The 68846-nt window shown below is 57.9% G+C and overlaps 1 protein-coding gene and 2 long non-coding RNA genes across 4 annotated transcripts; all 3 read left to right on the forward strand.

Annotated features, from left to right (window-relative positions):
- Nucleotides 1-2667: 2667 nt before the first annotated feature.
- On the forward strand, nt 2668-38690 carry CXXC5 (CXXC finger protein 5). 2 transcript variants are annotated; one of them, XM_059860263.1, is made up of 3 exons: nt 2668-2738; nt 31802-32875; nt 37638-38690. In XM_059860263.1, the coding sequence occupies exons 2-3, from the start codon at nt 32090-32092 to the stop codon at nt 37680-37682; spliced, it is 831 nt and encodes a 276-aa protein (XP_059716246.1). In that variant the 5' UTR covers nt 2668-2738; nt 31802-32089; the 3' UTR covers nt 37683-38690. The 2 variants fall into 2 exon arrangements, with proteins under 2 accessions (XP_059716246.1, XP_059716247.1); XM_059860264.1 differs by having other exon boundaries at nt 37641-38690.
- A 582-nt stretch (nt 38691-39272) lies between these two features.
- On the forward strand, nt 39273-43151 carry LOC132334226 (uncharacterized). Its single transcript, XR_009488354.1, has 2 exons — nt 39273-39453; nt 42943-43151. It is a non-coding gene; the product is annotated as an uncharacterized LOC132334226 (long non-coding RNA).
- A 9598-nt stretch (nt 43152-52749) lies between these two features.
- Nucleotides 52750-56700, forward strand: LOC132334227 (uncharacterized). The gene is made up of 2 exons (XR_009488355.1): nt 52750-55764; nt 55975-56700. It is a non-coding gene; the product is annotated as an uncharacterized LOC132334227 (long non-coding RNA).
- Nucleotides 56701-68846: the final 12146 nt, after the last annotated feature.

The following is a 68846-nucleotide window of genomic DNA, read 5'->3' on the forward strand; positions in this document are numbered from 1 at the left end:
AGCTCCAGGAGCAGGGTGGAGGCTCAGGGACTCTGTCCCTTGTCCCCGTGCTGTGGGAAGCACTGGGGGACCCTCCTCTGCATTTGGGGGGCTCCTTGTGCCTGGAGAGCTGGGGACTGGGCAGTGGGAATGCTGGGGAGCCTCGAGGTTGGCTGGGGACACTGGGCTGAAGCCACAGCTTTGCTGCTGTCACTGTCACCAAGTCCCAGCTTGGCTTTGTGCCTCAGTTTCCCTTCTCTTTGAGGATCCCAAACCTCAGTAAAGGTGATTTGCCCACATGTAAGTTTTCCAAACACTCTGAGAAGTGAAATGCTGCTGCATTTGGGGACCTTCAGTGGGTGGCAAACTCCAGGTGCCACTGCCACAGGCCCTGCCTTGGCAAAGGGGACATCAACACCCTGTGCTTCATGCTGGCATCAGGGGGTTGTGTCAGGTCCTTAAAAATAGCCAAAAAGGGGCAAAGAAAATGCCCTTGGTGAAGTCCCTGTGGGTGAGATGGTGCTGTACACTGGGCAGTGTCACCTGAAGTGGTGCTGCTGGGATGCTGTCCCTTCTCCTGTGTCACCAGTGCCACCCTCATCCCGTGTGCCGGGCACGAGGCTCCCTTGCTCCTTTCTTGGGGAGGCTGAGAGGCTGAACTGTGGAGGGAGGCAGGTTGGGAACACATTGAGAGGGCCAGCAGAGGAGCTGAAAGGGTGCCCAGGAGGATGGGACCGCGCTCCCCCATCGCTGCCACCCGGGAGGGAGATTTTTTGGGAAGCTGGAGCATCGTCACAGCGCCCGCGGTTGCAAATCCCAGTGGCTAAATCTGCGAGAGGCGCATAATTAACGAGACGTGGATCAAATACAAACAGCATCCGCGCCGCTCGCCCCCCACCCCCCGCCCCATCGCAGATTTTTTTGTTTCATTTCGAGGCGGGAGCGGGGTGGGAAGAGATTTCGCATTCCTGTGAAAAAAAAAAAAATCAACGGCAACACAAACTCAGTTTCATTTTTGTCAGGGTTTCTGCTTTTGAGAGGGTTTGGGTATTTTGCTGGCAACTGAAAAGGCTGCAGGAATTGGGGGTGGTGGGTTTTTTTTTGGGCTGTTTGTCCCTGGAAAGCTGCTCTCGGCTGAGGAGCGGGGATTTAAGGATTTTTTTTTTTTTTAAACTTCCAATATTTCAGTGCCCACAACTCCAAGGGGAGAAAAAAAAAAAAAACCCAAACCCAACAACAACTCTCCCCCTCAGCAGTAAAAAATTCTGGCAAAAAGTTGAGCAGGAAACTTCTGGGCCAAGAGTGTTATCCCCCACCCCTCGCCGCGGGGCCAAACCTCGAGATTTGTCCCCTCCCTCCAGCTGACTTATCGGACCATCGATTATTTGCTGTTTATTCAGGGGGATTTCAGCGATGTCCCGCTGTGAGACCGTGAGGTCCCTCCCGGTGGCGGCAGCAAGCCTGGGGCTCCGGGGCTCTGTGCTCGGGGCTCGTCCCCAGAGCGATCCTCGCTGTGCGGTGCGATGGGGAGCTCTGCACCCCTCAGTCCGCTCCGCTGCACCCCGGCTACCGGGGGGCGACTCTTTCTTCTGGGACCTTCTGCCACTGCACACCACGGGGGGACAGAGAGATGGGAACGCTCTGTGGGCACCCCAGGGAAGGGAGAACAGAGGGACTGGCACCCCGGAGGGGATGCAGAGGGATGGGGGACCTGCAGGGAACACCCCACGCTGGGGACAAGGGGTGGAGCACATGCAGGGTGGGAATGGACAGAGGGATGTGCGCCCCACAGAGGGACAGACGGATGAGGAACGTTCTGGGGATGTGGATGCACGTGGGGGTGTCACCCCTCGGGGAACAGCGGGGAGGGAGGAGGCACAGTTGGGTGACACCCCAGAGACAGGATGGTGACATCCCGCTGGGCATCGCTGGGGATTAGAGAGGGGGCACACTGAGCTGGAGGGGACATCATGCTGGCACCCATGGGTGCGGCCAGGACAGGGGGTGCACAGTGGGTGAAACCTGTGGGGACAGGTGGGACACGGAGGGGGTACGAATCGGATGGCATCCGTGGAGGTGGATGGGACACGGGGGACGCACTCCAATCCTATCCATGTGTGACATGAAGGGTTGGGACACCACGGTGACACTCGGCGGGGGGGGCAGGGGAGAGGCAGCTGGGACACGGTGGGCGACACACCGCGGCAACACCCGTGTGGGGTGTACAGCCCACGGACGGCACGGCACAGTGACACCCATGAGGGGGCATCAGGGACACGAGGGGACACACCACGGTGACACCCATGGGGGCAGCTGGGACACGGGCGCGGGCGGGCACACCACGGCTACACCCGTGACGGGGGGGTAGATGAGACATGGGGGTCACAGCGGGATAAACCCCGTAGGGGGTGGGCGGGACACGAGGGTCGCGCTCTGTCCCCACGCGCGGGGTCGGCTGTCACACGGCTCGGCGGGGTGACACCCGTGGGGGCGGCAGGGCCCCGGGGATGGGTGTAGCCGCTCGGCGCTGGGGGTCGGGCGAGCCGGGGGTTGGCGGCGCGGGCGGCGCGCGCGCGGGGCGGCGGGGGGCGCGCGCGGCGTGTCGTGTCGCGGCGTGTCGCGGTGTCCGGCGGCGCGGGGCGCTCGGCCCGGTCCGGTCCGGGTTTTGCCGGCAGCCGCGGGCAGCGGCGGCGGCGGCGGCAGCGCCGTGCAGCGCGGAGCGGGGGCTGCGCACTCCCAGAGCGAGCGGCGATGTGGAGGTGGGTGTGCGGCGGCGGCGAGGCACCGAGCCCGCCTCGGCTACCCGGCCCCGGCCCCGGCCCCGGGCAGGTGCTGACCTCCCCTCCCTACCCCGCTCCCTTCCCCTCCTGCCCCCTTCCCGGCGCCCGGGCAGCCCCCGCCGCTCCCGGCAGCGCTGCCCGCAGCGCGGCGGCTCCCGGACCGCCGCTCGGTGCCGGCCCCCGGGGCGCTCCGGCGGCGGAGTTGGGGTGGGGGGTGTCGGGGGGCCGTTGGAGAAAGGGGAGGTGGCGGAGAAGAAAAAGTTTGGCGGGGGGACCCGCGGCTCGCCCCGCTGCCCGGCGCCGTGCCCGGGCTGCCCGCGGCGGCGGCGGGGCCGGAGCTGGCCGCCTGCCCGCCTGCCCGCGTCGGGCCCGGCCGGTGCTGCCTGCGCGGCGCCCGAGCGGCCCCGCCGCTTCCCGGGGATGGGAGGGGAGGGGGGGAAACGTCGGGGTAACGAGCAAAGTTTTTCTCGGTGCGACCGAACCCCGCTGCCGGTACCCGCAGCCCGGCGGCGATGCGCTGGGAGCCGCGGGGAGGGATGGAGTGAGCCCCCCACGTCTCCCCCCGCCGCCCCGGACCGCCGCGGCAGCGCCCGGTGGTTTCCCGGGTGACAATGGTGGCGGCGGGGCCGGGGGGCGGCGGGGGCGGCGGCGCCGGGGGGAGGCGGTGGGCAGCGGGGCCGGCGGTGCCACCCGCGGCGGGGCTCGCGTGGGGGTCGCGGGGGAACCCCCACCCCGCGCCGGTGTCCGCGCGTGGGTCGCTGCCGCCTCCCCGGGGTGCGCCGGGCTCCCGCGGCAGTTCGGCTCCGCCACCGGTGCCCGGGCGCGGGGTGGCCGTGGGAGCGGCGCCGCTCGCCATCGCCCAGCCATGTGCGACAACTCACCCAACTTTATCATCCCCCCGTTCCCAGCGAACCCCCCCCCGCCCCGCTTCGCCGTCAGACGGGATTCCCAAACCCCCTGCTGCCCCCAGCCGCGGAGGGGAGGGTGCCCCAGGCGCCCCGGCACCCATCGAGCCGCCGCTATCGCGCCGTGGAACATCCCTCGTTCTTACCGGCGTGGGTGCCACCGGCCCCAAAACCACCGTGGGGGCTGTGGATTGTACCCGAATTTGGGAATTACGGCCTCAAACTCTGCCGAACCGCGGCCCCATGCGCCCCACGGAGGTGTGGGGCGTTTTGTTGTTGTTGTTTGATTTTTTTCCTTTTATTTTAATTTTATTATTCCTATTTTTTTTTTTTTCCACCGCATCCCGCAGCCGGCAGCGTCCTTCCTGCGGGGCCGGGGCTGCTTCGGGTCGGGTTATTCTTTGCTGGGATGATTGATTGGGGAGAGGAGGATGGCGGGGGTGGCATGGAGGGTTAGGGGGTGGGATGGACATGGGGGGGGCATCCCACGCACAAACAAAGCTGCGCACACATCCTGCGGTAACGGCCCCGCGTGTGCGCTGACCCGGCCGGGCAACCTTCACCCCCCGCCGCTCCGTGCCGGGGGGGCCGGGGGAATGATGGGGGATGCCGTGCTGTGGGAGGGCGGGTGAGGCCGGCTTTGGGGGGGCCTGGGGGGATGCCCATCCCGGCTACCTGGGGCGCGGAGCCGGGGCCGGCGGAAGTTTTGTTTCTCTGGAAACGGGCCCTGCTGTGTCAGCGGCCCCTTTGTGCCGCTTTGTCCGCGCCCCCCGGCCCCCAGCCCGGCGGCGGGGCCGCACCTGGGGCTGCGGGGGGACGGGGACCCCTCCGGCCTCCCCGCCCGCCCCGGCCCCCCGCGTTCCCCGGCCCCCGCTGCTGCCCGCGGGCTGCGCTGCATCCCCCGGCGGGGCCGAGGCCAGGGGGGTCGGATGGGAAAAGGGTGGGGGGGTGACTCTCCCCGAGGTCCCGCTCAGCGGGAGCGCTGGTAGGCATGGAAACCTCGCTCCGTCCCTCCGTCTGTCCGTCCGTCCTTCGCGTTCCCAGCGGGAACAGCTTTGGGGAAACGGCTCCTCCAGCGGCCCCCGCGGGGCCGCCGCAGCGCATCACCGTCGGTGACGGTGTCACCCCAAGTGTCCCCGCGCGGGGTACCCCGGAGATGCCACCGGCGCTGCGCCCCCCTCCCCGGTGCCGGTACCGGCGTCGCCCCGTCGCGCTGGCAGATGTCGCGCCCTGACCTCGGGGACGCCGCCTGGGGGGGCTGTGGGAGGGACGTGGTGGGGGGACACGGTGACGGGACGATGGGGACGGGGACGCGCCGGCGTGTGACAACAAAAGCAAAGTAACAAAGGACCCGCCGGTGCCGCTCAGAAGTTGGTCCCGGCGCCGTCCGGGGCTCGGTGGCCCTGGGGGCAGGGTCGGGGGGGGGCTGCGTGCCGAGCGGGATGTGCAGGCAGGGGGTGAGGGGGGTTGTGTCGGGCGTCACGAATGTCCCCGTGTCCTCCCCCCGCCTCGGTTGGAAGAGGCAGGAGCCAGCCGAGGCGTCCTTGACATGGATTTTGTGGTGGGGATGCGGGCAGCCGGCGCCGCGCTGCCCGCACCTCCCGCTCCTGCCTCGGCTCCTGCTCCAGAGACGAGCTCTGCCTGCTACACCCCAAAATTCAGCCTGTCCCTCCTCTTCCTCCTTTGTGGCAGAGCTTTGTGCCAGAGCAGACACTGTGGAGGTGTGGGGGGTGTTTTGGGGATCCCCGACCCTGGGGATCCCTCACCCACTGGCATCCCCTGGTGTCAGCAGGACCTTTCCAGGCAGGTGGCAGCAGTGCAGGTGCTGCTTGTCTGTGCCCTGGGGATGCTGCAGGGTTTGGGGGTGACATCCTCTCCCCAAAACTGTCCACTCTGACAAACCTCCTGTGTGGGGCACTGGGGGGACGGCCGGATCCAGGTGCTTGGCCCTGGCAGCCAGGACCTGGCACTTCCTGGTGTGCCCGTGCAAGGCTTGGCCGAGGTTGGATCCAGCCCCAGCTGGTCCTGGACCCTCCACCTTCCCCAGCAGAGACATTCTCCGGGGTGGCCACAGCGATGCCACCGTTCTCCTGCCTCCCTGTTTTGTTTTCCTAAATCCTGGCTGTAGGAACAACCTCTTGATTAAGTGTATTAATAGTTAAACTTTCAGCTCATAGCTTAAACTCACCAGACCACGAAAAGCTCCCTCCTTTACTCATGCTCTGGTGCTCAACTAAAATATTGCACTCAAAAGGCTTGTTTCTTTTTTTTCTTCTCCTTTCCCCTTCCTTTTCCCCTGACTCAGCTTTGACTCCTGGGAGCATGGGGGGTCTTGTGGGACTCCCAGTTGTCACTGCTGCCCCTTGCAGCCACCTCCCTGCACAGAGCCCAGGCATGGAGCATGGGTGTCCCCAAAGTGATTGGTGCTCTTGAAACTCATCCAGGGTGGGGAGCGGGATGGGAGCCCCTGCCCCAGGTAGAGGCTGGCCCTCCACTCAGCTGGGGACATGAGAATGGATGGGCTGTGGTGGCTTGGGAAAGGATGGAGATGCTGGCAGTGGGTGGTGTGTGGCATTGGCTGTTTTCCTGCCAGGCAGGTGATGGGGAAAGAGGAAGGTGGGAGGTTCAGCCATGCCCAGTGCAAGATCTTGCAGCTGTGTGGGGCCAGCCCCAGCCCCAGCACAGCTGGAGGAATGGATGGGCTGGGAGCAGCCCTGCAGAAAATGACTGGGGGTGCTAGTGGGTGACAGATGGGACATCAGCCAGCACTGTGCACTGGCAGCCCAGAAAGGTGAGTGTGTCCTGGGCTGCACCATGGGCAGCAGGGTGAGCAGGGGGTGCTCCCCCTGTGTTCTGCTCTGGGGAGACCCCTTTGGGGCACCACATCCAGCTGTGGCATCCCCAGCACAGACAGATGTAGGGCCTGTTGGAGCAGGTCCAGAGGAGGCCACGGAGATGGTCCAAGGGCTGGAGCCCCTCTGCTCTGGAGACAGGCTGGGCATGTTCAGCCTGGCATAGAGAAGGCCACGGGGAGACCTTAAAGCTCCTTCCAGCGCTCAAAGGAGTTTCAAGAGAGCTGGAGAGGGACTTTGGACAAGAGCCTCAAGTGACAGGACAAGGGGTGAGAGTTTTGAACTGTAACAGGTCGGGGTTAACTTGTACATAGGGAAGAAATGTTTTACACTGAGGGTGGGGAGGCCCTGGCACGGGGTGCCCAGAGAAGCTGTGGCTGCCCCATCCCTGGAAGTGTCTGAGGCCAGGCTGGACAGGGCTTGGAGCATTCTGGGCTGGTGGAAGGTGTCTCTGCCCGTGGCAGGGGTTGATAGGAGAAGAGCTGTAAGGTCCCTCCGTGCCCAAACCATTCTGGGATTTGGTGCAGGGAGCGGTGGTGTGGGAGGGGCAGGAGGGAAGAAGCGTGTGAGTTAAGGGGTGGCTGGAGGAGGAACCACCTCCAAAGATGGCCAGTGGGAAATCCCAGGAGGAAATGTGAGTTTGCTGCTGCTCAGCAGTGGCTCTGCCATGGGATCAGCTCTCAGCTGCCTTTGCCTTCAGCAGAGGGACATGTCCTGGTGGGGAGGCTGCACTTGCCATCCTGGGGAGCCCACTGGGGAGCATCAGGACATGTGGGTGAGGAGCAGCCTGCATCCTGTATCCCTTGGGACACCCATAGGGCTGGAGCCCCAGGAGAGCTCCAGGGACAGCAGGCAGCAGAGCAGTGTGACCCCAGTGAGTGGCTGAGGGCGACCTGTGGGTCCCTTTGCCTTTGGGAAGGTCCAAAGGACACGTTTACCCTGGCCTTGGGCCCTCAGGCACCTGACATCCACAGACAAAAAGCTTTGGGGTCTGTCAACATCTCAGTGCTGGTGATGTGCCCACCCCACAGTCTGTCCTTTTGGGGTGCTGGAGTGCTGATCCCTTAAATCTTCAGAGTGATTTCATCCCTGCTTGTCTTTTCCCAAGGCCTGCAAGCAGGTGGAGTGTGTTGATGGTCTGAGATGACAGCCCGTGCTGCACGTGGGTGACAGCCTGTGATTATGTGCATAAAAGGATTTTTGAGGTCAGAAGGTTTTCCAGTGGCTGCCTTGGTGTCGCTGGTTCCCACCATCCATGGCTATGGCATGGAAGGGACTGGGCTAATGGCTCCCAGGCTGTGGGCTTGCCTTGGGATGTGTGGGTCTGGCTGGATGTCCTTGTCCTGGAACAGTGTCACTTGTACCAGAGCATCCTCCATGGCCTGAGCTGGGACATCCTTTGTGCAGGGAGGATGAGGATGCATCACCTCCCCACTGTGATGCTGTCAGTGTGGTGGCCTGGGCATGGGGGGATCTGTTGTCAGCTGTGACCCTGGAAGCGGTGGCAAAGAATGAAAAAAGAAGAGCTGTTTTCTGATTTTCCAAGCAGGATGTGCTTTCCCATCTCCACCCTCCCAGCCCTGAGAGATGGGAGCTGGAGAGGGCTCAGGTTACTGGCCCTGCCCTGTGCCAGCCCTGTGAGGTTTCAGTGGGGACACTGTGGGTGATGGGTGGGACCTGCCCACGGGGTGAGGTGACCCTGTCATTTCTGGGTCACTTCTGAGATGGGCTTCATCCCCAGGGTCTGATTGTCACCTGGCTGGTGGCAGGGCTGGGAGCAGTGCTGTCCTGGCCTTGTGAGTGACTCCAGTGGGTTCTGGTGGCTGCTGCCACCCGTGGTACCCTTGGCTGCCCCTGGCACACGTTTGCTGAGCATGTGCTGAGCTCCCTGGGTATGCTGCCTGCTGGAATGGGGACTGGGTTTGTGCTCAGCTGTGATGAGATTGGGCATGTTCCCCTCTGGCTTGCTCTGGTGCTGTTTGTCCCTGGTCACCTCCTGGTGTGTGAGTGGTTGACTGTGGTTGGAAGCAGCCCTTGTTTGGTGGATGTTTTGGTTTTGCCTCTGCAAATCCGTCTTGAGTCCATGCCTGTGCTCCAGCTCCTGGGCACTATCTATCTCCCACAGTCTTCTGTGTGGAGTTGTCCATGCCCAACCAAGCAATGCAGCTCCATCCACTCAGCCTCCAGGTTCTCTCTCTTGGTGTCCCCAAGGGTCTTGGCATCATTGGTTCTCACTTCTCTTCGCTAGGACTTGCCCTTGTGGTCTTTGTGCCTCTTTCTCTCCCTCAGAGAGGGGATTTTGGAGTCCACATCCAAGCCCAGTGTTCCATTTGAACATCCTGAAAGCTGAGACACTCCCAGCTGAACATCCCCACCCTGAAGGGTCCCAAGTGTTCACAGATCCAGGTGCTCTTACCCTGTAAGAGCTCTTATTCCTCTGCACCCACTTGCTGCTCAGAGGCAGATTCCTGCTCTCCTGCCACTCCTAGACCTGGAGCAGGGCCAGGGGGGAACATTCATGCCAAAGCAGATTTGGTGCCTTGGGAAGGGCAGGTGAGCTGTGCCCTCAGATGATTCTTGGAGGCTCTGTGGGATCTTCCTCCTTCTATAGACTACTTGAACAGTTTGGGCAGGAAGGGACCTTAAAGGGCAGGAAGGGGCCTTAAAGGTCATCTAGTTACAGCCCCTGCCATGGGCATGACACCTTCCACTGTCCCAGGTTGCTCCAAGCCCGGTCCTACCTGGCCTTGAGCGCTTCCAGGGATGGCACAGCCACAGCTTCTCTGGGCAACCTGTGCCAGGGCCTCCCTGTGCTCACAAGGAAGAATTCTTCCTCATACCCAATCCCAAACTTTCCTTTTTTAGTTTAAAACCCTCACCTCTTGTCCTGTCATGACAGACCCTGGTGAAAAGTCCCTCTCTGACTTTCCTGTAAGCCCCTGTAAAACACTGAAAGGTTTTTCAGCAGGTCCAGGCCCCACCCGGGCCATGGGGAGGTGGCAGTGCCTGGTGGCCAGGACACGGCAGCACATTTTGGGTTATCCTTGCCCACCTTTTTCCCTTCTGCATCTGCCGGGATCCCAGCGGGGAGGAGCTCCCAGCACCCGTCACTGCCGGGGTGCCCGTGGGCTCTCTCTGCCCGTGGGCTCTCTCTGCCTGTGGGCACTCTCTGCCCGTGGGCTCTCTCTGCCCATGGGCTCTCTCTATCCGTGGGCACTCTCTGCCCATGCCCCGCTGCCAGCCAGGGGCTTTGCCCCCCGTTCCCGCGGCCGGCGGGGATCGCTGCCGGGAGCCGGGAGCGCTGCTCTTGCCCTCTGCTTTACCTTCTGCATCTCACTAATCTGATGACCGGAGGTATGCGAGGCATTTCAAATATGGCCTCGTTAGCTGGCTCCGGACAGAGCACGCAAGAGCCGTTTCTTCACACTCCTATTCCAGCCGGCCGTGCCGCTCCCTCCCTCCCTCCTCCCACGGCATCCCGCTGCTGTTTGCCCGTTCCGGCTGGGATCGGCACGGCCGGCTGAGCCCATCCTGCCTGGCTGGGCAGTGAGTGTGTCCTGCTGGCCAGCGGGTGGCTGTGGGGCTCCTGAACCATTTGGGAGCATCACTGGGTGCGTGGGTGTGGGGTGAGCGTGTGCCAAGGAATTGGGGTGTCCCCTGTGTGCCCCCGCCCTTGGCAGGTGCCCAGTCCTCCCAGTGTGGACTCCCATGGCACACGTGACTCTGAAAGGCATCAGGGTGGGGGATGTGGGATGGGAGGTGCTGCCTGGACACTGAACTGTGAGTTGGGCTGTCCCTCCCCACCTTTCCCTCCTGCACCCATGGGAGTGAACTTGGAGGGGTGCAGTGTGAGTATGGGTGAAGGGGAGAGGGGACTCTGGAGGGGAGAGGGGACTCTGGTATCCCCATGGCATGGGTGCTGTCCAAGGGGACTGCAGCCCATTTGTGTCTGGCTCTCCAGCGTGGTCCTTGCAGGGTTGCTATGGCACTCATCTCAGGGTCCCATCCCTCTGTCCCTGGGATGGCAAGCACAGCATCCCATCCATCTGTCCATCCATGTCTGTCTGTTCCTCCCCATTCCCTCCATGCCCTGGGCTGGCACAACGTGCTGCCTGCTGGAAGGGGCTCCACTGTCACCCATGCCAGCACTGCTGGGGACCCTCCACTCTTGATGTCCCTAGTGCCCCCTGCCTCCCCACGGTCACAGCACGAGCCTGGCACCGTCTCCCCATTGCGCTATTTAAAGCTGGGGCTGGGGGGAAAAAACAACCGTGGAGGATGAAGATGATGATGGTGGCTCTGGGCGCCCTTGGGGACAGCTGGCCCCGCATCGGCGTCTCCGGGGAGGGGATGCCGTGGCCTGGCACAGCCGGGCACAGGGCTGGGAGCCGGACGCCAGGCGTTTGCGCTTTAATGCATCAGGACAGCTTGCAAATTCCAGGCTGGCGCGGCGCGGTGCCGGCCGCGGCGGAGCGTGCGCGGTGTCGCGGCGGGGGCCGCGCTGCCATCCCCGGTTAGCTCGGCCAGCGCCGCCCGCGGGGGGCTCGGGGCTGGGCACGGCTGCTGGCAGCCCCCGCCTCCCACCGAGCCACGGGTGTGCGCGCAGCCCCCGCCGCAGCAGAGCTGGGGGGCAGCCCCGGGGGGAGGTTGGTGTGGAAAGGGCAGATCTGTAGGGATCTGTGTCTCCCCTATCCGCAGGCACCTCTGTCCCCTCTGTCCCTCTCCTGTCTGCAAGACCCTTGTCCCCCCCACCTGCAAGGATCTCTGATCTGTCTTTCTGCAGGGACCCCTCTCCTCTGTCCCTCTCAATCTGCCAGGGCTCCTGTCCCCTCCCTCTGCAGGGAACGCTGTCGCCCTTGTCCCCTCCTCATCTGCAAAGCCCCCATCCCCCTTTTACAGAGCCCCCTGTCTCTTCATCAATAGGGACCTGTGTCCCCACTTCTTTAGGGACTCCTGTGCCCCCATATTCAAAGCCCCATGTTCCCTCCTGCCTCCAGGCACCCCTGTCCCCCTGTTCTGCTGAGAACCCCTTCCCTTCATCTTCAAAGCTCCGTGTCCCCTCATCTGCAGGACCCCCTGTGCCCCCATATACAGATCCCCTGTTTCCCCTCTCTGCAGAGCCTCCCATGCACAAAGCCCCCTGCTCTCCCTGCCCCTCTTCTGCAGAGCCCCATGTCCCCCTGTCCACAGGGATCCCAGAACCCCCACGTCCATAGGAAGTCTTGTCCCCACATCTGCAGGTCTGGGGTGGTTCCTAGTCCTGCCCCCGGGGTGGCCTGGAGGTTGTTCAGGGCCAGCTGGTGCCGTCTGAGTCCCCTGGAGGAGTTTACACGGGTAAACTGAGGCAGGGAATGGCGTGGAATCCTCCCTAAGAAGTGGTTTTTCATCCTTTGCCTGAGTATTTCCCCCAAATCTGAGCCTGTCAGTGGAGCCAAGACCCCCAGGCTTTGCCTCTGTCTCCTCACCACCGTGTAATCTTCCCACCCCCCCCTTACATTCAGATTCCTTAAATTAAAAAAAGCCTTTAAAAACATGTATTGCCACCTCGTTGGGAAAAATTGGAGTCACCTGGAGCGCTAATCCCGAGGCACCCTGGGGCTCTGGGTGCTCCCTGGGCTGGCTCCCGCGGGGCTGGTGGAGGAGGGGGCCCTTTGCTTTGCGAAGGCGTTGGGGGATTAGTGGGAGGATTGGTAAATCTGACCCCAGGTAAAGATTAAGACCCAAAAAAAAAAAAAAAAAGGAAAATCATTGTGTTTTTTCCTCCGTGCCTGATGCACCGTGAAGATTAAACTGGGATGAGTCTGTGCAGCAGCCAGTTCGATTAGGGGCGAGATGAGATGGGGCAGGGATGGGGCTGTGTCTGGGGCTCTGGAGGTGCCAAAGCTGGGGCGAAAGGGGAATCTGGGGGAGCTGGGGGGCCTGGGGCCGGTCCTGGGGGTCCCCAGGCTGCCTGTGGTTGGTGCTTTGGGGGACAGCCACATCCATAACCACTGCCAGCCTGATCCTGGGAGTAGCTGGCACTGGGCTGTGGGGGAGTGGCTTCAGCAGGGCTGGAAAGCCCCCCTGGCACTGGGGACTACATCCCCACAGCCAGCAGCCCCCTCCATTAGAAACTGGGTGTGGTCTCACCCCACCCAGGGTCCCTGGTCTGCGCCCTACAAACCATCCCACCCACCATGCAGCCCCCTCCCAGGATAACCAGGGATATCCTGGTGTCTGATATTCCTTACCTTTGGCCAGGACCCCCACCCTCCATGGCTCTGGGGCTGGGGAGGCTCCCAGCAGAGCTCTGGGAATCCTGTCTGTCCCACTGGTGGTGCTCCCCTGGGAAATGATGGGAAAGGGCTCAGGGGTCTCCCCTCCAGGACACAGAGTGAGGGCCATGTCCCTTCCCACAGCCAGGGTGTGGGGGAGGGATGGCTTCCCTGCCATGGTGTTCCTGTGTCCTTTTGCTGATGAGGGGGCAAAGGAAATTGGGAAAAGCCCCTCAGGGCTGTCTGGCCATTCTGAGGGACCATGTGACCAGGAGGTGTACTGGGAGGAAACTGGAGTGGCTGTCCCTGGGGGGGACCAGGCAGTGGTTGACCCCTCCTCTGGGACAAGGCTTTTTGGGGGCTGAGCACTGGCTTGAGGGTCAAGCAGCATTTTGGGGTGTTGAGCACAGGGTCGAGGGACTGAGCACCATTTTGGGGAGCTTGCAACTGGTTTGGTGGTCATGCATTGTTCTGGCTTGGGGGGGTCAAGCACTGATTTGGAGGTTTGGTGTTTTGGGAGGCTGAGCACCAGCATGAGAGTCAAACAGCATTTTAGGAGACTGAACCAGCTTGAGGCTCAAGTGCTGTTTTGGGGCCTGAACTCCAGTTGGGGGTCTGGGCAGCAGCTCAGTGCCTGCTTCAGGGGGCTGAGCACTGTCTTGGGGGTCAGGCACTGTTTTGGAGGGCTGAGCACCATCTCAGGGGTCAAACACCTGTCTGGGATGTTCAGCACCCATGCAGGGGTTCAGTGCTGGCTTGGGGGATGGGGCCTGGCTTGAGAGTTGAGCACTGTTTTGGGAAGCTGAGAGCCAGTTTGGCCACCAAGCACCAGTTTGGGTGGCTGAGCACCATTTCAGGGGGCTGAGTTCTGGCTCAGAGGTTGAGCAGTGGTTTGGGGGCTGGTTTAAGCGCTGTTCTGGGGCTGAGCCCCAGTTTGAAGGGCTGGATCCTACCTGAGAGAGCTAGAGGGGCACCCCACTGCAGGTGTGAGCCTGTCTCATGTCCCATACTGGGGTGTGGCAGTGCCAGGACAGGGGGTTGTTCCTGCTCTGTCTTTGCTCCCTGTCCTCAGCACAGAGTGGGGACGGGGATCCTGTCTGTCCCCAGACAGGGACAGACATCCCCCCTCTGGATGGGGAGTATCAGGAAAAGCTGGCTCTAGGTCCCCTTGCTGCACCAAGTGGGTGGGCCCATCCCAGCCCCCATCCCAGCCCCCATCCCAGCCCTCCTCTGCCTCAATTTCCCTCCTGCAGTGAAAGCAGAGCATCCACCTTCCTCTTCAGTGGTCTCCCTGCTGCCTCCTGCCCAGAGTGCTCCAGCTGCTCTCCCAGGGGGCTGCCATGGGCATCCCTGCCCAGACAGGTGGGGAGGGAAGGGTCACCTCATCCCCACGTCCAGTGCTGGGTGCTGGTACACTCGGTAATGCTGGGCTACCAGGAGCATCCCTGAGTGTTCCCCTGGGAACTCAGGTGTGCTGGGTGTCCTGGCAAACCCTCACACAGCCAGCTCTGTGCTGGAGCCTCACCTGCTCTTCCAAAGGAATTGAATCTCCCTGCCTGGAGCAGGGTGATCCTCAAACTGGCACCAGTTTGTGGGGAAGGGTGTGGGTGGGTGCAGCTGAGCTGCTGCCATGGGAGTGGGGAGAACCAGGGTCCCCTTCCCAGGGGTCTGCAGGGCTGGGGAGGTGAGGAGGAGCCCAGGATGTCTCCATCCATGGGGCAAGGAGCACCCTGTGCTTTGCAGGTCACCTTGAACCCTGCTGGCCCCCTGGCCTGGGGACCCATCTGACACCCTGCCCATGCCTGGGCCAGCAGCAGCTGCACCATCCCCTCTGCTCCAGGCAAGGTGAGAGGATGGGACAGGGCTTTTTCCTGGCCTCCCAGTCATGCTGTGTCCCAGGGCTGATCCAGCTTCTTGTGCTAGCACCTCCCCTGGAAGCACGTTTGGGCTCCTTTTTTCCTGGGGGTGCAGCTCTCCCCCTCCTTGGGTGCTCCTCTCCTCCCCGTGGGTGGGGGACCGATCCAGACCAGGAGGAGGCTGTGGCTCCATGCCCAGGGTGGGCATGGAGCCACAGCCTCCTCCTGGTCTGGATCAGCTGGTCCCAGCTGCATCACCCCAGCAGGGTCATGCCAGTGCCATGGCTCCACAGGTTTCCCAGAATGTGCTGATCCTGGAAGCTGGTCAGGTTGTGCTGATGGCAGGTTTCCTCATAGCAGAGGGACACCGCTGGGGACACTGGTTTCCCAAGTGCCATCCCCTGGAGTCAGTGCCTGGAGTGGGGAGTAGCTCCTGGGTCCCTTGAGAGCAGATGCACCGCATCCAGCCTTACTGCCCCTGAGCACCCCCCATCATTTACCGGAGGGAAATAAGGAGAAACTTGGGAATTCAGGGTTGGAGAAGGGCCTGGGGGTGCTGGGGGATGGGAAGGGACAGAGTGCCCCAGGCCAGGATGAGATATCCTGGGTGATGCCGGGATGCCGAGAGCATCCCTCTGAGTATTCGCCCGGGAATGCGGCCATAGGTGTGTGCGCCGGGGGCAAGACACAAACCCGCTGAGCCCTCAAGGCTGAGACTGCCACAAACTCATCTCAAGGGTGAAAACAGCTGTGGGGCGAGCAGGGTGCTCGGCCACATCCCCGCCCCGCTTTGCTTCAGCCACATCCTGTCGGGGGCGGGGGGATGCCTGGCTGCGGAGGGACCCTCCGGTGGGCCGTGAGCCGGGGGGGCCGTGTCGTGTCGGAAATCACGTGCCGCTGGGCCTTGGGGCTTTACGGGAAGCGAGGGTTGAGGCGAGGGGCAGCTCCCATCCCCCCGGGATGCCTTGGCCGGGGTTCAGCTCGGGATCGGGCCCCCGGAGCAGCTGCCCCGTGGCGGCGGCGGCCGCTTCCCGGCAGGCGCGGGGTGACGGGGGGGACGAGGAGCCGCCATCGCTCCCTCCCCGGAGCAGATGGTCCCTCGGCAGCAAAGCTGCCCCTTCCGCATCGATTACCCGGGCCGGCCGTTTAACGATCGCTTTCCGGGGTTAATTAAACTCTTCTCGCCGAGGGCGGCTGTACCTGCCTGCAGCCCTGCTGCACCCCCCAAAACGGGGGGGACGAGCCTGTGGCTGGAGCTGGGGTTTGCTTCCAAGCCAAACCTTAATATCCGTCCTGGAGTGCGCCGCGGCTGCTTCTCCCCGGGGCACCCGGAGCAAGGTCAGCTGCCGAGGCTGGTTACATCCCACTTTCCAGGCAGCACGGGGTGCCGGAGCAGAGGCTGCCGGCTGTTTTTCCCTAGCTGCTGCTTTTTTGGGAGCGAACCCCCCGACCTCGCTCCGTGGGGCTGGGTTTGCGCCCACCCGTGTCTCTATTCACAATGATTTTGGAGGAAGGCGTCGAGAGCTCGGCGGCAGACGGCGGCTCCGGAGCCGAGCGGGTCGCAGCCCTGAGATTGTCAGGAGTTGCTGCTTTTTGCATATCTAAATGTGCCCTTTCAGCCGGCGCTCTCGGTCGAAACTGCCATCTTTTGCCTCATTGTCAGCCTCGCCGAGGTTACGCATCGTTTGCTGACTCACAGCCTCCTGCTCTAATTACTCGTTCGACTCCCTCCCCGGAGCCACCCGGCCAGTCCCGGCACATCCCTTCCCGCTGCTGCACCGCCGGCCGGAGGGCTGGAGCCGGGGCATCCCTGCAGAGCCCCTCCCTGCCCCCGTCCCTGCCCGCGGGCATCGCTCCGCGCCTCTGGCTGCTGCTGGGAGCTGCTGCCCTTGCCTGGCCCAGCATCCAACTGCTCGCACCCCTGGCATGGTTTTGGGGTGCAACCGGGGTCTGCAGCTGTGGCATCCGTGCAAACCCTCCTCCCTGTACCCATTCCTGCCTCTGGGCATCGCTCCGAGCCTCCTAGAGCTTCTCTTCTGGTTGCCTGCTCCAGTTCCCCACGCTCACACCATAATGCTGATGGTTTTGGGGTGCACACGTGGGTTGGTGGGGCTGTCACACGGGCTGGCCGTCCCCCAGGGCATGGCCCCGCCGAGGGATGGATGCTCGCTCCACCCACGCACCCTCCCAGCTTCCCAGGAGCATCCCGGGTGCGCGGCCCCAGCGGAGCCTGGCCCCCCCTCGGCGGCAGCGCCGGCTGGGACGAGCCGCGCTAAAGCCGTAAGCTGAGCCTCTTTGATCCCCGTCCGATATGATCAGCCGCCGGGAGCTCAGAGCCGGGCCCAGCGTGATTTCAGCGTCGCGGAGATCCGAACAGACGCCGCAATTACCGATGGGATCGGGCTGATCCCGCTCTTGGCCTGCTGCTCCACACTGGCTGGGGTCCTTTCTGCCAGAAACAGGGAAAGCACCAGCTCTGACCTTTTTAATATTATTATTTTTATTATCATCATCAGCATCAAACTATCCCCCCATCCCAGGCTTGCCATCACTGTCACGCCAGTGGGAAGAGCCTGCTCTCCTCTGCAGCATCTCCCTTCTCAGATCCTTACACCTTCCAAGAACAGGGGACCCAAACTCACTCATCCCAGCCAACCAGATGGATGCAGGGGCTCATCTTATCTTTAATTAACTTGATTTTTTTATCTCCCCCTGGTTTTGATCAGTAATATCGAGGTGGAAACAACATCCCTGCAAATCCATCTTGCTAAGGGAGGTGAAACCAAGCCGGGTAATCCGGTGGTAAGGACAGCGCTCCGACGGGTAATGCAGTCGTGCTTGCCTTGGAAGAGGAGATATTTTATATATTTATATACCAAGGAAAAAAAAGAGCTGTGGATGTGTTTGCACAGGCTTCTGCCTGTCACAGAATGGTCCAACCACGCATCTTATCTCATAAAGCCATATTTTGGCCCTTTCTTTTCCCCCCCAAGAAAGTGAATTTTAAGCGCCAGGAGACAGTGATGGTTTCTTTGGAGCTGTTAGGATCTGCCATGTACAATAAATCTGTCTTAGTTTGTGGATTATTGGCCCAATAGACCGTAACAGCTCTGTCAGCCCCTCCTGGCGCGCTGTGTCCGGCAAGCTCAGCCTTTGGTGGGTTTTCCTGTTTTTTTATTATTTTCAGCAGGAATTTGCTAAGGATTTTTCTGTGCCATGTGCGTGTACGGCAGCTGATAGGGAATTCGCAGGAGCTCAGTCACGTTCTTAGGTTTTGGGGTGGTTTTTTGCTTTTTTAAAAATACTTCCCCTCTGGAAAAACCCAAATGCACAAAGTCCAAATCCCCAAAACAGGACGAAGAGGAGAGCAGAGCCTTCCCTACCAGAGTGCATCCAGCCAGGGGCTGCCTCCCTAAATCTTGTGCTAGTTGAGAATGGGGTTTTAGTGAATGGGGTTTTACTGCTTTCCAGTAGGATTTTCCCTGGATGGCCCTGCTCCTGGCCGGCTGTTGTTCCCAGTCCACTGTGCTTGATCCAAGCCTAGAAAAAACAGGATTTCCCAGGGATGGTGTGGGATGATGTGCTGGCCCCTCCAGCCCTACCAGGCTATGTAGCACATGCTCCTCTCACCCTCAGCCTGAATTTGAGGGGGTCTGAACCCCCCCAGAGTGGGGGGGATCTGCAGCTGGTCCTGCCCCAGTGACAGGCACCCCCAGTCTTGCTGCTCAGTGTGGCCCTGGGTGATGATGTGGGGTGAGGTGTGGGGTGCAGGTGTAGGGTGAGGTGTGGGGGTGCACAGCCACGATGGGGTGAGGATTGGAGCAGGAACCAGAGTGGGGTGCAAGTGTGGGGCACAGGTTGCAGGCGCAGGCAGGGAGGTGTGGGTGCCAGGCTGGTGGCATGGCCTGGGGGGAGTGGGTCTGCTGTAGGGCTGGGGAGGACACACATCCTTAAGGAGAGCAGGAGGAGGCCTGTGGGATTTGGGATGTGGAGAGAGCAGGCTGAGCGCTCGGTGCCGTCTGGGATGGGGCTGGCGGGTGGCCCCTGGCACCACGGGGGTGCCAGGCGAGGGTGCCAGCTGGGGATGCCTCTGAGTCCCCCTGGGCACTGCGCTGGGGAAGCTGCTCTGGTCCCAGGAGCTCTGTAAGCCCATTAAGAGCTCAGGGAGCCTTACACCTCAGGGGCTGCAGCAGGGACTTGCACTGCTCCAGCTTAAACCCCTTGAGCTGAAGTGCGGGTGCAGCTGTGGGGACAAGGACGCCTATGGCCATCCTCTGGAGAGACCCAACCTGAATCCCAGCGTGGGTGCTGGCTGCTCCCCCCTGGGATAGTGAGGGCTGCAGCCCTGGCACCAGGATTTGGCTTTGTTGCATTGTTAAAATTCATCATCAGGGTAGCAAAGTACATTTTTTTTGTCTGAAAAATGCTCAGAGGAGGATGTTCCCCCTCTGGGTGCTGTTGCTCAGCATCACAGTGTGCAGGAGAAAAGTACAGGGAGGGCAGGCAGGTCCATCTGGGATGGGGATGGGAAAGCCACACTGGTGGAGGGGAACCTGGTCAGGAATTGCTTGGGATTTTTTCTGCCTTAACCTAGATGTGCCTTATGTCAAAAGTGTCAGGAGCTATGATAGTAGGAAACTCCTTTTTTCCCCCCAGACAGGTCTTTGTGGAGCTCGTGGGATGAAAACTGCTTCATCAGAACACTGAGGGAGATGTTGTGGACAGTCTCTAAAATTCCAGTGGCTCATTCCAGACACAAGGATGAGGGTTTTTTTTGTTGAATCCACCACCACCAAGTCTATATCTGCTGGTTCTCCAGCTTGTTGGGGGATGGATTCTGTGGGTGCTCCCTTGCCCAGCTCATCCCACAGCCCCTGCTCATCCCTCAGTGTTCCTTGGGCTCATCCCCCATGGATCATGCTGCTGAGGGCAAGGTGCAGGACCCTCTGGCATGGGGAAGAGAGAGGAGGATGGGATGGAGGAGGCTGGGGAAGCAGCAAGTCGAGGAGGATGTTCATCCTGGAAGCTGAGAGTGGGCAGTAGGAACCCGTTTGGTTGGGAGCTCTGATGCCATGACCTTGGCAGTGCTGTGGGAAGATCCATCAGGAGGTGGGGATATGGGTGTTGGATTTCAGAAGAGATTAAAACCCTGATGGGATCAAACCCTTCCCTGGTGAGGGAAGATGGTTCTCTTGCAGGGGGCTCACCAATCCAGCAGGCAGGTCCTGGGAGCAGGCTGGGAGTCCTGAACCCACCCTGGGCTTGCTGGAAAAGGGCTGGACCACCAACTACATCCAACCTGCTCCTTGTCATTCCAGCCTGCCACCTGGGAAGTGAGGGAAGGCAGAAGCATTGACATCTAGCTCTAGTTTTAGTGCAGCCCCTCAGAGTTGGGGCCAGGAAGGAGCAGGAGCCCAGACAGGCTGACACCCTGCAGTCAGTCCCCTCAAAGCACGTCTCCAGTGTGATAAGCCCTTTCCAGTTCCCACCAAGTAGTGTTTCCTTCATGCTTCAGCTTCCCCAGGCTTGGTCTTGTGGCCCTTCCCTATCTTCCTCGGTGTTGTGACAGCATGTAGATGGGTTTTTCCATGGCTGCTCTCCTCCAGATCTCAGAGTAAACCCCTCTCTTTCTTACTGTGAGTCCTGCAGCCCTTTCAGCTGAGGGTCCTCCCATCCTGACTCATTCTGTGGCTGGTGATGGTGGTGGTGACCCTTCCTCCTTCCCAGGACTCTGGCTCTGCTTTCCAAATCCCCTGGGGCTGGTTCTTTAGAACCTGACAGCTTCTCCCACCTCACTTGTGCTTTTTAAAAATTGCCAAAGAATCAGAAAATGCTTTGGGTCAGAAAAGACTGTCTCATTCTATCCCCTACTATGGGCAGGAACACCTTCCACTAGCCCAGGTTGCTCCAAGCCCTGTCCAAGCTGGCCTTGGACTCTTCCAGGGATGGGGCAGCCACAGCTTCTCTGGACAAACTGTGCCACCTTCACAGGGAATTTCCCCCTAATATCTTATTTACCTTGCCCTGTCACTTAAAACCCTCGTGCCTGGTTCTGTTACAACAGGCCATGGTGAAAAGTCTCCCTCCATCAATCTTCCACACCCCCTTCATGCATGGAAAGGCCACACTGGGGTCTCATGGCTGTGCAGGACCTCCAGGGAGAATCTGATTGTCCCATAGCAGTCCCAGTGTCTTCTCCAGTCACACTGGTGTCTGATCAAATACAGAAGCTGGGCCTTGGTACAACATCTCCCTGCCCTGCCACCCCGTTGTGGGCCTGGCAATTTTCTGGGAATAGTTTTTCTAGTAACTCTTGCCAGCAGGTTGCCCAGCAGTGCTGTTTCTCTGTCCTCTATTGCCATGCAGGGGAAGGAAGATGCCTTTCATTTGGGCTGATTCTCGGTTAAGAACCAAGAACGATATCCAAGAGGAATCTCTGAAGGAGAGCTTGGCTTGGGTCAGTCCATGTGTGTCCTCTGGCCTCAGGTGTGTTTGCTCATCTCAGAGCACGCTGCGTGTTGGGTGCAGGTCTCCCAGCCATGGTCCTGGTTGAAGCAGACCTTGTGTCTGAGGACACTTGGTCACCACTGATGCCAGAGCTGCAGTGTCCCCATCATCAGCCAGGACACCCTTGGGACTCCCTGGTCCCCAGCACATGGTACAATCCCTGCCTGTGGCTCTGCTCTCCTGCAGGATGAGATGCTGATTGCTCTGTGGGATCCAGCAGGTGCAGAAGGGAGGAGCACCAGCTTCCTCTTGTTCCCAGGATGCTCCAATTTGCCCGTTTGTTTGGGTGCTGCATTAACATGGTTTGCTTGACTGCCCTTGCCCTTGAGTGTGTAGATGGCCTGGGAGATCTGGGTCTGGTGCTATGACCATCAACATGGAAAAGCTCAAGGAAGGGAAAAAGACAGTGAGGGGTGCAGGAGACCTGAGGACCAGAGAAACCAGTGCCTGAGGTGTTCCCTAGGGTGAACCAAAATGGTGGAGCACCTGCCAAGCATCTCAGTCCTGGAGGTTCTGGCAGCAAGTGTCCCCATCCTCTGGCACCCAGTGTCCTGGGCAGCACCCTGCCCTCTGCCAGGGCTCCAGCTCTGTCCTCTTGCTCAGCCTGCTTGCCTGTGCTGCCTGCAGTTGTCCTGGGCTCTCTGGTTCTACCCCCAGTGCCTCCAGCAGGATCTGGCTTGCAGCAGGGGTCAGTCACCTGCGATGTCTCGGGGAGCAGGAAGCTCTCGGGGTGCACAGCAGCGAGCTCAGCTTGTGGCTGAGCTAGAGAGCAACAGGGTTTGCTCTGTGTTGTTCTGGATCTAAAAGGAAAAAAAAAAGGGATTGCTCTTTCCCAGTTCCTGCGTTTCCTGAGAGCAGCCTAGCTCCTAGCTTATCTTCAGACAGCCTCAGGGGTATTCCCTTGGAGTTTGGGAGTTTAATCAGGCATTGCTGGGGCATGTGAACTCTGCGGCGAGTGGCCGTTCCCAGGGAGGGGAGCGCCTCTCGCAGATATTTGGGTTGGCGTGCCTGGGCTGGGGGCTGGGCTGGCTGGGAACGCGCTGCTGCTTTTCCTGGGGATGCCACTGGGGATGGCTGGGGGTGCTGACCTGCCTGCCTGGGAGCATTGCAGGCAGGATGCCATGGGCAGGGTGGGTTCCCCTGGACATCCCCGTGGCGGGGCTGTCTGGGCTTCGCTGTGCTCCTCTGGACCTTTCATTCCCTCCAGCCCTGCCTCTGCCACCTGCTTCTTTTTCTTTCAAACCCATGGATTTTCTTTGTAGCATCCTAGGTGAGAGCTTCTGATTATGACCTGGCGCCCTTCTTCTGGCCCCTCTGGCCATAACCTGGCCCTGCTGCTCGTTTTATTTTGGGTGATTTTGAACTGGGAAGAGAATCAGAATTCCAATGGAAATGCCCGACGCCGGGCTCTGCTTCACCGGTGGAATCGAGGGCTTTGTTGCTGGCTCTTTTGCAGGCAGTATTTCTTTTTTTGGGGGCTGGATATATTTCTGGCAAGTAAAATGACGGATGCTCTGTTTCGTTTCCAGTGGCAGCGTTTCAGATTCCTTGCTCCAGGGCAGGAGCCGAGCGAACTCCGATTCCAGAGCAGCTCTGGTACCTTGGCAGCTTAAAGGCCATGGGGTTTGCTTGAATGACAAGTGGTGCTGAGCGTGGGGAAAGCTCAGGAGAGGCAGTTTTGTGCTCATGCCTTCCATCTCTTGTAGGAGCGAGATCCCACGGAGCAGGGAGGCATCTTTATCCTGTCTTCCTTCTCTGCAGGCAAGCTGGGAGGTGGTGGAAAGACGTGGAGAAGGATGGCAAGCCCTGCCTTGAGGGGATACTTCCTGCATCGCTGCTGGGGAGATGGGGAGAAGCAAAGTCTTGAGGCATTTCTATGTCTTCTCCCTGGAAACATCCTCTTGGATGCTCTTACCCCAGCTCTGCCTCGCCTTGTACCTGTCTCAGCAGGATAGAATCATAGAATCATGGAATGGTTTAGGTTGGAAGGGATCTTAAAGCTCATCTCATTCCAAACCTCTGCCATGGGCAGGGACACCTTCCACAATCCTGGGTTTCTCCAAACCCCATCCAGCCTGGCCTCGGACATTTCCAGGACGAGGCAGCCACAGCTGCTCTGGGTGACCTGTTCCAGTGTCTCACTAGTGCCTCTGTAGTGATCCAGGTGCAGATCTCAGGGGCTGCCTGAGCTGCACCCTGCAATGTTGGTAAGCTCCAAGCTACCAGGGACAGGACCTGCCAGCAGGGCTGGGATGTTGTTGGGATGCTTCAGTGCTGAGGGTGAGGCATGAAGGATGGGAGTTCACAGCCCAGGGGGTCAGGGCAGGCTGGGGATCTGTCTTCCTGAAGCTACCCAGCTTTTTTTGGCTTGTCTGCATGGACCTGAGACTCATGTGGATCTGTGGGCAGGGTTTGCTCATCCCTCAGAGAACTCCCCTCCACTTGTTTTGGTGACAGAGAGAACCCTGACTGCTGCCTGCCTCCCAAAACTTGTATCCCAAAACCTCTCCAGCCTCTCTGGCCCACTGGGCTTACTGGAAGCAACTCCCCATGGCAGCACTGGGGATGGGATGGTGCCAGCCCTGTCACTGTGGTGAGTTTTGGCTGTGCTCAGCAAGGCTGTGGGGCTGGGAAGAGATCGACTCGGACTCCCTGAGGGCTGTGGGGTGCCTCACTGCCCCCTCCCAAAGCTGAGCTGGTCTTCCCCCTGCCAAGCCCTGGCCAAGCAGCCTTCCTCCCCTTTCTCTTCTTCCTCCTATTTCCCTCCTGCCAGCGAGGCCAAGCAAAACGCAGCGCTGACCAAAAATAACAACCGCCGGCAGATCCAGACAATGGATAAACCCCCGGTGAGGGCCAGGGCGACCCGAATCCTCCCAGAGGAAGACGGGATTATTGCCGTCCTCTCAGACATCTGTCAATGGCTGCCGTCTGCGGACCCGCTGTCCGACGGGGCCGTCGCCTTCCTGCTGGGAAAAGTGCCTCTTCCAAAGCGGCTGCCCTCAGGAGCAGGGATGGTGGTGGGCTTTTGGGATCTCATCACTGAGCACCATAAGGTTCCCACCACCCATTAATGGCCAAACTCAAATGCACTGAGCTGGCAGTAGTGACAGTGACACAGGTGCACCCGCCCATCCCAGTGCCAGCTCTCCTGGGATCTGGAGCAGCCTCTCTGCTGACATGGAGTTACCTGGTGGGATGTGGAGGGATGAGGTTTTGAGAAAGCTGAGAGCACAAGGGTACCTCTCCAGGCTGGAGCTATTCTTGAAGATGGCACTGATGGATTTGGGTGCTGCTGGAGGTGGCACTTGTGGTGGCACTTACAGATTTAGGCAAAATTTGGGGTGACACTTGGAGGTGGCATGAATAGATTTGGGCACCATTGGAGGTGGCACATATAGAACATTATTGGAACACCATTGAAGGTGGCACTGCTGGCTTTGGGGCTCTTTGCCATCCAGTATTCCCATGTGACCATGCCTACAACTTCTCCCCTGGTTTTTAATTACCTTCCCTTCACTCTGCCCGTGCCAAGGGTCTCTCTGTGACCTGGTTGTCGGTCAGACCCCAAGTAATTGACGCTGTAATCGCCCCATCTGTTAACAGAGCGATTCACACATCTCAGCTTGGCCTAGGCAGGCACGTGTGGGTCTCCCTGGGGCAAAGCCACCTTCAGCCCCCCAGCTCTTTGAGGGTCCTGCTGGGATGCCCGTTGTTGTTGGCATCTGCCACTGGGCAGTGCCTGCCCCTGCCCACCTGTCCCCCATGCCCTGGGGTCATTCTGCCTGAACCTCCTGGCCCTGAATCACCTTGGGGACCTCACTCAGTGGACAGAACATGGGGAACTAGTTGGGCCAAAGAGTCCCTCCAGGAAGATCTGGAGGGGATTAGCAGAGGACAGGGGGTGTTCTGCTGGGCTGGGATTGCTGGCGCATCTCCGGGGCGATGCCAAGCCGGGGGGAGTGGGCGAGCGGCAGAGCCGTGCCACGGCGCGTGAATGTCAGATGCTGCTTGGCTGCGAGCTGGGCTCGTGCGAGAGCAGATCTGTTCAATCCCATTTGGAGAGGGGGGAGAGGCGGGGGGGCTCTTCCCCAGGCTCAATCTGGTAGGTTTTAGTTACAGTCGTTTTAGGATTTGGGCAGCGAATTGGTGCAGCTTTGGCACAGGGTGGGATGGATGAGCACCGAGGCTGCCAAGCCTCCCTCATCTCCCGGAACTGGGGAGGGGGGGACCACGCAGGTGGGTGCAGCCCCCAGGCTGAGCAGCGTGGCCATCACCCGGCTCTCTGGGCAGCAGCTGGGCGAGTGGAGGAGGGGAGGAGGTGCCTGGCGTTGTCCGCAGGGCACCCGCAGCCCTGCAATGCTCGGGTGGACGCTTCAAATCGCGTTATCTCCATAACCGCCCGGCTCTGGCCGCTCCGAGTGGCAGCGGAGATAAGTGGATTTCTAGGGAGCGCCTGGTCGTCTGACATTTAAGACTCCTTAATCCGTAACCACCACCCCGCAGAGGCAGGACACAGCCACATTTCCCAGCTGGGGCAGCCCCGGGAGCAGGCCGGTCCCTGCAGTGGTGACTCCAGCTGTGCCAGGGTCACGGGGTGAGGTTCAAGGATGTGCACGGAGGTAGTGGTGTCCCTGGGCACTTCCTTGTCCTCTCCATGATGATAAGCTCCTTGGCAGTCCAGGGCACATTGGGGATAGGTTCTGGGGTGAATCAGGCATCTGGGTGTGGCTGTGGCAGCAGACTGGGATCCTGCAGCAGCCATGGGGCTACATGGAAAAACCCAGCACAGTGGGGAAAAAATACGCCCTTGCCGGATCCCTGGTGGAGGAAGCCCACCTGGGGAGGTGGCATCACCTCCTGCCTGCTCAGCAGGATGTGGCATGGCCTCACCCTGCTGTCCCTGAGGATGTGTCTGGCAGGATACATTCTGGCCCACCCTGTGTATATGTCCAGAGTTGCTCTTGGGTCACATCACCGGGGCTGAGTGGCTGCCTGCGAGAAGGAGACGGGTGAAAGCCACTCTGCACCATGATGATTTGCCATCTGCTTCCACGGCAAACTCCAGATGCTGGATTTAATCTTCCATAGCTTTTTTAATTCAGGAGTTGGCTTCTTAACATCCCTCAGTGCCACCTCGGCAGCAGAGACAAGAAGAGTGGCTGCCACGACTGGCCCTTCGAAGGATGTTCTGGAGCACAAGAGATGAGCTATGTCCGTGTGAGTTGCCCATCTGGCAATCTGTCATACCTTGACCTGTCATATCTCTGGCTCTTTAACCCACCCAGGGTGAGCCTGAGCATTCACAGCACTGCCCAAACCTCCCCCAGGCCTGGGTGTCCTCTCTTGATGTCTGGAGAAAAGGTGGTGGGTGATGGTAACTTCCATGGTAAGTCCAGGAGTGGATCTTCTGGATGGACCAGTTTTTGGGAGGATGAATGCAGAGAGCAGAGCTTGGGGGCTGTTGGGTTGACAGAGATGATGGCTTGCAAATAACAGGCTTGTCTTTGCCTCAGGCTCCTGGTTATCAGGCACCATGGATGGGTGTCCTGTAGGGGTAATCAGCCTTGGGAGATCATGGATTGAATTCTCTCTTGGTTCCCCTGCTGCTGGACATCTGGCTGGTGAGGCTGTGATAAGACATCTCTGCCTGTTTCAGCTGACCTGTGTCACCTGGTGGAGGGAACAGCAGGTTTGACTGTGCTGCAGAAATGGGCACCTGATTGCTGAATCAGCTGGTGTGGTGCTGGGGTCAGAGCTGCTGTGAACCTTGTTCTGGTGGGGCTTGTTCTCCTGAGCCTTTGACCTGGGTTGCTGCTGGACCTTCTGGCTTGTGGCAGTGCCACAGGGCCGTGGTGCTGTTCTACCCACTAGGTGTCTCATCCCAGGATGTGTTTTAGACACCAGGATGCCTCCAGGATGTCTTGTCTCCCTGTGCATCGCTTCCACCACCTATGGTGCCATGCTCCTGGCCATCTCAAGGTCCTGTCCACTGCTGGCCAGGGCAGCTGAGGGGCACAGGGACCACCTCCAGCTCCTCTCTGGAGCTGCGAGGGGAAGGTGCCTCCGGTTGCAGCCTCCCTTGACCGACATCTTTCCTGGGATGCCATCAAGAGGGGCACACGCTGGTGGTGGATACCTTACTTTGGTCAGTCCATGGCATGGCTGAGTCTGTCCATCTGTCTGTCTGTCCATCCATCAGCAGGGGGTGATGGTGGTGGGGAGGAGTTGGGGGCCATGCCGGGCGGGTGGCCACGCGGTGAGGGGGAGGAAGTGGGGACAAAAACGCGGCAGAGGGGACAATTGCAGCCTTTCTCCAGGCTGAAAAGACGCCGGGGTCCCTTCCGTCCTCGTCCTCCGTCTGCTGCGGGCGGACAAAGCCACCGCCCCCAGTGCCCACCCAGCGCCCAGGGATTAGAAAAAAGGCGAATTTTGATTTTCTCCTTTTGTTTCCGGAGCCCGGGAGCAGCTCGGCTCCAGCTTTGCTGCTTTCTTCTCCCTTTACGCCGTGTCTGTGCACGGCTGACCAACCGGCGGCTTTTCTGGGAGGAGGGTGATTTATTTAAAATTAAAGGAAAGCAGAAGTTCTTTCTTGAAGACGAGACTTTTTAGGTCGGCGGGAGCCGATGGCTTTCCAGCCATGCAGTGAAAACACAGGGGAGCCAGCTGGAATTTGCAGCTTGTCATTTTTTAGGAAAAGCGAAGCTCCTCTCCTGCTCCCCTCTGACTGGGGGGACTCTCAGCCGGTCTCCCTGGCTGGCAGGGGTTTTTCCGGACCACCAGAGATGATCCTTTTGCAACCTTTATTTATTTTGGCATTGTCAGGACTATTGCAGAGCAGTCCCCTGTGTGCTGGGGTGCAGGGAGCCCTGGGGCAGAGTGAAGGAGGTGAGGGGTGGTGTGGGGCTGAAAAATGGGGGAAGACCTGGGTAGAGGAGTATCTCATTTTTTCCCCACCAGGGTCATGGGAGAGCCCTGCCTTGCCCCATCTGGGCATTCTAGGCTGGTGGGAGGCAGGTCTTCGGGATGACCCATGGAAATCATAGAATCTCAAGATGGTTTGGGTTTGAAGTGTCCTTAAAGATCATCTCATTCCACCCCCTGCTGTGGGCAGGGACATGTTCCACCAGACCAAGTTACTCCAAACCCTGGACTGACTGGGTAACCCTCCAATCTGGCCTGTAACATTTCAAGGGATGGGGCAGCCACAGCTTCTCAGGACAACATGTTCCACACGTGCCGTCCCTCACACTGGGACCCCCTGGCCTTTGGACCCTGGACGCGGCAGGGGGTTGGTTGCAGGGGAGGAACAGTGCCCTGCAAAAGCTTGGGAAGTCCTGGTGGTGGGTTGGGGCCTCCCGACCTTGGTGGTGTCCCCTTGAACCCTGGCATCCCTCCAGGCTGTTAAGCTGCCCTGTGCAAAGACCCGGCCGAGGGAGCCCATCACGTGCCCCTTAATGCCGCGGCCGGGACTAAGCACCTTCTGACAGGGACCCAGATGACGCTGCCCGGCGCCTTCCCCAAGGGATGGGGGCCGGAAAAGGGGCAGAAACGGGACGGGACGGTGGAGTCCTCACCGTCTTTACTCGGGTCAATCATAAAGAAGGGATTAAGATCATTAATTCCTCCCCCCGCTGCAATTAACTCCGGGGCCGGGCAGCGGCTGGCGAGGAGCAGCGATATCTGCTGTGCTGGGTGGTCCCGCGGTGTCAGGGAGGGGGATCCCGCCTTTTATGTGAGCTAGCCATGTCCCCCCCAGCACCCCGGTGTGGGGTGCCTGGCGAGGACAGCGTGGGGACAGACCCGTCCCAGCTGGCACGGCCGCGGTGTCCGGCGCCTGCTGGCGCAGTGGCCCCGGGGGCTGGAGGGCAGCGCCGGGTGGTTGCAGATGGTGGGAGCTGGCGGAGGCAAAGCGGCGGCCGGGACAATGGCGGGATTGTGCGGTGGCGCCGCTGGCACGGCTCGGCACGGCTCGGCGCCGCACCCCGTGCCAACAGCGGGCACTGCCTTGCACCGCTGGGGCTGAGTGCGGCCACGGCGCCGTGCCCGGTGTCTCCGTGGGTGCAGGGAGCCGCACCGGGTGGGCGGGGGTGGCCCTGTCCCGCAGCCGCGGGTGCCCGGGGGCTGTGCCAGGCTGTGTAGCCATCGCCCCCGGTGGGAGGGGTTGGCCAGCGGGGGCTCAGAGCTGCTGGTACCCGATCCGTGTGGCATGGTGGGACCTGCCAAGGAGGCTGGACGGTGTGTCTAGCTGCAGAAGAAGATGGGAACTGGTGGAAATGGTCACCATGCCGTGGCTTCAGCAGGTGTCCTCTGCACTCTGGCACCGGGGGCTTGCTGTGGAGCCGTGGGGAGACCCATGCGGGCAGGACCCAGCCCTTTGCCGGAGCATCTCCAGCAGTCGAGGCTGAGGAACCGCCCGTAGCTCTCTGGCAGCCTCGCGGCACGGTGGTTCCAATGCCCCAGGGCGAGCCGGCAGGGTGGCAATGCCGGGCCGGTCTGTCCGGGCGCTTGGCTCCCTGCACGGCGCAGGGCGGGCGGAAGAGGCGCAGGGCCGCAGGAAAGGCGGCCGCGGGCAGGCGTGAGATAACACCACCGGGCGCTTTATCTCACATCCTCCCGTCCGGTGCTTTTCCTGCCTCGCTCCCCGCTCCGGCCCCAGCGCCCGTTGCTGTCGGCACTAAGGTGTGACCCGTCCCAAGGTCTCCAGGGACAGGTCCCCCACCTCCCTGGCAGAGGGGACGGGTGGTTCAGCTGCATGGCAGCAGCGCGCCCATCTTCCCAGCACCCCGTCATCCCTTTGGGGTGCCCCCCACCTCACGGCTGCCCAGCATCCCCCCGCCTGGCGCGGAGCGGGATGCTGGGGAAGGGCAGGCCGTCCTGCCGCCGCAGCCCTCCCTCCCCACGTGGCCTGGCGAGCTCCCGGCTGGAGCCCAAGCCCTGCATCGATCCGCGCTGCATCTTAAATCCCGCAGCAGCTGAAGCAAGCGGTTTTCAGCGCCAGGGCGGGGGGGTTTCTCCGTGGGCGAGCCGGCTCTGGCACCGGAGAGAGACACCGGGGCTGTTTCCGCAGCCGGTACCACGGTAGTTGGCACAAGGACCTTGCCCCCATCAGCGTTTTAAGGGTGATGCCCGAGCTCTGTCCGTGGGAAAGGGTCCTCCTGGGCTATTGTGGGGTTCCTGGGGTTGCACTCCAGAAGGGGATCCGAAGGGTGATGGATGTGCAGGAGCGGGGTGTGGGGGTGCAGGATGCCCCTTGCTCTGCTGCATCACCCTTACACAGGAGTGAGGGTCTCAGCAGAGCTCTCCACACGTGGCCACATCCCCGTCTGGGCCCTGGAGAGGAAGGTGCTGCGATAGCCAGGATGGAGGGGTGGGGTGGGCGAGGGGCCTCCTCCCAGTGCCACCCTCCCCCAACTGCCGCCGGGGTGGGGACGTGGGTTCCTGCTCCATTAAGCCCTGCAGCTTTTCTCCTCTAAAGCCTGATTACTTGGCGGTGCCTGTGTGCGTGCGTGCTCGGGAGGGAGGAGGAGGAGGAATTTCACAACAACAAGTGTTTGCAGCCACACTGGACCCAGCTGCCCCGGAGTCGCCCCAGGGACAGCAGCATAGCATCCGCTCCAGGAAGGCTCTTGCTGTCACTGCTGAGCCCATGGCTCTGCTGGAGCAGCTGGGCATGTGTGCTGGGCATGCTGGGGCATGGCAGGAGTCAGCACTGGGGTTTGGAGGTGGATGCTGTGGCTCCCTATGGGGTTGAAAGTGGGCACTGCAACTCCTGATGAGGCTTGGAAGTGGATGCTGCAGCTCCCTGTTTGGTTTGGAGATGGACACTGCAGCCCTTGGTGGGTTTTGGAGGTGGATATCATGGCTGTCCACAGGATTTGGAAGTGGACATTGCAGCTCTTGAAGGAATTTGGAGTTGAACACCATGGATGGCCATGGGATTTGAAGTGGATGCTCGAAGTGACTCAGAATTGGATGGTGCAGCTCCCTATGGGATTTGGGGTGAACACTGCAGCTGTTGGTGGGGTTTGGAGGAGGATGCTGTGGATCCCTGAGGCACTTGAAGGTGGACATTGCCGTTCTCCATGTGGCTTCCTTCCCCTGCCCAGTGCTGGCTCAGGGACAATGGTCCAGGAGGAGAAAGAGGAGGAGGAGGAAAAAGGGTGCAGCCTAGCCTGAGCTGTGTGAGCAGCATCCCTGGGACTGTGGGAGCTGGGCTGTTGCCTCCATGGCACTTGGCCTGGGAGACAAGGGTGGCTGCAGGGTGGGAACCAGGCACCCCTTGCATGAGCTCCAGCTCCTGGCCCGGGAGCATTGCACTGGCGCCTGCGGTCCCATCCGGTGTGGGGCTGCACGCCGCTGGAGCGGAGCGGGAGATGAGCCCCGTGACTTCCCTGGGGCTGCTGTCCCTGGGGGAGGAGAACCGGGCACAGAGAGCCTTTAAGTATCAGAGTGCCATTGCTACCAGGCCAGGACTTCCCCTGTGACCCCCCACTTGTGTCTGGATGGCGACCCTTTTAGAGAGCAGCGGAACGGATCTCCACCGAGGTCCGTTCCCTGGAGTTCCTTTGTTCGCGGCGCTGAGATTTTCATGGCAGGGGGAGGAAGAGCCGCTTTGAAAAGCCTCTTGGCTCTTGCCAGCGCTAACTCTCTTTTCTTTTCTCCTTCCAGAGCCGCGTGGTGTGTCCCAGAGCCGCAGAGTATGTCTGTGCACTGAGAGCACCCTGAGTCCTCCGTTGCCAGCGCGGGAGGAGACGCCCTGTTGATGCGTGGCCCCATCTGAGCGTCCCCGGTGGCTGGCGGGCCAGTGCTACCAGAAGGGCTTTGGGGGTCTTTCACTTTGGTATTAGGGTGGGTTTTTGGTTTTTTTTTTGTTGGGTTTTTTTTTTTGGTTTTTCGGCTTTTTTTTTTTTTTTTTTTTAATTTTGGGGTTGGTTTTGTTGTTGTGCTCCGGGCACCATGTCAAATTCGGGCTCCCATCAAGACACTGGGAACAAGCCAGAGACGGAAAAAAATAACCAAGATGACTCTCAACCCCCTGTCAACTCCGAGAGGAGGAACAAAAGTGGAATAATAAGTGAACCTTTGAACAAAAGTCTTAAGAAGTCCCGTCCACTCTCCCACTATTCCACCTTTGGTAGCAGCAGCTCGGTAAGCGAACATTCAGAGAAAGGCAACCCCTTAGCTAATGGCAGCGATGCGACTGTGGATAAAAGTCATTCTACCTCAAAGCACAAAAACATCTCTAGTATGCTGAGCAAATTAGACCGGATGTCGGAGCTCTCCTCAGAAGGACAGACCGCCCTCCAACAGTTTGCTCAGTCGACAGAAATGCTCAAAAGAGTGGTACAGGAGCATCTTCCTCTAACAAGCGAGCACGGGACTGGTATCTCTGACATGGAGGCAGTCTCAGCTGCAGAGACAATGAACGGCCCCTCTGATTTTCCTTACCTGGGGGCTTTTCCCATCAACCCAGGCCTTTTCATTATGACCCCTGCCGGCGTGTTTCTGGCAGAGAGCGCGCTCCATATGGCTGGCTTGGCAGAGTATCCCATGCAGAATGAGTTGGCATCTGCCATCAATTCGGGGAAAAAGAAACGGAAAAGATGCGGCATGTGCCCGCCCTGCCGAAGACGGATAAACTGCGAGCAGTGCAGCAGTTGTAGGAATCGCAAAACTGGCCACCAGATTTGCAAATTCCGAAAATGTGAAGAACTCAAAAAGAAGCCTTCTGCAGCACTGGAGGTAACCGGCCCCTCTCAGGCACCCTAACCCCTCCTCGGGCTGCGCTCCTGGGTTTGGATCTTGCCCTAGATAATAAAACACCTGGTACTTCTTACTTCTTTTTATTTTCCCTTTTCCATTAACAGCTCTCACCCTGAGTTGTGTGCTCTGCCCAGTGCCCCCAGTCCCCACCCCCTGCTATGTACTGGGGTTGATTGATGTGGGGAGGAGGGCTGGGGTCTCTCCCTGGGCACGCTGGACTTTGCTCTCCCCTTTGCAAGCACAGGCAGCAGCAGGACTCTGCTGGGGTTTTGGTGACAGCATCCCCTGTCCTCAGCGGGTGGCAGCTCCCTGAGCTGGGGAGCAACATCTAACCCCCGACGAGGGGGATGACTTTTTGGGGCAGACTTTGGGGTAGTTGGTGATGATGAAACCTGTGGCCACAGTTCAGCCGAAGCCCAACCCCTCAGCTCACTCTGCTCTGAGCAGGAGCACAATAATCCCTGGTTTTGGGAGCAAACTGCTGCAGTGTGCACTGGGCACCATCCCCAGTGGAGTGGCTGTGCCGGGTCTCCCTGGGCCAGGATGAGTCCATAAGGCAGCAGCTGGATTTCCTGTGGCAGCAGTGCTGCAGTCCCCACTGGCAGTGCTCCTGTTTCAGCACCCAGCAGAGCCAGGCACATCCCTGCTCCTGCTGGGGATGCCCAGGTGCCCTGGTGTGGGCCAGCTGCTCATGCTGTCACTGCCCACCATGGCCTGCTTGTGGATGTCCTTGGCTTTGGAGGAGAGCCATTGGGTTGAGGTGCCACCTTGCCAAATCCACTGGGAAGGTGTGACATTCATGTGGGGACTACAGAGAAAGTCTGGTGACATGGGTTGTGTGGGCCTGAAACTTATTAGGGGCCGTGGGCAGCTTCTGGTGGCATGGCGTGGCTGGGGGCTGGGTGCCAGCAGGGCAGGGGTGCCCCATGCACACCCTGCTCTGGCAGAGCCTCCCTCTTCCTGCACACCCAGGTGTTGTGCTGAAGCCAGGTTTGATTTTTCTGTGAGCTGACCCCACTCTCAGCCATGCTGGTGTTCTTCCTCCTTCAGGTGAGCAGATCCCCATAGAGAGACAGGCTAAAAAGTCACCTGGACATCAGCTGGATCGTGCATCCTGGCACAAGGGCTTTGCCCATCCTCTGGTGGTCCCGATGCAACCAAAGCCCACCGCTCCCTTAGCCACGTTCTACGTTTTTCAATTAGCATCAGCTCTGAATGAATACTGAAGGGGAAAAAAAAATCTATTTGGGCGGTGGGGATGAGGAGAGGGGGACTGTGTCTTTCAAAAACCGCTGTATTGCTAAATTATATTCTTGTTCTAATTTGCTGAGTCAGTGATCTGGAAAAAGGGAGAAAGGGAAAAAAAAGTTCATTTCTTCCAAAGAGTCCTAAAGCAGGTCAATAGACTCGGAGCTCGCAGCAGCCGGAGGAGTCGCTCCCTTCTCCCAGCACTGGGTCTGGGGGTGATAAATGGCACCAGGAACCCATGGAACAGTCACCCCTGTGATGGGTTCTCCATCTCATGACTGGCTGGGAAACTGACGCCGCTGAAATAGGGTTCTGCATCTGGTAGAGCTGGGCCCTACCAGAGATGAGCCCCATACCCCCTGGGCATGACCAGGTGTGTTGAGGCTCTAGAGTGATGCCACTGTGCAGGTGGGATGGATGCCTGGGCAGGTGTGGGTCACTCCAGGGCGTCACCATCCCCTTTTCATGACAGACCATCCCCTCCCTCAGAACATCCACTTGCACTGTGAGTTGACCTTGGTAAGATTGTGGCAGGGACGGACACCATGGCCCCGGCTGATGTGCCAGGTCACCTGGGTCAAAGCTGGGTTTTAAATCTAACCTGTCAACCAGCCTTGCTCATACATTGGGCCAGCTGTAGGGCAACCACCAGCACCTCTGCTGTGCTGGAGATCTGTCTGGAGAGGGCCAGGATGCAGAGTTCCATGGACTGCTGGTGCTGGTGGGGTGCCACCACACTGCTGTACTGGACACTGGGACAGAAGGGGCCATTCAGTGGCCCTTCATATGGGGCTGAATCATTCACAAGGCTTTGTGAAGCATTGTCCCTGTCTGGGGGGAGCAGTGCCATTGCCCCCCAGAGGAAGGACAGTGACTCTGTCCTGCCACCCCTGTGCATCCAGAGGAATGTCCTCGGAGAGCCCAGACAGGGGCTGCAGGTACAATTAAACATTGATCTAAAATTAAGCAGTAAAAAAGAATAGAATTAAACCTTTATGGTGGCGTGGTGGCGTAAAAAAAAGGGCTAAATCCCTCAGTGGCTGTTAAGCTTTATCTGCACATCTACAGAGCCTGAAGAACCGGTCACTGCTGGTGTCCCACTGTGCTGGGGCTGCCTGGGGCTCTAAGACCAGCCAGGCCGGGTGCTGGGAGCAGGCAGCAGCATGTCCCTGCCCTGACCAGGCTCCTCTGGGCTCTGCCAGCCCCAGCAACCCTGGCTGATACTGTGGGGGCTGCTGGCCAGCCCTTCACAGGTCACCCTGGCCTTGTCTGCAGAGCTGTAGGTCACATGAAGGCCACAAATAGTTGGGATTTGACTCATCAGAGCTGTTCTCCACCCAGAGAAGCGCTGCTGAAGAGCTCTGGTGCTCCTGATAGAGCCAGTGAGGGTCACTGTCACCCTCATGTTAGCCTCACAGAGAGACTCTGGCCATGGAGAAAAAGAGGTGAGCGTGTTAAACTGAAAGGGGATAGATTTAGGTTGGAGATAAGGTAGAAATGTTTATGATGAGGGTTTGAGGCCCTTGCACAGGCTGCCCCATCCCTGGAAGTGTCTAAGGCCAGGCTGGATGGGGCCTGGAGCAAGCTGGTCTGGTGGAAGGTGTCCCTGCCCATGGCAGGGGGTGGAATGAGATGATCTTTAAGGTCTCCTCTAAACCATTCTGTGAGTCTGTGATTGTGGGGATGAGGGGGATCTCTCCTGGACATCCACATTAGAGCTGGTTGTCTGTCTTCATTTAATAATAAAGGAGCAGAGGTATTTATCAGACATCTCCTTCCAGACCCATGAGGAGCCCCCCTTCTCTCCTCTCTTTCCTCTCCTCTGGGATGATGGATCTGGGTAGGTGGCCCTTGCTGGAGAGTCCACCCTGCTCTGCCCTGCCTGTTCTGCATTCAGTGCATAGGGTGGGATCCAGCGTGGTCAGGGTGGAGTGCCACAGCCCTGTGCATCACTGGGCACAGGCACTTGTGCCTTCCCAGGTGTCTGATTATGTGTTGTAGGCACCTTGGGGAAGGGGTGATGCCTGTGACAGCCCCAGCTCAATTTGCTTCACAACATGAGCTGGGAACAGGAGCAGGTAGGATCTGTCATCAGCCTGGTGGGCACCAGCTCCTGCCCATTCTGGCCCCTGTGCCCCTGCCCTTGCCCAAGCCCCGTGTTTGGGTTGTGCCTGTGGAAGGGGACACCCTCCTGCACGGATGGGGTGATGCTGCTCAGGTGTTTCATTGAGGCTTGGTTGGTGTCTTGATCCAAGAGAAGGACCCAGTGATATCTGGCTGACTCCTGCATGGAATTAAGGACCAAAATGGGCCTGGTTTGACTCTTAGGATGCTACATGAGGTGTCCCATGTAGCACATCAGCTCTGCACACGGGCTTAGTATTGTGCCCCTGCTTGCCCCATGGCAGCCAGTCTGCTGGCCCACGCCTGTCACTGCAGCTTGTGGCTGCTTCCCCATCGGTGTCCTTTGCTTGTTTGGAGATGTGGGACCTGAAGGGTCCTCTCAGGTGATTGTGTGGTGATCCTGTGGTGATTGTATGTCTGGCTGGCACAGCTCAGCCTTGTTTGGGGCTGTTGGCATTGAGAGACATTGTGGTCCTTGCATACTCCACCCACATTCTCATGAACATTGCACAGGCTTTCCATCTCATCCAGATGGAAAATGTCCCTGGTTCTCCTTCCAGAGGACCACAGTGCTACTGGGGCATGGCCCCACACCATCTTTCCTGGAGGTGGCTTCTAAGAGATCTTGTCTGTTGTTGGGCCCTTTGTTGACCCTGTGTGGGGTTGAGCCTGGTGGGACTCGTCTCTCTTCCCTGTGAGGGGCTGAGGTACCTAGTGGTGCCTGGGGCTGCTCTCTGGGGGTCAAGGATGTTCCTTGAGGCTGAGCATATCCTATGTCCTCAGCAGCTCCTGCTCTGGTGGTCCCCAGGCCCATTCAGCTCCTACTCCCTACCTCAGTTTCCATCCAAATGCGCTCCTAAACCCATCTGGTGCCTGGGCTCCTGTCCTCTGGGTGTCTGTTGGTCTGTCCATGGCAGGGACTGTGGGGGCTGACAGTGAGGGGACTGTGCAGGGCTGTGAAAGGCCATGCTGACTGCCCACGGCCTGGCCACTGTGCTCACTGCTGGCCAGAGGGGAAGCCAGGGGCTGTGCCATTGTGCCAGCTGCAGCATGGGGACATGGGGACATGGGCATGGGGGAACAATGGCCAAGCTACTGTGCTGGTGCACAGCCAGGGAGGGGTCTGGCAGCAGGGGGACCCCAGTCTCCCTCCTGCTGGCATCGTGGGTTGGAAATCTTGGGATGTAGAGCAGCATCCAAGGGTGCTGAGCCTGGGCTGGATCCGTCCCAAGGCTAGGGACTGGGGTGCCGGGGTTGGGGTGAGGGGTGGCTGCTCAGCCCTGGTGCTGTGCAGGGACCTGTGCTGGACCCGACCTAATGCCTTGTCCCTTCTTCTTCTGTCCCCCTCCCTGTCTCTCTTCCTTTCCAGAAGGTGATGCTTCCTACAGGAGCCGCGTTCAGATGGTTCCAGTAGGAACGGGAATCCCAAAGCTCTGTCATCCAAGTGCAATGTCACTGCTTGCTTGTGTTGTCTCAGGCAAGGGATTTTTGGCTGAAATGAATGGATGCACCTGTGTCTCTTTAGAACCAAAAATATTTTCTCGCAAATCTCATTCCTGTTTTTATAATTTTTCTTCTTTTTTTTTCCTTTTTTTTTTTTTTTGCGTTCGTTTTAACATCTTCAAGTCCTAGTCAGACATTTAACTGCTTTTCAAATAAAAAACAAAAAAATAATTAAAAGAAAAAAACAATGGATCTGTAAAGTACCAAGACTTAATAGACAGAGTATGGACAATCAGTTTCTTTCTGTGTTTTGGTGTTGATGTTGTTTATGTGTGAAAGATGCAGTACTTGTGTAGGGAATGTAAATTTACAGTAACCTTTTAAAATCTAGTTACTAATAAGCACTACTGTAATTTAGCACAGTTGTTTAATTGCACCCTCATTTATACTTTTTATTTGATTCTTTCCCATCATACAATAGAGTGGATAGTTTCTAGAATGCCTCAACTTCATGTTTATAAATGAGAATATGTTTAAAACGATGTAGTATCCCTTCTCCTCGCCATTCACCTCTGGAAGTTTAACCCACAAGAGGGTCGGTATAAAAGGTGGAAGAAAACAATTGCTACACAACTGGCAGAATTCAAAAAAAGGAAAAAAAAGAGTAAAAAAAAGGCAAAAAAAAAAAGTCGTTGTTAGTTTATTAATATAGAACAAGAAACACTGCGTACAGAAAATCCTCTTAATTGCAACGGTTTACTCCTAGAAGTAATTTTTTGTAAACTTTCAGAAGTTAAAATCAAAATAAAACAAATATTGCAGGACCTGTGCTGAAGCAGTTACGCAAAGTGATATTTCTCTTCTGTTCACCCCCCAGTCTCTCCAGCTCTCTCTCCATCATTAAATTGAAATGCTGTTTGTAATGTTTTAGCGATCCAGGCTGTTTTTGTGAATAAAATGAATGCATGTTTTGTGTCATGACTTCCAGCTTGGTTATTTCTCTCCCACCCCTCTGTCCAGCCCTCCAGGTCCCCCCCAGCAGGGGTGGTGGCCCACGTGCTGTGGTCCTGCTGGCTGTGAGGACCTCACCAGTGACGATGCCAGAGCGTGATGGGACGGTGTGATGAGCTGAGCTGGAGTCGCCCTGGCTGCTAAATCCGCTCGGTTAATCCTGGCAGTGCCTGGGCTAAGCAAGCCTTGGCTCCTCCCGGGGATATTTCCTTGACCTGCCTGGAGTTTTACCCAGCAGTGCCATTTGTTTTGGTGAAATAATATTAAAGAGCCACGAAGAACCGGTGTGAGGCTCATGTTGTTAGGACAAGTCTGAAATGAGTTCCCAAACGTGAGTGGGCTCTGGCATGGCTTTCCAGCCTGGCCTCATGTTGGTACTGGATCAGCAGGAGCTGTCTGGAGTGGAGGGGATGTTAGATGGGCTAGTCATGGACAAGTGCTGCCAGTGCTTGGGTGCTGTGTTGGGAATCATGCCAGGCAGGTGGGCTGGGAACCTCCTACCATTCCCCTGGAGGTTCTCCAGGGCCCTCCCAGCCTGGCAAGAGGAAGATCCGACTGGAGCCGGCAGTGCTGGCTCTGCCTTGCCGGGAGGAGGGAGCGAGAGCCTTTGTCCCCAGCTCCAGCCAGCGTTTGGGCCAGCATCTGCTGGCCAGATGTGCACCCGCAGGAGGGGGGTGACGGCGATGCATGGGCTCTGTCCCTGCCCGGCAGCGACCTGCTGGCATGGAGAAGTAAGTCCTTGGGGAAAGCTGCCCTAAATGCCCTCTCCAGCAGCATTTCCCCCACTGCTCCTGCAGCTCAGGGTGGTTAGAAGCCCAGGCACCCTGGTCACAGCAGTGCTGAACCCTGGGCTGAGTGTGGGAACGACTGCAGCACATGGTGACAGTGATGGAGCTGGGCCAGTGTGGTGAGTGACGCAGCTCAGGGCCTGCAGGGACAGACAGACAGATCCTGGTTGTGCCCCAGCAGGGCTCTGGTGCATGGCTCTGCTCCGACTAGGGTGGCACTGGCAAGGGGCTGCTGGGAGCTGGTTCCCAAGCCGTGCACAGCCGAAAGCACTTAGCAGGAATGTGGTGGGGGTGTGTTGGGAAAAAGGAGTCTGGCTGCTTTCTTTATGGCTGTGGCTAAGGGTTGGGGCTGTGTGAAGGCACAGTCCTGGAACCTGGAGGGAGCCGGCCCCTACCCTGTGCTGGGAGAGTGTCCCGGGGAGCAGCACACAGAGCCCCCTCTCCAGCCCTGATTGCCTGGGGAGCTGCAAGGGGGGTGCTGCTTCATCCCACCCACAGCTGGGGCTGGGGACTGCTGGGAATGTCACCCTGCTCTGGCTGTGTCACCCACTACAGGGCTGTGCTTGGGACTGTTGTTGACATGGAGCAGTGCTTGGGGAAATGCCATCATGGCACAGCAAACCCCACTGTGCCAGGCTGGCAGGGCACTGGCAGGGACCATGGGCCCTAGCAGGGGAGATGGGCACTGGCAAGGGAGGAGAGTGATAGCAGGGATATGGAGCTGCCAGGGAGGACAGAGACATTAGCAGGGGACAAAGGGAGCAGGGGCTTCCCCATGCAGGTAAACAGCTTAGGGAGAAAAGAATCAGTTGTGGGAGTCAAACCCTGCCTGTGAGTGGGATGGGGAGGTGGGGAGGTGGGATGTGGGGTGCTGAGTGCCCTCCAGCCCACTTGCAGCTCACCCCCGGGCTGGGGTCCATCCCTGCCTCCCAGGTGAGCCTGTGGGAGGATGGCCCTGTGCTGGCCTGGAGCCTTGCCTAACAAGCAGGACCTCAAGCATCCCCCGAGGGTGAACCCATCCTCTCCTCCCTGCTCACCCTCTGTCAGGCACAGCCCTGTGCTGGGCTGTCCCCACGGCTGCTGCTGGGGATGTGGCACCCAGGCTGCTGTCCCCAGGGTACCTGCTGGCAGCCAGGTGACACAGGGCACCCGGGATGATGATAACGAGCTCGGCACGGTGCTGAGGGACAACCCTGGGCACTACCACAAGGGCTGGCCTCGAGTCTCTCCTAATTAACATCCTCATTAAACAGAGTTAGCAGAAGGGCAACCAAACCTGCCTGTGGCCCTAGGGTGTGCTGTCACAGAGGGCACAGCCGTGTCCCCAACCCTGCTTGGCCTTGGTGGCGTGGGAAGGTGCCAGCAAGTGATGCCAGGTGAGGTCAGACCCTGGTGCGGGGCTGATCCAGCAGTGATGTTTTCCATGTGGAGTGGCCTGGCTTGGAGAGGATGGATTCTGGGGTGAGCTGCAGCAGGAGATGCAACCCTCACAGTGGTGCCAGAGACATGTCCTGTCACAGGGGCACCCCAGCACTTTGTGGGGTGCTGGGCTCAGCTGCAGGGTGTCCCCATTCCATGTCCCCCATGCCTGTCGCTGGTGGCCGCCTTGTCCCGCTGTCCCCCGGGCTGCAATTAGCAGCTGACCCCGGGCTGACCTGCCCCCCCGGCGTGGGGATGGGGCAGGATGCAGGAAGCGCCGGACAAAATGTGCTTCAGCTGAGCCGGATGGCGGGCTCGCCGCCGGCCAGGCGTGACCTCCCGGCTGGCAGCCGCTGCCACTGTGGGGACACCAGGGGCATGGGATACCGGGGGGACAGGGCTGGGCGGGGGAGGCAGCAGGACCTCGGTGGTGGGGTGGGAACCTCCATGAGCACCCAATCCTGGTTGCTGGGAGGGGAGCCAGTTTACACCCACCTCTCCAGTGGGAGGTTGGGATGGTGGGATCTGCTCAGCTTTCCTTGGTAGGGGCATATCACAGCTCAGGGGGCTGTGGGGACAAGCCAGCCCTGCTGCCAGGTGTTAGAGCCATCCAGCATGTCCAACATGGCTGGGCCATTACTGGGTGCTTCCCAGCCTGTGCTGGGCTGAGCTGACACCAGCTTGGTTGGAGTTTTGGCAGCCCCACAGCAGCTGAATGGGACCAGTGCTGGTGTCCTAGGGGTCCCCAGGCATGGGCAGCTTGGGGGATGCTCACTGTCACACATCTGGCTTGGCTCAGGCTGGAGCCTGGGGCTGCTGGGACAGCTCAGTTGGGACCATTAATTGAAATAAACCTCCCAAGTTCTGCTCCCCAGCAGCTGGCCAGGTGACCTTCCCGGTGTCACACACATCATGGCAGCTTTCCAGGTCCATTTCCAGCCTTGGCTGAGGTTCTTCCGAAAGGTTGTGGAGTTTTTGAATTCAGGCTAAGGATGCCTCGTTTTTTGCACATTCCTCACAGGGAGTGAGCTCTGTGTTGGCTTCTTCCTCACAAACATTGCATGCTGGGTGTGGGACATGGGAGGAGGGTCCCACAAGGTCTGTGGGATGCTGTGTTGTCTCTGCAGCAGAGCAAGACTGAAAAGGGCTTTTCTCAGGGGAGAGGAGCCATGGGAGATCCTTTATCCATGATAAAGGCTTGACATCCACATCACTTCACCTCTGGGAATTCCAGGATTCCTGGCCGATCCCCACACACTGAGATCTCCCCACGCCTGAGCTGGGGCGGGGGGATGTTTACCCAGCAGCACCCTTGGAAAGGACTCTGTAGGTGGAAGCTGACACCCATTCCTACATCCTGCCAGCCCACCCTGGGATGAGATGTGTCCCCAGCAAGGCAAAGCTGCAGCTCCAGCTGGCCAAGGGCCCTGGCTGTCCGCCCTGCTGCGGCTCTGCAGGAGGTTGGGGATGTCACTGCAGCCATCACAGGGTGGTTTCTGCACAGAAACTGCCTGAGGTCCTCCTGCCCTGGGGACCAGAGCACCCCACCAGGCCTGGCATCCTGCCTGCAGCTCTATGGTGCTGCCTCCATGTCTTGGTTTGAGGTCTCAAGTCCTCCTCCCGCACCCCACAGAGTAGGTGACTGCTTGGGGGGTGCTGGCTGTGCTTGTGTGAGGGAGGACACCTCTTCCATTGCCAGCTCCTTCAGCCCCAGCAGAGAACCTCAACACTCAGCAGCCCTGGGCTGCGGACAGCAAGGACCTTCTAGCCTGGTTGAGCCATGGTGTCAACAATAGGTTAGAAACTGTTGTAAAATAGTTGATAATTGTTAAGCATTGTTAGTTTGGTTATGGTAAAAGGGGTTAAAAGTGTAGTTATAAGAAATTACACGTCAGTAAAGTGCACCACCCCCAAGCAAAATGAGCCAGCCTGGACAGAACTATGATGGGCCAATCTAGTGCCTAAAACCTTCATGAAAGGTTTTAGGCACTAGATTGGCCCATCCATCAACAGAAACCAATCCAAAGGGACAAAAAACAGGATAAAGAGGGGCCTCTGACCCAGTGAATCTGTGCCACTCCACCTGGACCATCGGGGCCATCACTGCTGAGCAGCCCCAGCCCCAGCGCTGCTCCATCCTCGAGGGAACACTCCTGCACAGCCCCCGGGCCCCCATGCTTTAGGCCTTTCTTTTATTATAATAAATGCTGAAATCACTTTTAGTACCGGGAGTCTGGTCTCATTTTAACAATGGTATTCCTCTTTTTAACCACGATCAATGCCTCATTATTTCCGAGGAGCACGTTGGTGCTCCCCATCCCTGCTGCTCTCCCAGGCAGCCCCGCTCACTGCAAAGCCCACGCCAAGCCACGGCTACTCCTACTTAAGCGGGACTGGCTGCAGTGCCAAGGCCGGCTTCAACACTGCGTCAAGATGTTTTAAGGGCAGAGCAGTCGGGATTTGTGAGAAATAGGTCGGCCTGTGACAGCAGGAGGAGGCTACTCAGTGCAAGACGTGGTGTTATCGGGCAGGGAGGCAGCGGCTGGCGCTGCGCAAGCCTTCAGCCTTTGGGTGACGATGGGCAGACGCCAGCGGCTGAGCAGGGGTTTAGCAGAGGTGACAGATGCCACCAGCCCGAGCTGGGGGTTTGCAGCCTGCAGCCGGCCTCACTTTTGGTCAGCCCTTGGTGCTGACAGTTCTGGTGAAGCATCAGTCTCCCCACACCAAAATGCTGGGAGTGGATGTAGTGCTGGTAGAGGTGTCCAGATGGTACCATGGGCACTGGGGACACAGGAGCAAGCTGCCCTGTCCTTGTCCCCTCAGCCAGTCCTGCAGCCCCCTCTGCGCCTCTGATCCAGGGCTGGAGGATGAGATGCCTGTGGGGAAGGAAGGATGCCTTGCCCTCTCCTGCCTTGCCTCTGAGCCCCCTGGGCTGGTTTCTCCTGCAGCTGGATTCTCCTGCAGCTGGCTTCTCCTGCAGGCCCTCTCCCTGAGCCCAACAAAGCCTGGGGCAGGCCTGCCAGGGATGGAGAAGCTGCTGGTCTATGTCTTCTTGGCAAACCCATGAGCCAACAAGTGATTAGGGCAGGTTCTACTAAACCCAGGATGGGTGCAGGAGCAGGGCAAGCATGGATGAGACCTCCCAAATCATTACAATGCTCCATCTGGTCCTACCTGCTTTCTGGCTTTGCCTGTTCTCCTACTTCTGGTTGAGGAGGAGAGGTGACCAGGGTGTTTCACAAGGCCACCTCCAGTCACAAGGATTCCCTGTGGACAGGGAAACAGCAGGACAACCTTCCGCTCTCATCCCTGCACTTGCCAGATCACAGCAACCTCCTCCCCTGGCACAGCCCTGGGCAATGCTGGGTTTCTCCATCTCCTCACCTGCCCTTCCACTGAGATGTCACTCTCTTGCCTTGGGTGGCTTGGCAGTGGGCAGGGGGTGATGCCAGAACCCACGTGCCTTCCATCCTGGCAGGCTGGGACTGCAGCAGAGTCAGCTAAGCCCAGTCCTGGGAGCCAAGGGCCTCCATCAGTGCATCCTGCTTGACCTTACAGTCATTAATTCCTGCATTTCAGCTCACATGCTGCCCTGTGCTTTCTGAGGCTCCACCTGCTCTCGGCAGCGATGCCTCCAGCAGTGGTACAGCCATGACCTGCCCACCTCCAGCAGAGCTCATTTTCCAGCTCTGGGATTGCACCAGGCAGGACACTGATGCCCATGAAGATCTTGCAGGTCCTGCACCTGTCTCTGGCAGAGCTGGACCCCAGCAGTGAGCAGGAGTGTTTGGCACAGCTCAGCACCTCCCAGCTGTGCCCTGTCCCCTCTGGGTGACCTGTGCTGGTGGCATCACTACCACTGACATCCTTCCACCTTGCCATCGTGGGCACACCTACTGCCAGGTGACCTGAGCACCAGCCAGCTGGGAGATGCTGCCCCAGCAAGGCTCTAACTCCCTGAGCAGGAGGCACCCTTCTCTTCGCTCCAGATCTATTTTGGTGCTTTTCACCTGAAGCAGGTGGGGTGAAACCAGCCTGGGGCAGATCCCACTTGTGTGCTCCCCACTGCCTGCAGTGAGGGATAGGGTGCAGGCCCTGGGCTGGCACTGAGGGATGGGGTGCAGGCCCTGGGCTCTCACTGAGGGATGGGGTGCAGGCCCTGGGCTGGCAATGAGGGACAGGGTGCAGGCCCTGGGCTCATACTGAGGGACAGGGTGCAGGCCCTGGGCTGGCACTGAGGGATGGGGTGCAGGCCTTGGGCTCTCACTGAGGGACGGGGCGCAGGCTCTAGGCTCACCCTGAGGGACGGATGCAGGCCCTGGGCTCACACTGAGGGACGGGGTGCAGGCCCTGGGCTGGCACTGAGGGATGGGGTGCAGGCCCTGGGCTCACACTGAAGGATGGGGTGCAGGCCTTGGGCTCACACTGAGGGACGGATGCAGGCCCTGGGCTGGCACTGAGGGATGGGGTGCAGGCCCTGGGCTGGCACCGAGGGACAGGGTGCAGGCCCTGGGGTCTCACTGAAGGACGGGGTGCAGGCCCTGGGGTCTCACTGAACCCCAGCTCCTGCCTCTCTGCTGGCCTGGGAGGGCTCCCACCACAGCACGGTTCACTGCCTTGCCATGAGTCCTGACATTTCTGCATTGAGACAGCCTCAGGGGGAGGTATAAATTGGCTTTGCTGCAAGTGTGTGTGTGTGAGGGGGGCTCCCTGCCCCTCAGCTCCAGCCCATGGAGTGCCTGAGTTGGCTGGTGGCCCTGTCACCTCTGCTGGGGCAGGGTTTGGCTGTGGTGCCTTCCAGGAGAAGCAGAAGCATGGCAGAGGGTGAGGCTGCAGGGCAGCTGAGGAGGCAGAGCCACTCCTGGGAGCTTGGGGCCGACCTGGGGGAAGGGGCCTGGGCAGGGCAAGACTTGAGGGGACAGGGAGTGCACAAAGAAAGAGAGAATACTCTTCCTTTAGGCAGAAGAACAAGAGAAAAGGGCAGGAGAAGAGGCAGGAAATAGGGGTGGGAAAGGGACACAGTGGAGATGGGAATCCTTGGAGAAAACACAATCTGTTGGGTGGGGGAATGGTGGGGGCCTGGGTGCTCCCACATCCTACCAGTCCCCCATGAGATGGGCCATCAGGGACCCACATTTAAGCCCCAAGTGGCAAGATGGGCAGCGAGTCAGAGCTGGGCCTCCAGAGTGAGCAGTGCCAAGGGCTGCAGGATGCCCACAGGCATCCCAGTGATGGTGCTGGCCTGCTCCCACCCTGCTCTCACTCTGCACCCCGGGGCACCCCCCAGCAGGGTGCAGAGCTGCCACCTCTGCCCCCACAGCTCCATTTTCTTCCTTCTCCAGACAAAGTGACCGCTTATCCGCTTGGGTTTCACGCTGTGTGCTCAGCCCCGCGCTCACCCCGCGGCTGGACACGGGCAGGAAGAGGAATGCGACCAGGCAGGTTTGTGCAAACACAGGCACTGCGTGGTCCCCCTTGGTCTTTAGTCTGGTAAGCAAAATCAGCATCTAATCCAGATCAAACAGGACTTTAGCTCCTGTCAAAGGACTGATCCCCTTTTCTGCCCAGGCTGTGGTATTTAAAGGGACACTGCCAGGTTAAGTGGAGCTGGAAACAAAGGGTTTGTGAAAATCGTCATAATAAAAATAACAACAACAAAAGCTGGGAAAGATTAGTGGGAAGAGAGACTATAATGAAATATAACTGCCAAAGAAAACTGTGGTTAATGGAGACATCTCCCCAGAGCATTTGAAACCCCAGGTAGTGGAGGAGGAAAGAGATAAGTGAAACCACTCAGAAACCAGCAGCAAAACAAACCAGGCTGTTCCTGGATCAGGGCAAGATCTCTCCTCTCCTCTCCTCTCCTCTCCTCTCCTCTCCTCTCCTCTCCTCTCCTCTCCTCTCCTCTCCTCTCCTCTCCTCTCCTCTCCTCTCCTCTCCTCTCCTCTCCTCTCCTCTCCTCTCCTCTCCTCTCCTCTCCTCTCCTCTCCTCTCCTCTCCTCTCCTCTCCTCTCCTCTCCTCTCCTCTCCTCTCCTCTCCTCTCCTCTCCTCTCCTCTCCTCTCCTCTCCTCTCCTCTCCTCTCCTCTCCTCTCCTCTCCTCTCCTCTCCTCTCCTCTCCTCTCCTCTCCTCTCCTCTCCTCTCCCTCTCCCTCTCCCTCTCCCTCTCCCTCTCCCTCTCCCTCTCCCTCTCCCTCTCCCTCTCCCTCTCCCTCTCCCTCTCCCTCTCCCTCTCCCTCTCCCTCTCCCTCTCCCTCTCCCTCTCCCTCTCCCTCTCCCTCTCCCTCTCCCTCTCCCTCTCCCTCTCCCTCTCCCTCTCCTCGATATCCCCACGCAGGAGCTAGATGCAGTAATGGGTAATTCCTTTATTTTCCATCCAGGCTGTGATGGGAGCACTCCTGGGCTGCTCTGGCTGTTGGGCAGTGGTGCCAGGGGGCACAGCTGCCTCCCCAGGCTGGCCAAGCCCTGTGCCTCAGCCCCAGATAGGATTTAGCCACCCGACTTCTCTGACCTTAATAACCAGCGCTGACTTACCCTGAGTCTGGTGGCTAAATCCCGTGTGAGTCTGGAAGTGTGGGAGTCAGTGTCACAAGTAATTTATTCCATGCATCTCTCAGCCTCCTAAACTTGGGGAAGCCAGTTCTTAACACAGATCCCAGTGCTGCCACAGCCCTGCTCAAGCAGATCTGCCACAACCTTTTTTTCTCCTCTTCCCTCTTGTCCTCCCAGCTGCTGGCTTGCCCAGCTGGAGAGCAAAGCCCGGCTCAGGCCCTTCTCCAGCCCAGGAACAGGCAAAGCCTTAGCTGCCCACAGGACCTTGGAGTATCCTTCAAGCCATGGACAAGTCATCTCCTAAGTGGGGCAAGATAACCCCAAGCCATGACTGGAACAGGCACAGTCCCTACAAGAAAGGCATGGCTCACACATGGCTGCTGCATCCTGGGGAGCTCAGTCTTGCTCTCTGGATGTTGTCAGTCCAACGTGGCCCTTCTGCCTCATCCCAAGCTTCTGCTCTGGTGTGCTGAGGGTGGAAACCCAGAGGCAGCTCTTCAGCTGGGCTCTGTGGGGCTGGAGCTGGCTGAGTGTGGAGGAGTTTTGCCCGTGGAAAGGGAGGGTCAGGAAGTCCTGCTCCACTGGATTTAGTGCACAGAGGCCTTTCCTGAGTTTCTGGCCCTTTTCAGAGGCAAAGAGCTGGAGGCTGGTGGGGCCCCACTGACCACAGCCCTCAGGCAGGTCAGTGCCTGGCACCCCCTCACTGTCTGGTGGTGCAGCCCCCTATGCTCACAGCTGGTAGATTTCTCACGTCCACATCCCTTACTCTGCTCTCCATCATGGCCAAACCCAGTGGTCTGGACCTTGCCCAGGCATGACCACATGTGGGTTACTCCCTCTCCTTCAGTGTCTGCTCAGACACTGCCACAACCTCTGCTGTGCCCTGGGGATGCCAAGGACAGCAGGCTGTGGCACAGCCAGGCAGGAGAGCTCTGTGGGCAAGCAAAGGGGTGCAGGCAGGCTGGGACAGGAGGGCTGGGGCTGCAGGGAGGGTTTTTCAGCTGGGCTGTCCTCATCCCTGCTGCCTGCAGCTCAGGATGGCTGGGGAGTTCAAGCTGGGTTACAGCCACTGACACAGCCTGAACATCACATTCATATTCTAGTCACAGGTTTTGGGCATCTTTGCTTTTCTTGGCAGTGTCAGAGCTCCAGGACAGCAGGGAAAAGAGGGAAATGGACCTCACTTGCCATGTCTCTGCTGCTGCAGCTGTCTCAGAGGAGTGTGCTGGTTGTCCTGAGTCATGTCTGCTCCAAGCAGAGCTGAGCTGACACCCAGCATAACCTGGGCTGCTGCATTTGCTGCCTGGGAGCCTTTTTGTTCCTCCCACAATCAGGTCACAGCCTGTCCCATCTGGGTGAGGCAATGCTGTGGGCACAGGCAGGGGTGGACGTGCCTTTGCTGCCCAGCACAGACGGTTGTCAGCCCAGCAGCAGCTGCAGGAAGCTGGGGACCTGCCCTGGGCCTTTCCCTCTGCAGCCCTCCTGAAGGGCTGGCACAGTGCCCAGTGCCCAGGTGCTCCTGGGCAGGTGCCACCCAAGGCTGGTGGGGCAGTTTGGGAATATGGCTCAGAAAGCACAGCCGTGGTGGGACACAAGCACTCTTGAGTCTGTCAGCATTGTCCTGTTCCTTCTCCAGGGTCCTGTGGATTTCCTTGGCCCCAATGGCACTGCTTGCTTTCACTGGGTGTCCCCTGCCTCCTTCTCCAGCTGCCTCTGGAGCTCTGCTGGGAAATGAAACCCTTCTGCTGGTGTGAGCTCCTGGAGGAAGCTGCTCTGTCTGCAGCATCCGTGGCATCATCACCTCTGTTTGCCCCCAGGTGGGATCCAGGAGGCTGTACCAGCACAGGTGAGGTGTGAGGCAGGTGAGTTCACACCAGAGTTTGAGCTGTCCTGCAGGTGCAGCTGTCAAACCTGGCAGAGAGAGATTAGGGAAAAAAACAAAACCAAAACCCAAACCACACCAAACAAACAACCACCAAAAAAACCCACCCAAAAAACAAAAAAAAACCAAACAAAAAAAACCACGAGAAAGAAGAGAAAACACAAACATTCCACCTCCATCTTGCAGAGTCCTTGAGTCACACCACCATGGCTGGGAACATCTCATGCCTGCAGACCCTGACTGTGCCCTTTCCCTGGGAACCAGCTGCTAGGCACAGTGATGCTCCACCATGTCCATCCTCATGCCTGCCCTCTGCTCCCTGGAATATCCCAGTTTTCCAAAGGCTGAGCAAATTCTGTGGCGTTTCCAGGCTGCAAGCTACTCTGAAAACAGCCATTCCCAGAGGCTGGTAATTCCCCCAAATGCATGTGCAGCTCCTTGGGAAATGGAGCAAGGTCCAGCACAGCCATCTTATTCTTGATTCCAGGCAAGGCTGTGGGAAAGCTTCATGGTCCTGCTTGGTGGGCAAAGCTCTCTTCTCAGAAATGAGTTTTTGCTTAAATTTTGGAGAGAAAAATGTAGTCTGAGTCAGCCACAAAGCATGGAAAATTTCAAGCAGGCACTTGATGTGTGGCAAAAAGTATCCTTGGGCTGGGAGCATGAGTGGGGTTGTATTGTTTGGGCTGTTAAATCAAAAACCCAAGGGAAAGAAATAACTTTGGGTCAACCCAAAATGAACTGTTCTAGATGCTCTTTCTGAAACAAAAAGTGTTGCTTTGAACAGCAGGAGGCTCTTGGTTTTATCCACTACTGATATAAATGACTTTACTAGATGGCAAGTGAAAAGTCACAAAGTTCCTCTAATACCAGAGAAATCACAAAATAAACACTGCTCTTCCCAAGATAACAGATGCTCCCTTTCAGATGGAGCCCAAATTCCCAAATCATAGAATTGTGGAATATCCTGACCTGGAAGGAATCCATGACAGTCATTGTGTCCAACTCCTGGCCCTGCTCAGGATATCCCAACAATCCCAACGTTTGTCTGAGAGCAAAGACCAAGCACATCTTGAACTCTGTCAGCCTTGTGGCCGTGACCATTTCCTTGAGAAACCTGTTCAGTGCCTGAGCACCCTTTGGGACAAGAACCTTTTCCAAATACCCAACCTAAGTGTCTCCTAACACAGCTCCAGCCATTCCCCCAGGTCCTACTGCTGGTCACCAGAGAGAATTAATTAGAGCCCCTCTGAAATCAGAGATTTCGGTGATGAGCTGTTGGTGTTAACAATTCCAACCTGCTTGGGAAGTCGTGGATGGATCCATGTGGGGATCTGCCCTTCCTACATCAACACCCAGAGGATGCAGAGTGCTGAGCAGCCTTTATGGTGTGTGCTGCTACCATCCTGATGGGCTGTGCAGGGTGTGATGGCTGGCATGGCCACGGTCCTCTGACCAAGCTGGCAGCTCTCTCTCCTGGCTTTGCCCACAGAGCCAGCTCTGGAGCTGGGAAGTGGAGGATGGGGTGGATGGGAATGTGCAGCGCTGGCTGTGGCTCTGGCTGAGGTGGGAAGGACGCAAGACCCTCGCTTGGAGGATGTCAGGGTATTCAGTTCACCATTTTCCTGCTAGTGCTACCTGGAATGTGTCTCTCCTCCATGACAAAGGCTGCAGAAGAGACACCTCATGCCTCTACACGCCCTGTGCTTCTGCTCCTTGCCGAGGGAATCTGCAAGAAGGCAAGGAGCTGTAGCAAGTCACCCCTTCAGGAGGCCACCAGCACACCCCTCCTCCTGGAGCAGGCTTTCCTGCCAAAATTCTGTGCCTCTTTTGAGAGGCTCTGGTTCTGGGCTCCCATGGAGCTCTCACCCAGGCAGGATCTGGCTCACTGGGGAGAAAATTCTGCCTTCCACCTCCCTGTCCTCCTGGCTGAGCCTCACAGCTTGCCAGTGGGGTTTGGCCAGGGAGACACATTAGTCCTTTTCGATGCCTCCTCCCACCTTTCCTTCGGCAGGACTGAAGCACCAGAGCCTCTCGGGGTGTTCTCCAGGTTGGGCCAGCCTCTCACCCCATCCCCTGCTCGGGGGAGCTCCTGTAGCTGCCCTGCTTTGTGCTCTGCTTCCTCGGCACCGGTTATGCAAGAGGCTTCGGAAGCAAGACAAAATTACAGCGGGAAGAAATCATCGCCCGGCTCTGGTGGGAAAAGATATTATCCTGCGTTGCCAGCGAGACTGGCCGTCGGCAGGTAGGGCCCGGAGGAGCGCTGCTTGGCAGGATGATCGCTGATAAGATGCCGGGTCCTGCTCCGATGGCCTCGGGAGAGGGAAGCGCTGTGCTGTGAAGCTATGGAAACGGCCAGGCTGGGTGCGGAGCGCTAATTGGGCCACTCGCATCACCGCAGGTACGCGGCTCTTTGTGTGCACCGCGCCGGAAAGAGCGCGGCTGCGGGAACGGCCATGGAAAAAAAAAGTTGTTCCATTGGAAGCGCCGGCTCTGGCGGCAGCTGCCCCCGGCCGTGCCCCCCTCCCCGGCCCCCCGCTCTGCCTTTGAGTCACCTCGGCGGCGTGACGGCTGCATCCGCCCCGCGCGAAGGTCACGCTTAAAAGCATTGGACATGGCTGGGCGCGGAGGTGGGAGAGGCGCTGCGCAAGTCGCATCGCGTTTGAAGGAGTTGCGGCCAGGGCAAACCTCCCCAACGTGCCCTTCGAGGAAGGGGGCTCCCACCGCCTTTCATTATTTGCCAAGAAACGTAAGCCCAGAGGTCCGTGAAATTGTCAGGATGTGTGAAATCAGGCACCGCCGGGCAGCTCTCCTGCACGACCATTTTAAATATTTAACACGTTGATTATACAACATTTGTATTGAAACGCTGGTGTGGGCCCAGACCCGGGGTTTGGGGAGGGGCTGGGGGGGGGATTTGGGATTTGGCCACCCTGCCCTGGGCTCCTGGCAGCCGCCGCAGCGCCGGCGGGAGGGGGCGGCGGGGGGGCAGCGGGAGGCTGTGCGGGAGGCACTCAGGCGGCGAGGCGCTCCTGCTCGGGAGCCTCCGAGTGACAAACGCGCTCAGGAGCAGGAATTCATTCCTGTAAATATGTTTGCATTATTTATTTTAAGCATTTTTATAAATCATAATAGGAGAGACATCTGCTGTTAAAACTGCAAACTGCATTCATGCCTAGGGCAAGGCGGGAAGAGGCTTTTCCCCGGAAAGCTTGGGAAAGTTTGGGGAGCACCGCAGATTTTGGGGGGTGGGGACAGGGGGAAAATGTGCGGGGGCATTTGCTTGGTGGGAGTTAAATATACCCGTTCCTTCCCGGGAGCTTTATTTAAGTCCTTCCTGCCTCCTCCTCCCCTCTGGCTTTTGACACCTTTTTTATATGGGCTTTTTTTATATGGGCTTTATCATGAGGATGGCATCTCCCTCTCGCCTTCCTGACGGCCAGAGAAGCTCGGAGTCAAGCACCCCACTCCTCTGCAGAGACAGACGGGCACATGCGGGTGTCGGTGGGTCTTGTTTCTCTTGAGTGCAGCGGAGAAGTCCGGAGGGGAATCCAGCACCTCGCAGTGATGGCACAGCACAAAAATAAAAAAATCCCTCTCCCCAGCCAGGTGGCATCTGCAGGTCCCTGGAGCCGAGAGCTTCTGGAGACGGCGCTGGCTGGTTCTGGGTGAGGGGAGGAAGCTCCGGGTGACTCTGACTCACCGCTCCGCAAGATTAATTGCCGGGCGTTGCAGGAGGTTTATCACTGCCACCCGCGCTCGCCGCGGCTGCGGCTCCTGCTGCCCGGGGAGCCGGGGCGAGGAGGGGCTGCTGGCACCGGGCTGTGCCGCTGGAGCCGCCGTGTCCCTGCCAGGGGAGGCGATGCTGGATATCTGCTCCCGCACGCCCCGGGAGCAGCCCTAAGCTCTGCTCAGATGCCCCAGGGTGCAGGGGGTGCTTTTTCTGTCTCCTGAACGGGTCACACCATTCTGTGCCTCAGTTTCCAGCCCCGCAGGGCAGCTGTGTTTGAGCTGGGCTCTCCTGCCACTCTTGGTTCCTGTTTTGGAGCTGTTCTGCCTTGTGGAGAGGCCCACCTTGGGAAACTGGTGGCAAATCCAGGGCCTATCCAGACTTCCCCTCCATCCTGATGTCCTCAGCACTGACAAGCTCAGCAACTGTGATGAACAAAATCTTTTGCATAATCAATAATTAATGTCTGGGGTTTCCAAGCAGCTAATTAATCTCCTGGTGAATCGTGGAAAAAAATGTTTAGGGGAAATGTAGGTGTTTTCAAGCCAGGTGAGCAAAGGTTCACGCTCAGCCCAGGCTCTTCTGTTAACCCATATCCATCCCTGGAGAGCTTCTAGCTCCAAGTGATGCTGTTCATTGCCAGAGTGTGGACAATATTGATCATAAATATTTGCCTAATGAGATCATATCTGCTTTCCAGCATATGCAGTGAGTGACCTCAAAAGGCCTGGTGTCCTTTGGGTGAGCTCCCAACGAGCTTAATTGTCTATCTGAGTCTTGCAGCTCTGGAGGTGACCTGCACTGGGCTGTGTGGAGGGGTCAGGTCAGTCCCAGCAATGCTGGGAGTTCTGGAGGCAGGGAACAGAACTTGCTGGGCCAATCCGAGCCTCCCAGCCCAGTGCTCCCACCCAAAAGCTGGGAAATGCAGCACATAAACAATTCAGGTTCCAATTCAGGTTCCTTGCCTTAGGCAAAGATTTGAGAGGATTACTCTGGTCACTGGTTGCAGATTTAGGGAATATCACAGGCTTCATCCACCCCATTCCCCAGTAAATTCTGACCTGGGAAACCTCTGCTAGGTTCTCTAGAAGCTTCAGCAGCAGTTGTTCTCAGGCATGGCAGCTCTGGGCAAAGGCTTTGACCCAATTTCAGGCAACCTGAAGAGTTGAAAAGTCCTCAAAGCAGCGATTTCTCTCTGTGACTTTCAGGAAGCTGTGTTGTCCTCCCCTGCTGGAGACCTCCCTGTGAGCTGTGGTAGATCAGTCCCAAGGCAGATTTGCAGCCACAGCTCTTCGCTGGTGACCAGGAACAGAGCTTTGCAGCCTCCCATCAGGCCCCTGACAAATTTGCCTGAACACTGGTCAGGTCCAGGCTTGCTGCAGTCCGTTTCTGTGTGAGCAGGCCATGAATTCGTTCTCCCCAGCTCTGGCTCTTCAGCTGGTCCCAGAATAGCCAAGTCAGTGACTCGTGGCTCATTTTGAACGATTGCCAAGCAGCTGCAGCTGTCCTTGACTTTATCTCTGCTCCAGTGTGGCTTTGCCCAGCTCCACAAGTTCACACTAGGAGACTCCACTCCCCCTTCCCAGAATAGAAGACATCCAGGGCCCAGTGTCAGCAAGTTTAGCAGCTGTGGGAAGTGTTATCCTTTGAGCAATCAGTAATTAGCCCAGTTGAAAGGCCAGAGTCCTTGTGGCTAATGAGTAGCTTGAGATGAGACCTACAATCTCCTGACCCTCTTTAAGTCTCCTGGTGGCTTCCAAAGACTTCCTGGATTGCTCTCACCTTTATGCCAGCTCCCAGTGGCCTTCTGTCATGGGAGCTGTTCCTCTCCAGCAGACCCAAAGCTCATGGTCACTCTTGCCTGGTCATCTCTGGCTATGTCCTGTTCCTCCCCACTCCACCTGCCCTCCACACTGCTCTTAACCTCCCATTTCCATCACACCTTCTATATCCCTGCTCACCTCCAGTCTCCAGCCTACCTGTCCACAGCTGCCACATCTGGAACTGCTGTCTCTGTGACCAGGGCTGGCCTTGGTCAGTGCTGCTTGAGGAGACACTGCAGGGACACTGCTGGAGGCAGGGGGAAGATGGTTGATGATGGTTGATGGTGGTGATTCCAGATCTGCTCCTGATGGATGGAGCAGCATTGATGGTGGTGATACCAAATCTGCTCCTGATGGATGGAGCAGGGTTGATGGTGGTGATACCAGATCTGCTCCTGATGGATGGAGCTACCTCCTGTGCCTCCAGCCTCTCTTCATCTTGCTGTCAACCTGGAAAAAGATGTAGCTCACCTCCTGGAGAGCTCACCTTGACCATGGGAACATTGATTTTTGGGTTTTGCTCATGCCGAGGGTCTGTGAAATCAGCACAGGGCAGAAGCTTCAGCCAGGGGAAGAGGCTGATCCAGCAGCAATTGCTTCTCTGTGCAGATACTTTGTGCATTCAGGCCCTGGTTCCTCAGGAGCAGCATGGAAAATGAAGGCACTGTGGGATTAATGGATTTACCTGAGACCTCTGGAGCCTCCTTTTCCCTTGTTTTACCTGTTAAGTACCTCTGCTTCCCTGCCTTGCAAACAGCAGCTTCTTTTCCTTCAGAGGTGTTCCAGGCTGGGAATATTCACAGCCCTGTGTTATCTGCTGTCAGCAAAGAGATGGGAACATCTTGGACTGAAGTAAGTTGATTTATTGTTCCTGATTCTTAGAGCAGCCCAGAGTATGATGGGATGGGATCTCCACATTTGCTGTCACTTTTAGTGGGATTGGAGCAGAGAGGGTCACAAGAGTTTGAGGTAGTTCTGTTTCTTTTTTGTAATCTTATTTTTTTCTTTTTATTTTTTATTTTCTTTCTTTGCTTTTTTTTTTTTCTTCTTTTCTTTCTGAAGGTAGTTCCTCCCCTTTCCAGGATGATGAGAACAGCAGTGGGAGATTTATCCTTGATCTCAAATCCTTGAGACTTACCCCTATCCCTTGAGAAGGGAAAGATTCAGAGTGACCTAAAGCAGCAGTGCAGTACCTGTGAGGAGCTGTTGGAGAAGACAGCCAGACTCTTCAGAGCAGTGTGTGGTGAGAGGAAGAGAGACAACAGGTATGAGGTAAGTTAAGAGAAGCTCAGGCTGGTGATAAAGACACTTTTTTTCCATGAAGGCAGCCAGTCATCAGCAGCTTGCCCAGGAAAGCTGCACTGTCTCCATCCTCTGAGGTTTTCAAGCCCTACTGGACAATGAGATCTGGCAGCTGACCTTGCTTGGAGCACAAAGTTGAACCAGAGACCTGCTGAGGTCCCCTGTGACCTGGGAAATTCTGCCACTTTATGTTGAGGTCAGCATTCCAGGACTGCTCCGCCTCCTCACACAATGAACCCCAAAGGAGTTTTTGGGTTCCTGAAGGCTGGAAGAAGGTGGCTGTGCCATGTCAAAGACCATGGATCACCGGGCACTGGCTTCATCATCAATAATTAATGTCTGGGGTCTCCAAGCAGCTAATTAATCTCCTGGTGAATAGTGAAAAAAATCTTTAGGAGAAATGTGGGTGTTTTCAAGCCAGGTGAGCATAGAAGCACTGCCTTCACAGAATGATAAAATAAAATCCTGGCATGGTTGGGGTTGGAAGGGACCTTAAGCTCTTCTTATTCCACCCCCTGCCATGAGCAGGGACATCCTCCACTATACCAGGCTGCTCAGAGCTCCCCATGTTCTGCACTGGGGTTTGATAGAGCCCATACCCCATGCATGGCACCTCCTGGGCTTGGGTCCCACCCCAGGATGGTCCCAGGTATCCGAGTGAAGCAGGAGGCGAATCCAAGGTCTGGAGCTGCCCAGCTGTACCTGAGCCAAAGGGAGCCAATGGGATGCCCAGAGCTGCACTCCTGCCATTCCCTGCTGTTTGCAGGCCAGTCTGGAGCACCCAGGGGACCAGAGGGAGGCTGTGCTGGTTGAGTCAGTGCTCTGAGCTCAGACTCATAAAAAACCTGCAGAGCACAGAGCACAGAGGCTGATGTGCAGCACAGCCACCGTTCCTCCTTCTCTCCCTCCGTGTTTTCTGTGACCTCTTTGCGAGGCAGCTTTTGGCACTGAGGTTCACATCCTCTCCAGATCTGCTGGCTATGGCAAAACAAAACTGGCTCTGCACAGGCTGCCCAGCTCCACACACACTTCCCTGCAGAGGAGACAGGGAGGGCTAAAATTGCTGTGTGCTGGTTGTTCCTGTCAGCAAGGCAAACCTCACCTGGGGGATGCTCCAATCCTTCTGCTCCTGCAGCTCCCCCTTCTAGCTCAGCTCCCCCCTTCCCAGCTCAGCTCCCCCTCCCAGCTCAGCTCCCCCCTCCCAGCTCAGCTCCCCCCTCCCAGCTCAGCTCCCCCCTCCCAGCTCAGCTCCCCCTCCCAGCTCAGCTCCCCTTGGGGATGTGCTCTGCTTTGAGTGGGGAGTGCCGGTTCTTTAGCAACTCGACGTCCAGAAAAACCTGCAGTCACAAAACTAAATATAGCCCAGGAGAGGCCATGAATATGGTGACGCAGTCTGGAAGTGGTTCCTGGCTGTTCTCCAGCAGCTGGGAGCAAGGCATGTGGCTTTGGCTTCGTAGGGGCAGTGGTAGGCAGGGGAGCTGGGGGCCAGGGTGTGGCAGCACGGTGGGCTCCAGGGGGTACTCCATCCTCCTGTGGCCCTGAGCACAGGCTGGTGGGCTGAGGCAGCAGAAATGGTGCCACTCGTGGTGTTTGGGGCTGGGAAGGAGTTTCAGTGGTACAGAGACCTGGTCCAGGATTCACTCAGCTGGGACTCCCCGGAAGATGGGCCTTGGAGAAGTCCTGATGTGGAGACTTGTGACATTTCCCACTGAGATTCAGGATCTCCTTCAGCCCTTAAACAACAGTGCTGGCAGTCCTGTGAGGGTCACAGGCAAGGCTGTGCTCTCACCCCCTGATTTCAGGAATGTCGTGGCCAGCAGGAGCAGGGAGAGCATCCTTCCCCTGTACCTGGCACTGCTGAGGGCACACCCCTGAGTGCTGGCCCCTCAGCTTGGGAAGGACCTTGAGACACTGAGCACATCCAGAGGGGGCAATGAGGCTGGAGAGGGGCTGGGAACACAAACCCTGAGAGGAACCCCTGAGGGAGCTGGGGGTGCTCAGCCTGGAGAAAAGGAGACTCAGGGGTGGCCTAATCACCCTCTACAGCTTCCTGAAGGGTGCCTGTGCTCAGCTGGGGCTGGGCTTTTTCTCCAGGCAGCACTGACACAACCAGAGCACACAGTCTCAAGCTGCACCAAGGGAAATTCAGGTTGGATATTAGGGAAAAGTTTTTCATGCAAAGGGTGATAAAGTTCTGGAATGGCTGCCCAGGGAGGTGGTGGAGTCACCATCCCTGGGTGTGCTTAAAACAAGACTGGATGTGGCACTGGGTGCCAGGATTTAGTTGAGGTGTTGGGGCTGGGTTGGACTCGATAATCCTGAAGGTCTCTTCCAACCCAGTGATTCTGTGATTCTGTGATTCCTCCAGCCTGAGGACTGCAGGGTCTCCTGGGCTGCAAGACCTCATCAGAAGGGATGCACAAACCATCACCACCCCTTGTGGCTCCATCAGGGCCAAACCGGGAGGAGCAGAACACATCAAGGAGCCAGGAAAGCTCAGCCCCCCACCCTACACACTGCAGGGAAGGCAGCTGGCAAAGTGCTGGAGAGCTCAGGCTGGACACCACCCTCAGCCAGGGTCTCCCTCCTGCACAGGGAGGTAAAGCTGGCTCTGGCTGGGAGCTGGGATGGAGTCACTGGGGACTGACAGCTCACTGGGTGCCAAACTTGTGTTGAAACATGGTGGGAGTCAGGCTTGGCCACCTCTGCCTCACTGGCAGCTGCTGGGAACATCCCCAGGCCAGGCCAAGACACTGTGTGTCCTTCCTCTTATCCCTGTGGCAATAGGAACTCTCCAAAGAGGAAACAAGGGGCAGGAAGGAACATCTCCAATCTGGCCTCCAAACTGGCCCTCAGAACCTCCCTGCTGCAGGGACTGGGCCCCATGTGGGATGGGATCTCTAGGCCTGTAGCTCTGTAATGGCGCTTCCTCCTCGCTCAGCCAGGTGTCACTGGCCCTGAGCCCAAGAAGCTACCAGGGCTGGTCATGGCATGGGACAGGGTGGTCTGCTGGCCAGTGGAACTGCAGGGCTCTAGCCAGGACATGCTGTGGCCCTGCTTATGACCCAGAGCCACACTCAGTGCCTGGCTGCTGAGTGGGAACCTCAGGAACCACTTCCAGGATGAACTGTAGGTCAAACTGACAGGATTCTGCCCACACAGCCTTTTGGGGTGTGCCCGAGGGTGCTCACCCTGGTCAGACCCTCAGTGTGCACTGCAAAGAGGGAAATCTGCCCTTGAGCCTTGCTGCAACGTGTCCTGGTGGAGGGCATCCTGCAGAGAGCCAGGTCCTGTGCCAGGGAAAAGGCAGGAGACTGGCAGAGCCAGCCCTCACATCCACAGTGTGCTGGGAGCTGCAGGCATCACCCCACCATGTCTGGGGGTGCAGCCTTGTCTGCAGTTGCTTTCCTTGGACAATCTTTGCAGCTTGATTTTAACTCTGGAATCTACTGATGGGAACCAGAATCAGCTTCTGGTCTGCCCACTATTTTTCTGATTGATTCTCATGCCCAGAAATCCTAGGCAAGGCTGGGGAGGACAGCAGGAAACGTGTGCCTGGTGGTTGTGTGGACAGCCCTGGAAAGCAAGGCATGAGGCTGGGTTTAATGCACCCCACAGAGCTTGCCACATCCCATTCCCTGACTGCAAGAACAGTCATGGTCTTCCTCACTGTTGTTGGGATGTTTATGGTCAACATTTTGGGGAAAAGCATGGGAGAGTTGGGTGAACGGCAGCTGGCTGTGGTGACAGAACTGCTCACCCTGCCCCAAACTCTGTCCGTGCTCTGCTGGATTGAGGTTTACCCCTTCCCTGCCCATGCTGAGATGCAGAGCCAGCCTCCTGTACATCCAAATATTAATCTGTAGGTTTCAGAGAGCTGAAGGAGTAGAGAGAGCCACAGCGGGAGCGCTCGGAAGCAGACGGTGCTGCTGCGTGCAAACCCATGCCCAACTGCTCCATATCATATCATACAGCATATGTCTAGAGACAGGCCAGCAAATTCAGACCTGAAAATGTGTATAATTGCCAGGCAGGACTTGGAGATTGAAAGAGCTTCAAAGAAAACACAATTCCTATGTGTTGAGAGCAGCATGGTGGCTCTCCAGGAGCTCAGTTTGGTAGGACAGACCCTCCCCTTGCACGTTACTTTAGTCCTGGCAGAGCCTGAAGGTCAAACCTGGCTCACTCACTTGCACCACTTCAGTGTTTGCTGGTTTGGCTCAAAACCAGAGCTTGCTGGTCTTAGCACAATACACAGGATCAGAGAATCTTGGAATATCCTGAGCTGGGAGGGACCCATCAGGACTACTGAGTCCATCTCCTGGCCCTGCACAGGACAGCCCATGAATCACGCCATGATTCTCATATATTTCCATCTATTTTTCCATATAGCTCATTTTGCCTTTTCCTACCCTCTCTGCAGTTTAGTTTTCCCAATCCTTGCCCAGAAACTGCCCTGGAACAGTGGAGAATGCTGTTGCCATCAGGTTTTACCATGGTCAATAGCACGTGGCCTAGAGCTTTAAAGAAAGTACCCCAGTCACAGTGACATATTCCCTGGAGAGCCAGCACTCTGCCCTCCCTGGTTCCAGCACAGGTCCTCAGGCAGCAGTGCCACCACCCTCTGCTGTCACACGTTCTTGTCCCCGTGGTGGGCACCATGGTGGGCACCACCTTGAGGGCAGCCAAGCCTGCCAGCAGCTTGGGGGTGGCATTTGGTGGCCTGAATGGCTTGTGTGGGCTTCAGAAGTGCCCTGAACTGTGGTGTGAGCTGCCCAGGGGGTGCCAGGGTGGGTGCTGTCCCTCTGGTAACACAGGCACCCTCACAGGGCTCCTGCCAGCTCCTGCTTGCACCAGCAGTGGAGCGATGCCTGGGCGTGCCCCAGGCTGGGAGTCACGTCCCTCTGTGGGAAGGTCAGCCCCAGTGGGAGTGGGAAACCTCATCCTAGCTTCCCTCTGCACCTCCCATCCCCTCTTCTCAGTGGGATCTCCTCTCACATCCCTCCCTAAGCCCTCCTGGCAGTAGCACCAGCCACAGCCCTGCAGCATCACCTCCCCAGCCTCCCCTCCCTCACTCCCAGCAGAGCAGGAGCCTTGGGGTTCTCCCTTGCTCTCCTTCTCTTCCAGGAGCCAGGTGAAACCCAGGAGTTTTTAGGATCTGTGTTGGCAGAACGCAGCAAGCAGATGGTGCCCTAAAATCCCCGCGCCCCGATGAGCGAGCTAGTGATCATTTGTGAAGCTCTTGAGATCTATTTTTTTCCCAGACCCTGCTGAGCCTGGCGAGGACTGTAATTGCAGCCCGGACTGGCTGGAGAGGGCAATACCCGGATGGGCTCCTCGCCTTTCAGGCTGTAATTGGGCCCTGGCGATACAAAGCACAAAGCTCCTTTCCTTCCTGTTTGCCGGGCTCCCTCCGTGAAACCTTCCCCTGCCTGCGCTGGAAAATATGTAAATACCAGGGCACGGGAGAATTGCTCCCTCGTGCCTGCGTCACGTCTGAAATCCCCATTAAAAATATATGTTCCAAAAAGAGCACCTCTGCACCGAGCACAAACTCTCCTGGCAGTGGGGGCTGCTTGAAGGGAGCGGATCAAAGGCAGAGGGGACGGCGCTGTCCCAGCTAAATTAGCAGCAGGGATGGGGGATTGGAGGCTCCTCGGGATCAATAGGACTATCTGGAAATGCCTGGCAGTCACGCAGGAGGTTGGGATTCAGCAGCGGGGTCTGCAGCGCTGTGCTGCGGCTCGGCTGGCTGTGCCAAGCCTGGGGAGGGATGCAGGGAGCCAAGGAAGGGGGGTGAGAGGAGGGGGGAAAGGGGCTGCCGGGCCGCGAGCTCGTGCAGCAGGAAGCAGGTTTAATGAAGAGCCTTGAGGACATCCATCTCCCCCAGCAGCAGCGGGATAGGGCTCTAGTGGCATCACCTCCCTGCCCCTGTCTGTGAGGTCCTGTCCCAGTTTGGGGTGTGCTGTGACCGGTGGGGAGAGCAGGGAGTCCACACACGTCCTCCTGGCTCCTCCTCTGCCTCATGGCCTTGGGGCTTGGGAAGATAATTACACATAAATTTTGTTGCAAAATCTCCCCTTCAGCGACGAAGGGGACAATAATTTTTGTCCCAGAGACCCCATGTGATGAAGGAGCTTTTCTGGGCAACCTGACAGGGCTTGGAAGGTCTGGGAGGTGAGGGCTGGTGATGCCTCCAGTCCTGGTCTCCTCCTGGAACACCCTTGGGGACGTGCCTGGGGCTGGGGGAGCCACAGGGCTCTCAGGCTGGGCACTGGGATCTCTCACAGCTCCAGCCGGTGAGAAAGGGCAACCCACAGAGACATTTTCTTCTTCTTCAAAGGAATTCAGTGTTTGGCTGGAGCGTTCAAAGGAGATTTAAAAAGAGAAGATAAAAAAGAAAGTTAAAAGCTACCCAGTGAGGGGTGGAAGTGGGAACGTGGGGAGAGATCAGGGGCAGCGCCGGCAGCAAAGCAATGGCAGGACACTGAGAGAAGATGAGGAGAGCCTTCATCCCGTCCAGCCAGGGCACTGATTCCCATCCTCCAGCATCTGCATCTGTTGTGGCCATCTGCAAGCTGGGTGTCGGCATTTCCAGAGCCCCGGAGGGCCCTGACAGTGCGAGAGGAGCGGGGCTGGGGGCAGCGGGGCTGGGTGACCGTGCTGGGGCAGGGAGCCCTGCCTGGGGCAGGGGGACCGGCAGCGTGGGAAGGGTGGGATGGAGCAGGGACGCAGAGCAAGACACCGGGAGGGAAAATGTTAATCAACTGCAGTGCCTCCCTGAAAGGAGCCAAATGTAAATGAGATAATTAAGCTATTATTTAAAGCCGGGAGACGGTGGGGACAGGCCCGGGGTGGCCGGACTGCATTTTAATCAGCTGCCTGGCTGGGGCTGGGGAGCCCGTGCTGGTAGTGCCCCTGCCTCTGCAACCCTGCCTCTGATTCCCTGCTTCTGCATCCCTGCCTTGGCTGCCGGGTTATGGAACAGCCCCTCTGTGAGCCACTGTCAACCCCTGTCCCCACTGCCCAGCCACTGCCATCCCGTGTCCCCAGGTGTGCTGCCAGGTCAGGGGACAAGGGGCTCAAGTGTGGAGGTATCTACACCTGTGTTACCACCTTTCTGTGGGGTTTTGTTTAGGCTGCAGGAGCCCCTCTGGTGCCTCAGTTTACCTGCTCTTGCTGTTTTGGCTATTAAAAGCTTGTAATGAGACTAAACGGTGCTGGTGAGGATAAATCCACCCAAGGAAAAGAAGAATTTAAATGCTCCAGTGGTGCTGGCCAGACTGGTTTTTGGAAGCCTTTTTAAACTGTCTTGTTACCAGGTGACCAGAAGTCTAAGCAATTGCCCTGCGGCTCAGTTTCCCCACCTCTGGAGGCAGCGCTGAGGTTCAGAGACGCTCTCAGCACAGTGGGGAGCTCCAAGGTCACTTGTGAACTGCCGTGAGCCAGCAAATGGGGCAGAACAGAATCTTCTTCCTGCATTTCTTTGTTTTGGTCAGGGATGGAAAAGAAAACCATGTCCAAAGCCATCCACGACAAGGGGTGTGAAGTCATTTTGTTCCATGTCATCAGGACCATCCTTGCTGGTGGTGGAAGATCGGACTCCTGGAAGCAGAGACTTCTGAGCAGCAGGGAGAAAACGGGTGGTTTTTCACTCCTTTTCTCATATATCAGCTGGGATCTAGGTGAAACACAGTTAGTAAGGGCCAGGTTCAAAGGAAACCCGAGGAGATGTCTGTTCCACGGAGCATCCTTAAGGAGAGCTCCACGCTGCAGGGGGAGCGGGTGCTCCCACTTCCTACGGGAGGTGTAAGAGTTCAAAGACACAAGGAAAAAGCCCATGGAGAGCTCTTAAGGAGAAAGGCAGCACCTCTCTAGCTCAGAAAACTCTGCTCCATGAATGTCTGGAGATCAGGGGAGCAAGGAAATGTTACACATGCCAGCCACATTTGTAATCACTTCCCCAGGCACCTGGCACCGATGGAAAAGGGGGACCAGGTTAGATGGATGCCCCTGCATCTCTACAACACAGCCCTTATCTTTCAAGAGGCTTTCTTACTGTATGGTTAAATGGTAAATTAAAAGCCTGATCCAGAGTGGCTTTCAAGTGCCTTGCTCTTATTTAGGTACCTCATTCCTGCAATTTCCATTCCTTCACAGAGCCAGACCCTTAAATCCTGAAGACACTTCAGAAAACGCTATCCAGCATCCCATCCCAGCAAAAGATTATTCCAGCTAGTCCATGGACCTCTGAGCATCCTGCCAGTGATAGCAGCTGACCCCTGGCGATGTGTGGGCTGATCCTGTGCCATGTCCCCCCTGGGGCTGCCTGTGGTGGTGGCAGGACTCTGTGGAAGGGGTTGGTTTTCCCAAAGCACCCTGACCCACCCCAGTGTGAACCCTGCCTCCCACTGCTTTATTTGCCCAAAGCAGGAGGGTTTTTTTCCCTTCTCTCCACCCAGGCAGTCAGGCTGCAGCTGCCTCCCCTCTCCTGGGTCTGGGCAGGGACTTCAGGTGCAGTTGGACTATAAATTCCTGGCACCAGCAGCACTGCAGTGGTGCTGCAGTTTTATTTGTACAGTCAGCATGTGCACAGGCAGGTATGGCCTTGCCAGCTGGGGAATGGGTTTGCACCCTCGTTCTCTCCATTTCCCTCCCCCAGCTCCCAGGTGAGGTGAGATCAGCTCTGCCAGAAGGGTGTGACCACAGAGTGTGTCCAGGCTTCGATGGTCACCAAGTGTCTCCAGGGCTCAGATCTCACTGACCCTGGGCAAGATCACACAGGTTGAGCTTGGCAGCTGTGCTGGAAGTGCTTTATAGCTCCAAAATAATTTGAGGGATGAAGAAAGCAAATTCCCTGTGATTTATCCAACCAATCCCTGAGTGATGGGGAGGAGTTTGGGGTCGCACATGGCACAGGGGTTGCAATGCTTCAGTCTGAACTGGCCACTGGATGGTGTGAAAAGAGAGCACAGGAGGTAAAATGTGTGGCTCTTGGGGGTTTGTTTGCCATAGGAAACAATTTGTGTTTCTGTTTCCTTCTGCCTGCTATTCACAGGCAAGACAAAATTAGCCAAACCACCTCTCTCTGAGCTCTGAGATTTACTGCCCTGTGACTCAACTTCCCCAACTGTGATCTAGGGAGAACAATCCTTTCTTTCCAGTCAGCAGGGTGTGAAGCTTTGTGCACCTCCTCCTTCAGGCAAAGCTCTGTCCAGAGCACCCAGATGGGAAGAAACTCTGCACCTGTGTGTCTTTAATCCCAGTTCCAGGACTGGTGAGTATGTCATAGGACCATGCAGTTGCACGTGCTGGGGACAAGAGGAGATGCTGATGGCACAGCCCCTCTGGAGAGCACACACACAGCCTGGTGCCTTCATTCCTTGGGGCCAGCAAGGGCCCAAGCAGTGAACTCCTGGATTCATTAAGGTTGGAAAAGCCCTCTAGGATCATCAAGTCCAGCCATTGACCCAGCAGTGTCAAGGCCACCCCCAAACCATGTCCCCAGGTGCATTTTTTGAACACTTTCAGGGATGGTGACTCCACCATTTCCCAGGTCAGCCTGTTCCAGTGCCTGACTACCCTTTCAGTGGATCCCAGGGTACAATGGGATGCTGAAGGACATGTTGCAGATCTCAGGGGAAGCTTGGCAGTGTTTGTCTCTCTGGCTGTGCAGGAGCAACCCAGAGTGGGCAACCTTCATTTCTAGAGGTCTCTGTGCAAATATCTTGGGGTGGCAGAGGTGACTCCTCACCTTATTGCGCCTGTGTTGAGCAGAGGAGTGAGGTGACCTCTCCTGAAGCTCAACACCATCCTGGAGAGCTTTTTCACATCATCTCTTCTGGGGTGGAAGTGTGGCTGTGAGGTGGCCAGGGCTGAGTGGGACTTGGTGGCACTGCCAGTCTGGATTCATGCCTGGAGGGGCAAAGCTTGGTGCCACAGCCTGCAGTGCTGGCACAGCTTAACAGGCTCCCAGCAAAGCTACTGGCATGAATGGCCCCTGGTCTGGGCAGTGTGCTGGGGGGCTGGGGGGGGCTTTCACAGCCTGCACAGTGATTCCAGGCAAATCCGTCTCAGGATGAGACAAAATTAAATAAAAAACCGACTCAGTGCCCCAAGCACGTGTGAAGTTGTTTTCTCAAGGGTTTGTCCAAACGCTGAAGTTCCCATTCTCTCAGCAGGAAGAGGAGAGAAAAAAACCCAGGCACAAAAGCCTTGGGAGCAGTCCCTGGCTGGCGTGGGTGGGAAGGGGGCCAGGCTGGGCACCGTGCGGTGGCAGTAATTTTCCACACGCGGTGGATTAGGTGAGACTCTTGGTCAGGAGTGAATTCTGGGTTTTTTCCCTTCTTCCCCACCTCCAGAGACCAGTGTTGGATGGGAGCCCGGGAGAGGCGAGATAAAGGTCTTCTCTATCAGACAGCTGTTGAAAGATCTCAAATGAAGAGGCAGGCATCGCTCAGGAGCCATTCAAGGCAGCAAATGTGAAGGGTAAACTGCATAACAGGTATTATTTGTTGCCTTGAGAGGCCTTTGAAGATACATCCTTTCCTGGCTGGGCAGCTCCCCTGACCCCCATCTGCCTGGGGCTCTCCAAGGCTCGGGGAGCTGCTGCCCTGGGGGGTTGGCTCTGCGGCTGCCTTGCCAGCTAGAGCTGGGAGAGCATCATTTCACATCCATCAGGAGTTAGGAAAGGGGTAATCATCCTCTGGGGTGAGGAAACCTCCAAATCTTCCTTCACTCCTCCTGTGGTCCTCAGGTAGGGATGGGGTAACATCTGCCGGGGTGAGGGAACCTCGGACCCTCCCTCCATCCCTCCTGCAGTCCCCAGGGCTGGTGGCTGCCCCGGGGGATGTGCAGCAGAATCCAGCTCAGGCTCACTGGCAGCCAGCCTTGACCCTGCCCCGTGTCTCAGGCTGGACACATCCCACAGCACGCCCGACTGCCCCCTCCTCGAGCTGCTCCTGCCCCTCCTGCTGTGCCCGGGTCGGGCGCGGGGCACACACCGTGGTTCTGGCCGTGGCGTTGTTGCCACGCTGCGGTGTGTCACGAATCTAATCAGATCTCACGCTCCAGGGAGCAATTTGCTTCACCACGGGACAGCGGAGCCGCCTGTGCCGGGCCTCGCACGCGGCGCCCGCCTGCAGCGCCGTGCCCAGCGGGGCACCCAGGGCATGGCCGGGCACGCTGGGCCAGCACGTGCTGGGCTGTGCCCTGCCCCGAGCCAGGAGGCACTGCTGGGCATCCCAGCGGCCACAGGGAGATGGCTACCAGGAGGATTTCTTGTCTCACTCACCTTGTCCATCCTGCCAGCGGTCCATCCCATCCCATCCCATCCCATCCCATCCCATCCCATCCCATCCCATCCCATCCCATCCCATCCCATCCCATCCCATCCCATCCCATCCCATCCCATCCCATCCCATCCCATCCCTTGTTTTATCCTATTGCATTGTATCCCATCCCCTCTGTTTCATGCCATGCCATGCTATGCCATGCCATGCCATGCCATGCCATGCCATGCCATGCCATGCCATGCCATGCCATGCCATGCCATGCCATGCCATTCCATCTCAATCCATCTCTTCTCTTCTGTTTTACTCTGTCCCATCCTCACCTGATTCCCCATTTTATTCCATTCCATTCTATCCCTTCTTTTGTCCTGTCTCCTTTCATGCCATGCCACGCATTCCATCCCCTTTGTTTTAGCCCTTACCATACCATCCCACACCATCCCACTCCATCCCATCCCTTCTGTTTCATTCCATGCCATGCAATTTCATTCCATCTCTTCCCTTCTGTTTTGTTCTGTCCCATCCTTCCCCCTCTCTTTATCCCTCCCGATACCATCCCAGCCAGCCCCATTCTCTTTGCTCAGTCCCAATGGCCCTCTCCCATGCCATCCCCCATTCCATCATCTCCTGGCCACATCATGCTTGTCCTGTCCAATCCTATCCTCCCTCTGGCTACAGCTCTGTCACTGTGTGCATCCCCCAGTGACCAGTCTTGTGCCATCCTCTGGCCCTGACCCCCTCAGTCTGTCTCTCTTCCATCCCAACCCCATTCCTGTTGGGTGCACGTCCCGCTGTGCCAGCCACGCCAGAGTGGCAGAGCAGAGCCAGGACACTGTCCCTTGGCTGTCACAGCTCACACCCTCATGTTGGGAATGAAGGCTGCCAGGGGCACAGCCAGGACCCAGTCTCTGCTCTCTTGTGACCCGGGACAGGACCCAAGGGAATGGCTGGAGCTGTGTCTGTGGAGGTTTAGGCTGGATGCCAGGAACAGGTTCTTCTTCCTCCAGAGGGTCGTCAGGCACTGAGCAGGCTCCCCAGGGAATGGTTACAGCTTCCAGAGCTCAAGAAGTCTTTGGACAATGCTCTCAGGCACAGGATGGGATTGTTGGGGTGTCCTGTGCAGGGACAGGAATTGCACTCAATGATCATTGTGGTCCCTTCCAACTCAGGATATTCCATGTTTCTATGACCTCAGGGTGAGCCACTCCCAGAGTATCTCTCTGGCATGAATCCCCCTTTTCTCTACAGCTCCTGTCCCACCTGACTGCCTTCTCCTTGGGTCATTTTGCATGTACCCATCACAAGTCATGGACAAATGTCCAACAGAGGCTGATTTACCTC

The sequence above is a fragment of the Haemorhous mexicanus genome, chromosome 15 (genome assembly GCF_027477595.1).
Source record: "Haemorhous mexicanus isolate bHaeMex1 chromosome 15, bHaeMex1.pri, whole genome shotgun sequence".
In the NCBI taxonomy this organism is placed as follows: Eukaryota; Metazoa; Chordata; class Aves; order Passeriformes; family Fringillidae; genus Haemorhous; species Haemorhous mexicanus.

Coding starts and splice junctions, on each gene's coding strand:
- CXXC5 (XM_059860263.1), top strand. CDS start 32,090: ATGTCAAATTCGGGCTCCCATCAAGACACTGGGAACAAGCCAGAGACG. Junction 32,876..37,637: donor AGCCTTCTGCAGCACTGGAG/GTAACCGGCCCC, acceptor CTTCCTTTCCAG/AAGGTGATGCTTCCTACAGG.